Genomic DNA, 52,376 nt, shown 5'->3' with positions numbered 1-52,376 from the left:
TCTGCTGTTACCTCAGAGTAAGCTCATTAAATCCATTGCTGTCAAGTCGACTCTGACTCATAGAGACCCTATAAGACAGAGTAGAACTGCTCCATAGGGTTTCCAAGACTGTAATCTTTACTGGAGCAGATTGCCAGGTCTTTTCTCCCTCCAAGAGACTGGTGGGTTCGAACCACCCACCTTTTGGTTAGCAGCCAAGTGGTTAACTACTATGCCACCAGAAGATCCATTTAAAATACAGTCAGTTAGTGAATGAATTTAGAATTTACTTATCTGAAAGGATTTTGAGAGCTGGGCAGAGGCCCAGATTAGGAAAGGAAGACCTTCTACCCCTAACCCGCAGCCTGAGGCCTTCCCTCCTACCTAGCTTCTTATGCCCCTCCAGTGCTATCTGAAGCAGAGACTTACTTCAGGGGAACTATCACAGGTCCTAAAAAGGTGCCTGGAAATGTCGCAGGGTTGGCAAACTTCACCCTCCTCAGAGTCCTGTTCCTAGAACTGTAGGAAACCATTTCCTCCTTTTTATTAGGCAACTAAGGTATCTTTTCCCTCGACCTTGACCTCTCCATCCCCTGGCTCAGGTTCACTCGCATATGTCCCTTTGTTCCTGACGCTGGGTCAGCTCCTGGTCACTCAGTAAGTAGTCATCAATGAAGGTGAATATTTCTTCAGGGGTGACAGGTTCCATGTAGCGTTCCCGGTCTATACCCTGCTTGTCAATCAATACCATGTTGAAGTAGGAGCGGGCGAGGCGCTGAAATTGCCTAGAGAGAGGAGCACGTGGAAGGTGTGAGACCTTGTTTGGACATCCAGCCCACCAGGCTCTGCTGCCCTCAGACCTTTCACAGCTCCATTACTAGACTAATTCCTTCCCAAGCTGATTCCTTGCCCCCATCCCCTCCATTACCTACCCCAAGCCTCCCCCGCTTTTTTTTGTCTGCTCAGACCCCTAGTCTTGCTGCCCCTAGGGTCTAGCTCTGCTAAGGGGCCCTTCCTCACCCCAGCTGGAGCAGCTTTGTTATTATCATGCTGCATTTCCTTTGTAAGTCCCCTCAGGCAGGACTATCACGTACAGCTATGCCGGCTGCACTGGATAACTCCCAGGGGGCGGGCGCCAATCACACAGACTGTGAAGTGACTAGTGTTTTTTAGAATTGGTCTGGTCATAACCTGCAAAGCTACGTGGCAGCCCTGAGGTTGATCAGCCTCACCTGGCTAACTCTTCTATCTATAGCTGCATGTCTGCCGTCTCTTTCCTCCGAGTATTTGCCAGTGTCTCCTTTAACTGGGACTGAATCTTTTTGTCTCCACTGAGACTGAGCCCTAGAGGCAGGTATTGTTTATAGAACAGACAGCAGTAATGGCTTTATTGGCCCTGAGTGTACGTGGAGGCATTGGAAGGGTGATAATGGGTAGAGGATGAGAAAAGTAAACTTCTACCACCTGTCACCTATGATCTTCTCTCTCCCCAGGGGCTAATGGGCTTGATTCAGGTATCAGGGCCCAAAGGTACCTTTTGCTCCTTTGGAGACTGAAGGCAAAGGAAGGAAGCCAAGAAGCAGAACGGTCAGAGGCTTTTCTGAGTCATGTTTGGGTCTAAGCATGTCTCAACCCTGGCAGTGTTGAAGAGACACCTGAGGTACCTTTATAAAAGCACATTCCTGAGGTAGTTCGGGTAGGGCCTGGTAATCTGTATTTTAACTCCTCATTTGATTCTGATGTCCTGCCAAAGTTAAGAACCATCCTCTGGTCCTACCTAAGGTATCTGTAAGAGTTCGAAAATAAGAAATATCCCAAGAGAATAGTATCTGTTGGTTCTCCCACAACCCCCCTTTGTCAGTGTCTTGCCTAGGGTTTCTGCCCACCACTTCCCTGAAGCCTCCCAGCCTGGACCTGAGCTCCTCGATGATGTTGGCTGACAGCTGCTGCTCCCGGATGCGCCCCACCTCCTGAGGTGACTGTCCCACCAGCTCGATGATGGTCACATGACGCAGATCCAGCCCACAGGTGGATTGCTGGGAGAGGGAGGGAACATTTTATGAAACAGGCCTTGGTACTCAAACCTAAGACTATTTGACTGATTCCTCCTGGGACCACATGAGGAAGTGTGGGAAAGGGGGCTTCTCCCCCAAAGACCACACCATGAGGTCTGTAACCTTTTCCCTCCATCATTCCTTAAGTACTTGCCCCAACAGTGTTTTTTTCATGCTCCTGAAGTATACAAAAGTATACCATGTGGGGTAGAAAAGAGAAATGTAGTTGATAAATTGCAGAAACAACCTCTCACTGCTTAATTTCAAAAAGGTTTAAAATTACATAGATTCTAAATGAATGGCTATTCCAATATAATAATAATAGCTATTATATATTGGGTATTATAATGACATCTGTAAAGACCTGGAGTTAGAAAACCAAAAGGGAAGAACACACTCAGCATTTCTCAAGAAGAAAGAACACATGAAAAAATTCAAGTCTCCAGTTTAAATATTGAAAGATTCTATGGGGAAAATATTAAATGACACAGAAAGCATCTAGAAGATGGAAGGAATACACAGAGTCACTATACCAAAAAGAATTGTTCGACATTCAACCACTTCAGGAGGTAGCATATGATCAAGAATCTATGGTATTGAAGGAAGAAGTCCAATCTGCACTGAAGGCATTGGCCAAAAACAAAGCTCCAGAAATTGACAGAATACCAATTGAGATGCTTCAACAAACAGAGGCAGTGCTGGAGGTGCTTACTTGTCTATGGCAAGAAACTGGGAAGACAGCTTCCTGGCCAATTGACTAGAAGAGATCCATATTTGTGCCCATTCCAAAGAAAGGAGAGCCAACAGAATGCGGGAATTATCAAACAATATCATTAATATCACCCACAAGTAAAATTTTGCTGAAGATCATTCAAAAGTGGTTGCAGCAGTACATTGACAGAGACCTGCCAGAAATTCAAGCCAGATTCAGAAGAGGATGTAGAATGAGGGATATCACTGCTGATGTCAGATGGGTCCTGGCTGAAAGAAGAGAATACCAGAAGGATGTTTACCTGTGTTTTATTGACTATGAGAAGGCATTCAACTGTGTGGGTCATAACAAATTACGGATAACACTGCGAAGATGGGAATTCCAGAACACTTAATTGTGCTCATGAGGAAACTTTACATAGATCAAGAGGCAGCTGTTCAGACAGAACAAGGGGATACTGAGTGGTTTAAAGTCAGGAAAGGTATGTGTCAGGGTTGTATTCTTTCACCATACCTATTCAATCTGTATGCTGAGCAAATAATCCGAGAAGCTGGACTCGGTGAAGAAGAATGGGGCATCAGGATTGGAGGAAGACTCATTAACAACCTGTGTTATGCAGATGACACAACCTTGCTTGCTGAAAGCAAAGAGGACTTGAGGCATTGACTAATGAAGATCAGAGACCACAGCCTTCAGTATGGATCACACCTCAACATAAAGAAAACAAAAATTCTCACAACTGGACCAATAAGCAACATCATGATAAACAGAGAAAAGATTGAAGTCGTCAAGGATTTCTTTTTACTTGAATTCACAACCAGTGCCCATGGAAGCAGCAGTCCAGAAATCAGATGACATGTTGCATTGGGCAAATCTGCTGCAAAAGACCCCTTTAAAGTGCTCAAAACAAAGATGTCACTTTGAGGACTAAGGTAGGCCTGACCCAGGCAATAGTATTTTCAATTGCCTCATATGCATGCAAAAGCTGAACAGTGAATAAGAAAGACTGAAGAAGAATTGATTCCTTTGAATTATGGTGTTGGCGAAGAATATTGAATATACCATGGACTGCCAGAAGAACGAAAAAGTCTGTCTTGGAAGAAGTACGGCCAGAATGCTCCTTAGAAGCAACGATGGCAAGACTTCGTCTCATATACTTCGGACATGTTATCAGGAGGGACCAGTCCCTGGAGAAGGACATCATGGTTGGTAAAGTAGAGGATCAGCGGAAAAGAGGAAGACCGTCAACAAAATGGATCAACACAGTGGCTGCAACAATGGGCTCAAACATAGCAACGATTGTGAGGATGGTGCAGGACTGGGCCGTGTTTCGTTCTGTTGTACACAGGGTTGCTATGAGTCGGAACTGACTTGACTGGCACCCAAAAACAACAACATTAAATATTGGAGTGATCCCCAGTGGCGCAGTGGTGAAGCACTTGGCTGCTAACTGAAAGGTCAGCGGTTCTAACCCACCAGTGGCTCTACGGGAGAAAAATGTGGCAGTCTGCTTCCATGAAGATTTACAGCCTTGAAAAAACGTATGAGGCGGTTCTACTCTGTCCTGTAGGGTTGCTATGAGTCAGAGTCAACTTGATGGCAATGATTTTATTATATATTGGATACACATACCTAATGCTTTGTAGACATAATCTAATTTAATCCTCACAACACCCCTAACAAGGTGGGTGGTATTATCCTTATCCTGTAGAGGAGGAAATAACTTGCCCAAGTTTGCATGACAGTCTGATGCTGGGCCAAGATTCAAACTGAGGTGTAAGGCTGCCTGCCCAAGTGTGTGCTTCTTACCACTAGGCTACATCGCCAGGGCCTTCTCTTGGTCTCCAAAATAGTACCAAGTGCTCTTTTCATTACACTTTGCTGCCTTCCTGGCACTGGACAGCACACTTGTAACCCTGCCCTTAAGTCTTTGTCTTGCCTTGTCTCATAGAGTCGCCTAGTAGCCAATTACCTCTTGAGCAAGGTTTAAAGAAGCGTTGAACAATCCCTGGGACCCCACCCCTGTTTAATCTTTTAACTCCTCCTCTAGTCCTGACCCCTGGAGTCACTTGTCCTCACTGGCTGGATCATTTTCTTGTCCTTGCTTCCTGTTCAAGCTGAGCTATTGCCTTTGTCTGCCCTTTTTGGATCCCTGGAGGAACTAAGTCCTTTTTGGCCTAGATCCCCATGAAACTGCTTCCTTCATGGGTCCCTGAATCTTAACTTGGTAACTTCCTTCTTAGTTTCCTAGTGCTGCGTGACACAAATACCACAAATGGGTGGCTTTAAAGAACAGAAATTTAGTTTCTCACAGTTCTGGGGGCTAAAGGTCTAGATGAGGGTGATGACCAAGTTGGTTCCTTGGTGATTCTTACATGGCATCTGTCTTCCCTAGTATATGTGTGTGTGTGTGTCTGTGTCTAATCTGCTCTTTTTAAAACTCAGAAGTGATTGGGTTTAGTACACACCCTATGCAGATATGGCTTCTTGAACAGAATTAAAAAAACCTCTATTTCCAAACAGGATTATATCCAAGGGTATAGGGGTTAGGATTCCAAAACATTTTTTGGGGAAACATAATTCAATCCACAGCAACTTCCAAGATTCAACCTTTAGAAATTCCCTAACTAGCTTCTTTTCTTACCTTCATTCTACTTTAGAACATCACAACACTTTTCCTTCTCTTCTGATCCTGGAGCCAGTCTGCCTGGGTTAAATCCTGGCTCTGGCCATTACTAGCTGGTGACCTTGGACAAATCACTTAACCTCTCTTTGCCTCAGTTTCCTCACCTATAAAATGTGGATAATAATAGTACCTTCCTCATAAGGGTTGTGAGGATTACATAAATTAATACATATTAAGCACATAGATCAGTACCTGGTACACATATAGCACTTAGCATGTGTTTGTTGGTACTATTATTCCTTGAAAACATGGACATAGTTCATTCTCAACATTTACCTTTGATTGTACCTGTCTTACAAATCTATCCAGACTCCTTAGCCACATTCCCTTCCCATCATTCACCCAACCCCCTGCAGGTTACATTCTCCATTCCAGTGGCCTCATTGCCTTTTCAGTAAAAACATAGCTGTCTTTAAAATGTGCTAAATTTGTCTTCAGTAAAATTGATCAAATGCTATCCACAGAAAGTTTGAGGAAACAGAATTTGTACTGCAGAGAGAAACTGTTCTGGAAAAGGTAAGGGGGTAATGGGGTGGGGTTAGGGGGTAGGTAAAGGAGCTAAGCCCTCATTAGGGGAGTATGTCTCACCTGTAGCATAGAGATCTGCATTTTATAATATCGGTTGGAGGAATCAGGAGCCGAGATGATGAGAAGTCGCCGTTTTTCAAAGAACTGATCTAGGAGACCAGCAGCTGAGTTGACATTAACATTAATCTTCATAGCTGGGACAGAAGCAGACGGCCAGTCAGGGTATGACCTTCTTCTTCATCCTAGCGTGGGTAACTTAACATCTTGATAGAATCCAGTCTTTTGGGTTAACTGTTTCTGATAGTTTCTCCCTTCCCTTGGGGGAAATCCTGAAAGAACACTTGGAAATTTTAAACCCTCTTCTTGGGGTAGGAGTATTCTATGGGGTAGCACTGGCCGTTAAAATAAACACATTTTCAGAACTCCCCATTCCCACATCACACACATTGCTGTTGGACCCTTGTGCCATGGGGATATCCTCCGAAGTACCCCACACACATTGCTGTCGGACCCTTGTGCCATGGGGATATCCTCCGAAGTACCCCGATCAGTATGTCCATTCTCCCCATTCCCTGGTTTTACTCACGAGCACATATGGGTGGTGATCCTGACCACTGGCGGCTGGACTGGCAGACCCGGGAGGGGGTCCCTTGGCGCTCATAACCACCATCACAGTGGTATTCACAAATGGCACCATAGTTGTCCCCTGCTGAAGTACAGGTAAGGTAGCCGTGCTGTGGTGGTTTCAGAGTTGGGCAGCGTCTCACTGTTAGGGAAGAGCTTAAGTTAGGGCCTATGGTGTATCTCTTAGAAAGGAAAGGCTAAGAGGGTGCCCATGTTGAGATTTCTAGACCAGGAGACCTAGGGTGATCAGAATGAGTGGCTTCTCTTTGTTTCCAAGGGCCAGGGATGGAGCTAGACTTTTCCTTTCTTTAGGAATTAAATCTTTCAGACAAAGATGTTTATAAAATCTGGAAATACAGATGAGTATATATAATGTTGTCAAAAGACTATTAATCTTTTTAAAAAGGCCATCTATTTCCAGACTTTATGGACTCCCTGTATAAAGATGACCACCTTACAGAACTATAATAGCAAAATTAAATCAGAAGCAACCTAAATGTTCAACAGTGGGAGAAGAGTTAAACAAATTATGACATATCCTTTAGAGTAGAATATTTTGCTGCCCTTAAAAGTATTTCTGAAGAATTTTTAAATAACATGGAAAAATTACTTGTGTCATAAGGAAAATTGAAAAAAGATGATCTAAGATAGAAGATACAGTATAATGTCAACTATATATATAAAGTATGTATAGAAAGAAGACTAGAAGGAAAATACCAAAGGGTTAACAAAAATTGCCTCTGGATGGTGGGGTAATAGACTTTTTCCTTTACATATTTCTTTATTTTCCAAATGTTCAGCAATGAGCATGAATCGTTTTTATAAAGAGAGAGGCAAAACAGAATAATACAACACCAAACAAAGAAGAAGAATCAGGCAGTGAACAATACTGATGTCAGCAGAGGTCAAAGACTGAGAATGAAGGCTGATCAGATTTGGTAATTAGGAGGTCAAGAAATTAAATGGAAACAGGATCTTTGTGATTTTTATCTGGATTTAGGAGAATGGGAAAGTCTTGTTGAGGAGTCAGGGTTTATGAAACGTGTGTATGCACATGTAATGTAGGCTTCCTGAATGAGCCTGTTGGGTGGACTTGCTTTTTCTTCACCCAGTATAAATGAAGTGTGGCTGTTTCAGGCATGGAGAGGAGAGGGTTGTGATGGGCATCTAGAAGGCCATGGTAGATAGAGCAGGAATAATGACTAATGTGGAAATGGAAGAATTCTTTCTGACCTTGTACTTTCACAATGAACTTGCAGCTGGCTCGGTTGTAGGCTCTGTCGTAGGCAGTGTAACGAATCACATGCTCTCCCTCAGGAAAGTGAGAGCCAGGCTCAGGGCCCCGAAGTGTCACTCTGCATGGGACAGGGTGAAAGAGCCACTGAGGAAAGAGACCCTTTGAATTAAGTCTAGAACACACCATCACTGTAGCCTCATCCTGTGCAGTTCAGTGTGGGCAGCCTGAGGAACTGGGAGAGGCTGATGGGAGGGACAGGGAGGGGCATTTGTTACTCAAACTTACCTGGTGATGGTACCATCAGCAGAATCTTTCACCAATGGTGGGTCCCAGTATACTCGGGCAGTCAACTTCTCTGGCTCTGCCATCTTCTCACGTGAGTGGGGACAACGGATCTTGGGGGGATCTATGTCTGCCAAGGTCAGAAATCAAGTGCTGACTCATGGGTTTCCCTGCCTTTCCCAGAGGGGACCCGTGGAAGCAATACCACACCAACGGGTAGGCAAAAGGTGCATTCTCGGTTGAAGGTGCCCCCCACCCCCCAAAAAACTGAGGAAGCCTAGTTCCAGGGGAAGCGAGTCCTTTGATAAGCATATCCCCAGTGTGCCACCGTCATATAGAACAGGATGGCCTTCTGTAGTGAGAATTGCACATCCTTTGTGACTATCACACCAGGAGAGTTCCTTGCAGCAGGACAGCTGGGAGGGACCAGCACTTACCCACACATACAGGCTCGCCACCACTCCATCGCCCATCTTCCATGCAGATGCGGCTGCGGTCACCTTCCAGGTAGTAGCCACTGGAACAGCTGTAGTCACAGCGGGAGTCAAGAAGCACCCCATTTGTGCAGGTGTAGGTGCCACTAGTGATGAGTGGCAATGCGTGGCATCTCATCTCTAAGAGAGAACCAAGCGGCAAGCTCAGTGGACTGTGGGACTATCTAGAGGTGGTGCCTGGACATCTAGCACAGGGAGAACCATATCAGAGACAACCAAAGACACAGAAACCCCACCCAAACTGCCCTTAAATTTTTGTGCCTAATTGCCTTTTTATTTTCATATTATAAAGTATAATAGCATTCTTGGGGGTCTCAAAGATGTAAATCCCTTATCTAAGTCCATGGACTTTGGAAGCCAACCTGAGCTTCCATCCCAGCTCCACCTCTTATTAGTTCTGTGACTTTGAGGAAGTGACCTCATCTCCCTGAGTCTCAGTTTTCACCTGTACAATGTCGCTACCTCACAGGATGGTTGTGCAGATTAAAAGGAACAATGCATATATAAACCTCTGGGTCCATTTAGGGTCTCAGCAACTGTTAGTTTTCTTCTTTTCTTCCTCAAATGTTAGTTCCCCTTGAGCAAATTCAAAGCTCCTTTTTGAGTATAATTTTGACGCTATCACTGGCACTCCTCAGCTGAGGCTCAGTTACATGCAGAAGTAAGCTGACCCTCTGCTCAAGTGAGAATACACGTCAGACCAGTGCCTGGAGGGCCAGGTTTGATGGTATTTCATTGAAGAACCATCCCTGTGCTTTAAACACTACATGTGCCAAAAGCAGAGACTGCCACCATGAATTTGATTATAAGCCTGTGCTTGCCAAAGCCTTGTTTGAAATACCTGATACATGAGAAAAGTAGGCAAGCCAGATATTCCCCCTAGCTTGTCTAAGTTCTAGCTCTGCATAAGCTCAATTGTTGGCACTTTGAATAAAGACTCTATATTAACTATGTTCATTTTGCTTGTTGGACAAACCAGACTTGAAGATTATTGTCTATTATTAAGTCTTTCTGCAGCCCTTAGGTAAAGACCCATGGGGAAAAAAATGACCTTTTTAAAAAGCAGGGCCAAGAGAAAAGGTTTGTCTCTTCAGATGAATTTGTTTGCTTAGTATTATATGACAGTGGGAATGATAGCTCCAATGTGTTCCCCCATTTGTCTCCTGTGAAGAAGGTCAAAACTAGGTTCAGTGCTCAAATGTAGCAATCTTCGCCATTCTTTTAATTGGTTTGATGTTCATTTTAAATTTATAGCCTTATATTACTTTAATTTTATAAGGCTAATTCAAATTTGGAAACCCTGGTGGCGTAGTGGTTAAGTGCTATGGCTGCTAACCAAAGGGTCGGCAGTTCGAATCCGCCAGGAGCTCCTTGGAAACTATGGGGCAGTTCTACTCTGGCCTATAGGGTCGCTATGAGTCGGAATCAACTTGATGGCACTGGGTTTGGTTTTTTTTTTGTTTTGTTTTTAATTCAAATTCATCTTGGAAATGATGGGGTCTAAGTTAAAGCAAAGTAATTGCAGTCACCTACAGGGGTGTGGTGGCTTCCTTCTTTCTGGCCATCAAGCTTCTCCTCTCCTTCACAGCATCTTTTCTGACCAATTCCATTTCTCTCTGAAGGTCAGCACTTCTTAGTCCAGTTATATTGCATTCACTTTCACATAATCGTGTTTAGGAATTGTGTAAGCTCCTGAAGTGACCAATACAGGGACCTGCATATATGGCTGTCCTAAAAATGGTTTTCAGCGATCGATAAATGGACAAAGATCAGCTGCTAAAAAGGGGTAGGCTGTAGAGTTTGAATAAGAGGTAGAGATTTGGGATCTGAAAAAGGGCATGATTTTGAGTGTGTGTGTATTAGCATCCCCACATTCTAGCCTTAGGGGTTCTTCTTCTTGACTTTCAAAAGAAAACAAAGAAGGAGGCCTTCTAAGGCTATAGGCCAGGAAATATAGTAATTTACTCCAACTGGGAAAGAGCCGGAGACCACAGATCTTCAGGACCACCAGAAGGCCCATGTCTACATCAGGTCTTAGACCCAAGCCTTAGCTCCCTACATAAACTCCTGGGCTCCCTGGGTCAGAAGGGCCAGCTGCTATCTAAATGCCCATATTGTTTGGGCAGTGACCATGGAGAGAGAAAATGAGCTAGAATGCTAGGATGAGGAAAGGTCTTATTGGGGGCCCATGAAAAATTCCCAGATGGCTGACTGGCTGGCTGGCTTCTCTCACGTATATATGTCAGCATATGCACACACACAACTTACGCCTGCAGTAGGCAGTTCCAGACCAACGGCGGCTTGGAAGGCAATGCACCGACCTCCGTCCGATCAGTCGAAAACCCCGGTCACAGGAGAGTTCACAACGTGTACCCAGGCTGCTGTGATAATTTCCTCCCCTTGGTGAGTAGCATGTAGCTTCTCCATCCTGGATATTTAATGTATAACACCATCGGGGGACTGTAGCAATAGAAGAAACATAAGCTAGAGGTACAGTAATCAAGACAGTGTGGTACTGGTGAGAGGATAAATACATGGAACAATGGAACAGAATAGAGAGACCAGAAATAGACTCACACAAGTATGCTTAACTGATTTTTGGCAAAGGTGCCAAAGCAATTAAATGCAGGAAAGATAACCTTTTCATCTCACGGTGCTGGAGCAAGTGGACATCCAGAGGCAAAAAAAAAAAATGAACCTTGACCTAAGTCTCACACCTTATACAATAATTAACTCAAAAGGTATCATGGACTTAAATGAGAAACGTAAAACTATAAAACTTTTAGAAAAATAAAACATAAAAGAGACCCTTTTGGATCTAGGCCTAGGCAAAGAGGCCTTAGATATGACATCAAAAATGCAATCCATAAAAAAATCAATAAATTGAATTTCATCAAAATTAAAAAATTTTGCTCTGTGAAAGACACTGTTAAGAGATGAAAAGACAAGCCATGAGCTGGGAGAAAATATTTGCAAACCATATATCTAGAATACATAAAGAACTCTCAAAACTCAATGGTAAAACAAACAAATAATCCAATTAGAACATGGCCAAAAGATATGAACAGACATTTTACTGAAGAGGATATAGTGATGGCCAGTAAGCACATGAAAAGATGTCATTAGAAAAATGTAAATAAAAAACCCGATGAGATATCATTACACACCTATTAGTATGTCTAAACTGAAAAAATTAAACAACTGGCAATACCAAGTGCTGGAGAGGATGCAGAGAAACTGGAACTCTCATACATTGCTGGTGGGAATGCAAAATGATAGAGCCATTTTGGAAAATATTTTGGTAGTTCCTTATAAAAGTAAACATACACTTACCGTACGACCCTGCAATCCCACTTCTAGATATTTACTCAAGTGAACTGAAAACCTGATTTCACACAAAAGCCTATACGCAAATGTTTAAAGTAGCTCTATTCATAATCACCAAAAGCTGGAAACAACTCAAATGTTCTTCTATGAGTGAATGGTTAAACAAACTGTGCGTTAGCCGTACAATACACACTACATACCGATACACACTGCATCATGGCTGCGTCTCAGATACACTTTAGGAAGTGAAAGAAGCCAGACTCAAAAGAGTGCCTACTGTAGCATTCCATTTATATGACTTTCTGGAAAAGGCAAGAATATAGGGGTACATCAGTGGTTTCCAGAGGCCAGGAGTAGAGGTAGGGGTAACCTCAAAGGGGCAGCACTAGGCAAGGTTTTGAAGTGATGGAACTGTTCTCTTGGGTGCTGTGGTGGGGTTACCTGGCTCCGCATTTGTCAAAAATGCATAGAACTATACACACACCAAAAAGAGTGAATTTTATTGTATGTAAATTAAAAATACATTTAAAAAATAATATGAAGATGTAAGATAGAGGAAGGGAATGTGACATCAAAGAAGGCTCCTTAGGAATGAAAGTTTGATGCCAGCTCAAAACTGAGCACTGTGAAATCATAAAGGCATCCTAAGGAAGAAGCCTCATTGGCTCTACAAAATAAACAACTCTTCAGTGGCTTCAGGTTTTCCAGGGACACATATAAACAAGAGGAGGGCCGCCTGCTCACAGATGGGTACACAAGGATGGCACAGATATGTTAGCCTAAGGTCGGAAAGACTAAAGCCCCAAATGAGCTGATGCACTTCCCAAATCCTAAGGGACAAACAAAGGGGACTTTGAGAAAAGGCACATCAGGAGCTAAAGGAACAAAGAAAATCTAGAGCCTCTGCTTGAGGCAACTGGTGAATGACAGATGACAGTGAGAAAACTATTCTTTGAGCAATAACACGCTGTGGCTTTCCAGCGTGTTTTGAGCCTGTGGCAGCGACACACGGCTGCCATCTAGAGACACCACTGCCAAATTACAGAAAGTCTCTTAAGCACTACCTTTGTAGAGCTGTTGATTATAATAAGGTCGTAACACTTATCACAAAGACCTTACGAGGGAGGTTGGGATTCAACAATTACTTCTGTCCTACTTCTCTCCCATATTCTGTCAAAGAAAATAAATTTCAGATTGGAATGGGTAGAACAAGCAAGCATGGCAAAGGGAAATATTAAAAAAAAAAAAAAAAAAAACAGCAAACCCAGTGCTGTCCAGTCGATTCCGACTCATAGCAACCCTATGCTCAGGATAAATGCTGAGACAGTAAGGGAGTGCCCAGTTATTGTAAATCAATTCAAATTTCCCAGCCTAGAGAAATCCTGGCATAAAGAAAACATGTTGGAAGACTGGAGATGGGCAAACCCGATCCCAATTTTAAATAGGGAAGAAGATAGCCTCTGGAAACTATAGCCTGGTGAGACTGACAGCACCGATCAGTGGCGTCACTAGGGTTGGTGTTACCCAGTGCAGTAACTTCATGGTGTCACCCCTTCCATGCTAATTACGACAATATTGTAGCTAAAACACCAGAAAATCTGACAAAGTCAGCAACTATAAAAACGCCAGCAGCAACGAAAACAACAGCGTGAGCTTGTAGCTTGTGCAGATGAAATCACGTGATTCGAAGCATCATTGTAATTGGGTAATAATGACGGCTCTGACCCAAGCACATTAGAATGTTCAAAAAGTAAATTAGCATAGAGTTTTAGCCTTGGAGGTATATTGATACATGTAAGCTGGGCTTACAATTTTTTTTTGTTGTTATAACTAACTACAGGGGTATTTTTATTAAAAAAAATATATAAATTTCCGCTGAAACACTGCACAAAAATTTCATAGACAGTCATTTTGGTGTCATCCCCTCTCACAGTGTCACCCAGTGTGATCCACACCCCCTGCACCCCCCTAGTGATGCCAATGGCACTGACGGCATAGTGTTCTAGAATGTTTAAACATCAGGTTTATGAGCAATTAGAACAAGAGATGGTGATCTCTAGGAACACTCAGGAACAAGTAATTCCAGACTGACCTCATGTGCTTTTTGGGTACAGTCACCAGACTGGTAGAGTGGGAGAAATGGTGGGTACAGTATGTGGAAGTAAGTGAGGTATGTGACAATAACTTTCACGCTATTGATGTGGATGAAATGAAGAAATATACAACACGTTGTCAGGAGGGACCAGTACCTAGAGAAAGATATCATGCTTGGTAAAGTAGAGGGTCAGCAAAAAAAGAGGAAGACCCTCAACAAGACAGATTGACACAGTGGCTGCAACAATGGGGTCAAGCATATCAATGATTGTGAGAATGGCACAAGACCAGGCAGTGTTTCATTCTGTTGTACACAGAGTTGCTATGAGTTGGAATCAACTCGGTGGCACCTAACAACAACAACAATCTTTACGGGAGCACATCGCCAGGTCTTTCTCCCACAGAGCTGCTGGGTGGGTTTGAACCATGGACTTTTGGTTAGCAGCCAAGCACTTAACCATTGTACCACCAGGGCTCCTTATAAAAGGTGTAACCAAACTAATTGCCACTGAGTCAATTCCGACTCACAGCGACCCTATAGGACAGAATAGAACTGCCCCATAGGGTTTCCAGGGTTGTAAATCTTTACGTAAGGAGACAGCCACATCTTTCTCTTGCCACTTCTATAGGAGCAACTGGTGGGTTAGCAGCCAAGCATTTAACCACTGTGCCACCAGGGCTCCTATAAAAGGTATACCAAAGGTATAAAAAGGTACACCGTAAAAAGTCTCCCTCCTGTTCTCCTCACATTTTCCCCCACCAAAGAACCACTGTTGCTAGTTTCTTTTTACATATAAAGCAAATATTGGTATAGATTCTTGTTTTCCACTTTTTTTTAAACACAGAGTAGTAGCATTTTATGCCCACTGTTGTCTCCATTGCTTTCTTTTTTAACTTAACAATGTACCTTAGAGATCCTTTCCATATCACTACACAGCAAGTGTACAATTTCTTTAAATGAAATAACGTTTATAAAATACATAGCACAGTGCCTGGCACACGGTAGGTGTTTGTCCAGGTTAAAAGAGCTGGAAAGTGGAGAAACTGGGATTTGAACTCAGGCCCATGGTCTCTGCTTTCTTTTGCTCTTCACCTATTTCTTTTCAGGGCTTATAAAGAAAAGGAAATGCTGACAACAGAGTTAAAGGGCCTTCTTTGTGATAATATTCAGATAACCCAGGCAAAGTGACTAGTTTGCCTGTGAGGAAAGCAGCAGCTCAGAGGACTGGAAGCATACCTCAGAAGAAGGGTTTCTGACTCCAAGCTAGAAATCAGGATAAGGCATGAAAGAAAGTTCAAGATTCATGAAAATGGTACCGAACTCTACAATGGACAGTTTGCTCCAAAATTTTTTTTTTTACTAGTTCTTCTTTTTTAAAACAATGAGTTTCATTTTTGATGAAAGAGATGGGATGAGCTTAGCTTTGGAGTCAGACAGACCTGGGTTTACATTCCTGCTCTGCCACCTTCAAGCTCCATGACTTCAAATTTAACTTCCCTGGGCTTCGGTTTCCTGATCTGTAACATAGGGAATAATAAACCAGTTTCATAGGGCTGTTGTGAGAATCAAATGCAATTATGTGTGTAAAATATATAGCCCTGGAATTAAAATATATAGCCCTGGAATTGCTATTCCCTAAATCAGTGTTTGGGTCTGAGCCACCATTCCATCCCTCTTTTTCAATGTTGAGTTTCGAGCCTATGGCAAAAACACACCACTGCCACCTGGAGACACCATCTCCAAATCACAGAAAGTCTCTTAAGTGCTGTTTGCAGAGCTGTTGATTATGAGGTCACAAGGATCTTACAAGGGAGGCTGGGACCACAGGCTGTACTGTTCCCTGCTACCCCCTCCCCACTCATCATTGATAACTTCAATTTGTTTTATGCCCTGAGACTAATCCCGAAGAGAACTATAAGACACTAGATCCAAGGCCAAAGGCCACCATGTAGCTTATATTCTTCCAAAGGGTTTTATGCTCATTTAAAAATAATCAATGAGGTGGGCTAATATAGGGCTGCCGGACCTCTTGAAAGTAACTTCTTCATCTCTTGCTTTTTTCTATTTACTTCTCCCATTTATGAAAACCAGTTGCCGTGGGTCAACTGTGACTTGTGGTGACCCCATGTGTGTCAGAGTAGAATTGTGCTCCATAGGGTTTTCAATGACTGCTTTTTCAGAAGTAGATGGCCCAGCTTTTCTTCAGAGGCACCACTGAGTGGACTCAACCACCAACCTTTTGGATAGCAGCCGAGAGCATTATCCAATTGCACCACCCAGGGACTCCCTCCCCTTTATAGTCTCCTACAATCTGGCTTCTGCTCCCAGGATGCCAACCAGTCACTCAATATTTCTTGAACACCTACTTTTTACATGGCTTTGTGGGAATGTCAGACATGACCCCTTCTGTTAAAGAGATAACAATTTTGTCAAGGGTAATAAGAAGCAACCCAAAGAGACGGTACATAATAAATGCCAAACAAGTGGTCTAGACAGCAAACATTTATTTCAGAAGAGGTACATAGTAGGCACTCAATAAATATGCACTGAATAAATTGATGAAGTAATGAATGGATAAGGCAAAGCTCAATGTGGGCTAAAGTAGTCAGGGAACAGAGTAGAGCTGCCAGGCTGAAGCATAGATTTCATTTGAGGAGATGGGTTAATAAACTGTCAGGTTAGGAAGCTAGACTGAAGCCAGATTCTAACAGAAATGGTCATAGTGGCCCACCAGGTTTGGGGAGGGAGAAACATGAATCAGAGAATCCAGTTAGGAGACAACTGCCATTATCCATGTATGAGGTAATAAAAATATTGATCCCATGGATTAATAAAGAAACGACAGGTCTTGGTGAATAACTGGTGAGAGGTGATGAGGAAAAAGGAACTCTTAAAGGTAATAACCAAACCCACTGCCATCAAGTCGATTCCGACTTGTAGCAACCCTGTAGGACAGGGTAGAACTGCCCCATAAGGCTTCCAAGGCTCCAAATCTTTATGGAAGCAGACTGCCACACCTTTCTGCCATGGAGTGACTGGTGGCTTTGAATGGCTGACCTTTCAGTTAGCAGCCACTTTAACCAATAAAGGCAATGGGGGCTATAAAAAGTAATATTGAGTTATTTTTAAGTCCAAGTAATCAAAAGAATGATGGTCTCATTAGCAGACATTGGAAGATCAGCCAATAAAGCTTTTTGAGGAAGGATGAAAGAATTTTGTTTTAGACATCTCCAAATGGAAATGTTCAGTAGCAGTTAAAGATGTTGTCCAGGAGCTCAGGAGAAAGGACAGGGTTGCCCAAAGTTCAGATCCCAACTTCATTCTCTTTGTCACCATTGGGGAGCTCATCTCCTTTCTTGGCTTCAGCTATGACCAGAATAGTGAAATGTCATGAGCCCAGGGAAGAGGAACTAAGAAGAAAGGGATGTAGTCACTGCTTCTGAGAGACTGAAGCTCAAGAAAGGGTCATGCCATTTGGTCACTGCAAGAGATTGTGATCTTCAAGAGATATTGTTTCAGCATTGAGGTTTGTGGGTGGGTAACAGAGTGTAAGGAGTTTAGGAGTTAGTGGGTGCTAAGACCGGGAGGCAGTGGGTGTGGACCATTTGGCATCGAGAAAAAGGTAGGTAGAAGGTAGCTAGAAAGAAGCAGAGGAGCCTAAAGCTCTGCTCATTTCTCTATTAAAACTTTGTCTCAAAGTTCACCATTTACCTTCTTGCCAAATATGTTTGCTTTACCTTCAATTTGATCTCTCCAATATGCGACACAGTTAATCTCCTACCCTTTCCCCTTCTTTAAAAAATTCTCTTCTGTGGCTAAATGTCATCTTTCATGACCCCTTCCCTGACTTCCTTTCTTAACTCCTATTGCATTTATGAGAAACCCTGGTGGCATAGTCGTTAAGAGATACATCTGCTAACCAAAAGGTTGGCAGTTTGAATCCACCAGGTACTCCTTGGAAACTCAATGGGGCAGTTCTACCCTGTCCTATAGGGTCGCTATGAGTCAGAATCAACTCGATAGCAATGGGTTTTTGTTTTTGTTTTTATTGCATTTACTGCTACACAGGACTTCAAACTGCTCAAATTGATTTAGTCATAGCCAGTGAAGTGAAACTGGAACAGACCTGAATTTTTACAATTTGGGTGATCCAGAAGGATAACCAGAACAGGAAAAATTACGGCTCAAAGCCCTGGAATGGGAGACTCGGAAGAGAAACAGTGAGCCCTTTCAGGAGCTGGATGTGTGAGACTGGATTATTGTGGGACCGTGGAGAGCAACACACATTCAAAGTGGCACGGTCAACCACCATTTTTGAGCGAGGCACCACTGTTTCTGACTCTGCTCAAAATCTAATGGGTAAGAGATTTGGTTGCTATGCAATGCATACACTGCCCTTGTTTTTTAAGAGGGTAATTAGGTTTCTAGCAGGGCTTTGACTTGTAACTTTTCCCATTCTGGTTATCATTCCAGTTCACCTGAATTTTTTAAAAATTCGGGTCTGTTCCGGTTTCATTTCCTTGGACATGACTGAACCGGGAAAAACTAGTTTGAAGCCTTGCTGCTACCACACAATATGATAGATACTACTCTGATCTCCTCATACCTGGATGACCACTAACATCTCTTTGACCCTTGTTGGTTCCTCTACTACTCATATCTGTAGATGTCTTCTAAGGCTCTTACCTTGGCCCTCTGCTCCCTCAAACAGTTTATCCATTAAGCTGATGGCTCACAAAGCTTAACCTTTCTATTTCCAACTGTGTATAGGACATCTTTACCAAACCAATTTTCCTTTCTAACCTAGTCTTTCTGAGAGGGGTGTTACAATTATCCCAGGTATCCAAACTAGATTCTTTCAGATATCAGTTTATTTCTTAGCCTCCTGGTGCATCAAATCTGTACCAAGTCTTGTCATGTCTTTCTTTGAAACATCTCTGGAGTTCATCCTTACTCTCCGTTTCTTTGCCACCACCCTCAATCATCTCTAGTCAACATTACTGTAACAGAATTCTGCACAGTTTCTCCAACTCAGGCTCCACCCCTCCCTAACCATAACGAGGTCAGTGTTCTGAAATTACCATTTACCGTGTCACTCCCCTGTGCAGGAACATAGGATGGATCTTTATGGCTCCTAGCACAACAGCTAAACTCTTCTGCATGGTTTGCAAAGCACAGACAGAGAATTTTAGATTTGGAAGGGATATTAGATATCACGGAGCCTAACCTCCCTTCTAATGCAGGAACCTCTAGCCAGCATTCTTTACAGCTAATCCTCCTGCCTCTCCTTAGAGGGTCCCTAGATCAAGAGGCCTTTCCAAATTTGGCCTCACTCTTTATTTTCTACTACTTCCTCCACTGCCCAATTCCTCCAGTCAAGCTGGTTTCTTCCTAGCTCCCTCATCTATCATGTCTTTGTTTATTCTCACCTCCATGTCTTTGTTCTTACCTCCATGTCTTTAGCCATGCTGATTTGCACGAATGCCCTCCCCTCCTCTTTCCGGCTCTCTTAATCCTACAAACCATTCTCTTAATCCTACTCATCATTTAAAAAAAAAAAAAAACTAACCTAAATGTCATCTTTCATGACTCCTTCCCTGACTTCCTTTTCTTAACTCCTATTGCATTTACTGCTACCACATAGTTTCACACTTAATTGTCCTACATGTGCTAGTTTTATCGCTCCGTCCCCCCCAAAAATGTAAGCTCCTTGATTAGACTTCGTATCACCCACAGGCTTACCTAGAACAGGATTAAGCATAGCTTTTTTTTTTTTAGGTACTCGGTCATAATAACAAATGGGCAACCTTAGGGCTAGAGGGGTGAAGCCACACAGCAAGTCAGTAACAAAGTTCATGATAAAAAATCACATTCTCAGATTCCCTGGGCTGCAGTTTTGGCACATATGAGCCAAGTCTGGATGAGGGATGCTTCAGAAAAGAGCTTAGACCTTAGGCCAGAAAAGACCCTTTCTGAGCCTAAGGAGCAGTGAGGATTACCTCTGTAGTCTAGGGCAGGGACCCGTGGGACCTCTTCAGCATATACTTCATTGTAGCTTTCATCTGGATAGTAGCCTGAACCTAGAATGAAGAAGGCAATATCAGGATGATGTATCAGTTTCTCACTCAAGTCCTTCCCCACCTTCCCCCTCACCCAACTTTGTCCCTTCCTGAGGCACTCCATGAGTGAGAAGCCAGGTGAATATTTAGTGGGAAAAATTCAGCCTTGTAAAACAGCAGAACTATTGTGGGCAAACCTCAGCACCTCAGGTGCATAGGAAGCAAGCTCATGGTCAGGGGTCTCACTGGTAACAATAGAACCCTCCATCAAAAAGAGAAAAAAAAAACTGAACGTCTTGACCATCCATCAGTCTGGACTATAAATGGCCCATTTCCGTGATATAACACACATGTCTTGGTGAGACACTGATGACCAGGCTCTGAGGATGGACTTGTTGTCCCAAGTAGAAGTTAAAAATAGAGCCTTAGTTAGTGTCTTCCCACTAGTGACAGGCCTGCTCATAGTCCTCAGAGGAGAACAATTCCTCAAGCTCCCACTAGCCTAAAGGGCTTGTCACCTGATTAGCATTGCTGGGAATGGCATCCAAGGCAGAGAGGGATGGCTCAAAAGGCAAAGGGGGCACCTGTACACCGATGTTCATTGCAGCACTTTTCACAATAGCCAAACGGAAACAACTGAAATGTCTATCAACAGATGAATGGATAAACAAAACATGATACATACGTACAATGGAATACTACTCAACAGTAAAGAGAAATGAAATCCTAATGCATGCCACAACATGGATGGACCTTCGAATCGTCATGCTGAGCAAAATAAGCCAGTCACAAAGGGACAAATATTGCATGATCTCACTTATGTGAAATAAGCAAATATATAGAAACCAAAGATTATGAGTGGTTACCAGGGGTGGCTGAGAGGGGGAAAGGGGAAGTTTTTGCTTAGGTGCCACTGAGTTTATGATAATGGTGGTAGAATAATTTGGAAAGGATAGTGATAATGGTTGCACCACATGAAGAATGTAATTAATGCCACTGAATTACACATGTAGAAATTATATTTTTAAAAAAGGCAAGGGGGAATAAGAATAGTTTCATGAACAGTTTTTCTGGGCTTGGAGAAGAGAAAAGGCAGAGTCCTTTGAAGAAGCTCCCAGTTCCTCTAATCAGCAGAAGCCTTAGCAGGGAGCCACTGAGCTAGAGAACATTCCTAATCCACCCCCCATCATCCTGTTAAGTGGCCCAGCCCCTGGTAGAGGCAGGTCTGTGGCTGTCTGGGAGACTAAACAGTGTGTTCTACCAGACTGCAGGAAATCAGACATGAATAAGAACTAATTGGAAAACAACTTGGTTCTTTCCGGAGTGAAGTTTCCGGAAGCCCTCCTTTCAGCCTCTCTGAGCTCTAATGCATGCACAGGAATAGGGCAGCCAGCCATGCTTGAGTCAGAAGACAATTCCCCATTTCCAGGAGAGGGTGTGCTTCCTGGACGGGGCTGGGTTTTAGTGCTGGAGCCTTTTGGTCTGTGTAAACACTCAGACCACAAGCTCGCCTGCCTCCTCTCTGGGAAGAGGCACAGGGCCCCCTGCACTAAAGGGTGGAGCTGAGGACTAGATGATGAAGTTCCTCCATTCCCCACAAGCCCAGACTGGTGGGGGGGGGGGGTTGGGAAACCAGTCCAACTTGGTGAACAAGGGAATGAATTAAATTGAAAGTTTGTGTTATGAAATCATGTCCTTGTTGGTTTGCCCTCATTCCAGAGGAAAGAGTTCACTGTTTCTCTTTCCCTTTCTCTGTTTTTCTGTTTTGCCATTTCAGTTCTTCTGACTTTATTTCTCCCTGGAGCTCACATCCCTTGCTTTCTCATTTCCCCTATGGGAGATTTCTTTGGGGGGCATGGAATTCTTGTCAGCTGTTTCAGTTTAGTTCTAGCCTCAAAGCCTTATGGCTCCTATAAACAGGAGGGCAGATGTGTGTGATCCCTCAAGCATTAGGTCTCCCCATTCCTGTTACAGAAAAAAAGTTACAGAGCTAGCTTGTAAAGAAGTGCTCAGCAGGGAGCAAGCCTCTGTTGACCAGAAGAGAAAATAGGAGTGTCAGAGAGGTCTATGGCTGGATAACAACCACCATGACAACTGCTAATATTACTCACCATGTACCGTATTTTAAACACATTACATATATTACCTCATTCTGTCACCACAACATCTCAATGAGGTAAATACCATTATTATTCTCCCTTGTACTGATGAGGAAATGGCTCAGAGAGGTTAAGAGAGTTGCCCAAAGTCTCCCAGCTACTTTATAGCAGAGCGGGCACTCCAGTCCTGGTTTTTTAACCCCTGGATACCAAACTCAGACATTCCACTGAAGATAGTAGTAGGGGAGAGCTTTTATTCCAACAGTGATAAAAATCCCAAATCTTTCTTGTAATCCAACCTTTTTACTCTGTACGTGTGGGACCAAAGGCCACCAATCATTTTACATCATTTCAGAATGACAGGGGATGTGGGAAAGTAGAGGGGAAGACTCAATCAGATAATTACAGTCTTCACCAAGGTGCTGAAGTAGCAAGGCCAGTGCCAAGTTTACTTTGTGACTGGAATGGGCTCGGTCTACCTTACTCCTTTAAGTCTTCCCATTTCCTTTCTTTGTCTGTCTTTGTTTTGCTTTGTTTTTGCAAATATTGGGATACTGAGATAGGGTATAAAACTATAACTAGGGGGGCACCCTCCTAACATGAGTCTGCCTTCTTGTCCTGCTTCAGTCTTGGCGGGAGGGGTTTGGGCAGCATTCCTCAGCTCTCTTTAGATTAATTAGTGGCTACTCTGTTTAGTACTCTGTGGTCATCAACTCTTTTTTTTTTTTTTACTCTGTGGTCTGTTACTGGGTTCCTCCAACTTCCCTTCAAAAAAGTATAGTTGAAAATTTAATTGATAGTGAAGACTATTTTAAGATTCACACTAATGCTTGGCTAATGATGACAAATCCAGTTTGACTTCCTGAACTGCACAGATATGCAAATATACACTTTTAACCCACTCTTTGTATGTTCTTAACCCTTCCTGACCCCTGCTGATTATTCTCGGATCCTTTTCCTGATTAGCACTGAATCCACACTTGGCTGCCTTCCTTACGCTATTTCCATTTGAGAACAAAGCTATAGAAGTGAACAGAATAGTGCAAGATGCACAGAGTGCTCAATAAATAGTTGTTGAATGAATGAATGAATGAAACAAGAGAGCTGAGCGAGCAATGGGGGAAAGTAAAAATGGGGGAGGATTGTTGGAACAGCAAATTTCTCTCGCCAAGCAACATTCTAAGAAGAGAAGGGGGTGGAATGAGTGGGTTTGTAGGTCTGTCAGAGACCTCACCAGCCTCACCAGCTTGGGCACCTCAGAAGGAGTGGTGACCCTGGTGACTCCTATGGAAATGGGGAGTGTCATCTTTGTATTTGCAAGCCCTTTGAGAATCTCAAAAGAACCTAGGTTTTAAAAAACTGCCCTTTCCTCAAGACTCCAACAGCTCAGGCTTCCATCCTGGAAAGGTAAAGGTCTTTGCACACCATGAGGTATCATACAGGTGTTTAAAATTGGGCATTGAGCCATTTAGTCTGCATTTCCTAGCCCTGTGGTCTCTGGTCGGATTTTGTTCTTAGGTACTTGGACTGAAGCAAGTAAGAAGCTGGGGAGGACAGCTGCACATATTCTCTCGTGCAGATTTGGGGCTCCTTTAGCCCAAATCAGTGTGTACTCTGCTAATGGCTTGACTTGAATTTCTTCATCTCAATGTCTGCCGTTGTGTTGCTCCCCCTACCAAGTCAGGTTAAGCCAAAGAGGGGAAGAAGTTTGTGTATTTGTTTGAAAGCTTCATGCAGCTGTTCCAGACAAACAGAGCTACTGCCAAAGTCCTCCACCAGGAGCTAAGGGCATGTGGAAAATTTTAGTTGCAATGACTGTAGCTGTGATGGGAGCAGTTTGTTATTTACTCATCTCTGGATATTTTCCTAACCCCATTGGTTGGGCCTGTCTCCTTCCTCTACTCCCCCTATCCCCTATGAAGGCAGACACTACAGGCCACAGAATATTCTTAGCACTTGGAATGCCAGCTGGGCCCCATCAAAAACCTCTGTCTGCTAACTCATTATCTTTCCATGACCCTTCCTCCTCTCCTTTTCCCTCTCCTCACTGAGTCTATTCTTTTCAGCCCCCTATGTCTCCAGGGGAGAAGGATGGTACATTCAGGAATCCAGAAATCTCCATCTCCTCTGAAGTAAGGAACAAGCTAGAAGAAACTGGGGAATTCCTGTTTAAGAGAATGTGATCTATATTGCCATTAACATCTTTGGCAGATTGACAGAAAGGGGCTATTAAAATCTCATCCTCTAAATAAGGTCTGGGAAAGGAGAGAAACCCAAAAAGTGAGAAGAGAGAGAATTGATTCTTATTTCCCTTAAAAAAGACTGCCTTTTGCCTTTCTCCTGTATTTTTTCCCAAATGAGATATGTAGCCCAAGTCCTATTTTTGTGCTCTTGACAAGAATATTAAGATTTGACCTGTAAAGGAATTAATATTAGAAACTGGTTTTCAGGAAGCTTAGTGCAGAAGCAGGTGAAACAATGACCCCAAGGGCCATCTTGTCCAACCTTCTCATTTTTGTGCTGGTCTAGCCTGTTTTCAAATATCTCTTGTTAGGAGGCCTCAAAAGCTTTCCTGGGTAGCCTGTTGCAATGCTTAACTGTTTTTTATTGTTGAGGATAGTTCTTCTCTGTATCTAATCTAAGTGTCTCTTATTGCAATCTTACTCTTCCCTCCTCCAAGTCTTGGTTCCTGCCCTGCCCTCCCTTGAAATAATGAACAATAACTCCTAGTACTTACCTGCATACCATGTTGGTGTCACTGCTGGAGTTAGGAAGAGCAGCAGAGAGAGCGCTCTTATTTGAGTCAGTTGATGGGCCATCCTTGAAAGCAGGGTTTAGGGAAGCAGGAATGGAGGTATGTGGACAGAAGTACCAGGACAAAGGAAAATGACTCTCAGGAATCAGCAATCAGCGAACTTCCAAAAGTGAGGGGATGGAATCTGCAATGAAGAAGAAAGATTTTAAAATTCATGAATGTCTGTAATATCATCCCCCCCAAAAGACCTTTGAGAATAACAAGACTCTATTTGTTATTTACAGTCGCTGCTCCTCCCAGGAGGAAGACATAGACAGTCAATCTTCACCTGACCCTGGTGAGATCAGATGCAAATGTTCAAAGGCCCAAGTTTTACAGAGGGTTCTTGAAGTACCAAGACCAGGAAAGGACAACATAAAGTCACATAGAACCAGAAGGGAATCCAGCTATCTCAAGGCTCTCAGCTGATAGCTTTATCCATCCAGCTAATATGTCATAACCACTTATCTGAGAAGGAATTAGCATATACGGACTAAGAGTTTGGATTCTGGAGTTGCACACTTCTCTGGATCTGAATCCAATTCCTTTGCCTATTAACTACAGGACCTTGTATAAATTCCTTAACTTATCTGAGCCTCAGTTTCCTCATCTATAAAATGGGAGTCATAATATCAGTATCTACCTTACAGAGTAGATTATTACCTGGCATATACAGAAGCAATCAATATATATCTGTGTATTAGATAGTATTATTATTGTGAACTTCAAATTGGACAGGATTGATGTTTCCTTTCTCTAGTCTCCCAGGCAACAACTATACCCTGGCTCTGTTCTTAATTTGGGTTTTGAGGCTTAGTGGTTTGGTAGTGGCTTCTGGCTTTCAAGTCCAGTTTCACGCTGCTGAGCCATCAGGAAGTCAAAGAGGTTAGAAAGGACCTACTGAGGTACCTGAGGAGAGGCTGAGTAGGTTTCAATTGCCCTCTCACTTCCTTTTCTGTCCTCACTCTAATGGGATGAGAGCTTTGTGGTTCCCATGGGCACATACTTAGTAAATGACTGTACTAAACTTGCTGCCTTTGGGATAAACCAGCCACTGGTCCTGTTTGCAAGCAAGCACCCATTTACCCACATGCTTTCAATGAAATTCCATGTTTAGGTGAGGAGTCTATCCCAGAAATAAAGACACAAAAAGATGTCAGATTCTCGCCAGAGTTCCAAAGTGACTTATGAGGTCCAAGAATGGCAACCATTCATATTTCCCAATTCATTGCTACTTGGCTTCAGTTTTGTCTAGAAAGTGGTAAGGAAGCAGAAGAGAGAGTGAGAAGAAGAGAGGAAGGCAAAACAAGTAGAAAGAGGTGAGAAGGAAGCTAGGAAGGAAGGAAAATCTCTGACAGAACTGAAAGAAAAAGAGGGAACGAAAGGAGAAGAAAGATGGAATTAAAGAGAGATCCAGAACAGGAGCAGCTGGACAACTAATCACTGACCCCTCTTCCACATCCAGCCTCAATCCAGTTCCTTTGTTCAGGAGCAGGGACTTCCCTTTTGCAGATCCAGGACTCTGAGTCTACAACCCTGCCCACCTCCTCCCTAATCTCAGACTGAAGGCTTGACTCGTCTCACGTCTCACTGGAGTCAGCGAGCACACGTGTCTGCAGCCAGGTTCTGGCACAAATGAAAAGCCCCTTATGATCCAGTTTCAGAAAAAAAGCTGCTTCCTCCCCCCACCCACCCAGTCCTGTCACCCAAATCCTTGGTTACCCCCACCCACCCAGCCCCTGCTAGCCAAGGTTGTGAAATGAGGGAGTGGAGGGTGGAGGGGTTAAGTAGCAGATCTTACCTGTTTTATGTGGGGGTTTCGTGCTCTTTTTCTATCTCCTCTTTCTTTTTCTCCTCCTCTGCTCCCCTCATCGGTTGGAAGAAACTCCTACTTTAACATTCCTAGAACAAGTGGCTCCTGGTCTGTCCGGGCCTCTGGGATTCTGTTAACACTGCCCAGATGTTAGGATGTCTGCATCTGCCAAAAGTTTCCTTAAAGCTATACTATCCCCAAAGATATAGTTGTTCCTCCCTCAGAGAAGGGTCTTAGAGAGGTGGAGGAAAAGGAACACGGGGATTAGAGGAAGTCAGTCCGTTTGCGCAGAGCAGGGGGGAGTGTGAATGGCACTGGCCCCAAGCCCATGTGTATAGTAATGACTAACAGAGGCTGGCTGACCGGCCTCCAGAGATGTGGTGATGTGGTGTCCTGAAGAGCACTTCTTTTTTATGACTCAGCATGACATTGGGATTGAATGAGAAGGAATTTCACAAACTCCAAGAAGTGGGGAAGAGTATAGCTGACTTTGACACTACTAGACATTTCTCCCACCTGTAATTCCTCAGTGCTCCCCAACTCCTAGTTGCCTTGCCATCCACGTGGTGCATGAAACCATTTCATTGGACTTCGGTTTCCGATAAGATTCTGTGGATTACGAAAAATTATCATGACTTCTTGCCTGAAGAGTCAAGACTAATTTCCTGTAATAAAAGTGGAGGGAAAGCATACCTAGAGAGGCTTTAGTGAGGCTGTTAAAGTGAATCTAGATGATACGTGCATGGCAAGGTTATAGCCATCACTAAGCTGTTTCCCAGGGGCATCTGACAGAGGGATATGTTTTTCTTCAATAAGCAAGCTTTCTTCACATTAGTATGAAGCAATGAGCCTATTCTACCACAGCGCAGGCCAGCTCCTTACATTCTCCCTCCTCTCAGAGATGACATTTCCATCCCTTGAAAAATCAGAGGTTGTGGAAGAAATTTTTTCTTAGCTGCTATAGAGTTTCTTCCCTGTGTATGCAAGCAAATTGGTAACCCTTTCTCATTCATGAAGGGAAGAACTGTACTGATGATAATAAAAAGTTCAGTAGCAAGCCTGACTGCTCCATTTCTAATCCATCAATCACAAGTATGTATTGATTTTCTACTATGAGTTCAACAGTGTGATCAACAAGTAAAGAAGTAGTAGACATGATCTGGACTTCATTCTTTCAGCACATTTATCAAGCGCTTACTGAGTCGAGGGCAGTGGAGGATATAGTGAACAAGGCAGATACAACCTCTGACATCCAAATCCCTAATTAATTCAACAAATATTTGTTGAACTTTTGTTTCGTGCCACACACCATCCCGGGTACTTGAACGACATCAGTGAACAAAATAGGCAAAAACCCTGTCCTCATGGAGTGGAGGAGACAGCCATTGAACAAAAATGTGCTTAATTGCAATTGTGTGTGCTTAGGTAACTAACCTTTATCGGGCATCTACTGTAAGCTAAGCACTAGGGATACAGTGGTGAGCAAGACATGTGTGATCTTTGATCTCATGGAGCTTACGCTCCAGCTCCCACAAAGCTTATATTTAGTAGGGGAGAAAAGGGGCATAAATGACTAGGAAACAGTACAAGACCATAAAATAATAAAGTGCTAAGAGCTATGGTATAGACTGTGAAGACTTTAGAGGAAGGGCAGAGAAGGGGGAACCTGGGAAAAGATGGGCCTTGGTCTGCTCTCAGGCAAGGGAAATGACATAAACAAGAGCTCACTGTTAGGTCAGAGGGGGATGGGCTAGCTGGTCAAGAGGGCTCAGGAAAATGGTAGGAAACAAGGTTGAATAAATAGAATAGGGCCAAATTATGGGGTCTTTGACAATGTGATATAGGAGTTTACAGTTCATGTGTTAGGAAATAGTGAATTCATGATATGGGTAAGAGAGAGAGAAAGAGAGAGAGACTGAGGGAGAAACAGAGAGAGAGAGAGTAAGAGAGAGAATAGTGAGCAATGGAATAAATTCTACCAGGGTTATCTTTCTCAAAACGCCTTCACTGGCTCCCTCATGGCAAAGAATTCAGTCTGAGCACCTTAATATAGCACACCATACTCTTCACAAGCAAACGCCACCTATGTCCTCAGCCTAGTCTTAAGCATTCACCCTCTGGCTCCTCATTCTGGACACACTGAGCTTCTAGCTCCTTCTTTCATACGTTGGTGCCTTTGCACAGGCACATTTACTCTCCACTATATTCCTTTCCCTCCTCTCTTGGCCTGTTGAGACTGTATCTGTCTTTGCTGCTATGAAGCTTCCTCCCAGCCCACCCCAGCTGGCAGAGGTTTGCTTTGCCTTCTTTTTCTCTCACAATACGTGCCTCAGTTATGGGACTTTTGGAACTTATGGAATTGTTCTTATTTCTGTCTCTTACTAGGCTGTGAGTGCCTAGAGGGCAAGCACTTTGCCTGAATCTACTTCATATCCACAGTAACTAACACAGGACCCTGCACATGCTAGTAGGAGGAGGCTGCATAAGGCCTCAAGTCACATTTAGACCTGGAAAAGCAGCACAGAAGGGTAGCAGAGAGGGGTTAAAGAGGAAAGTGGGGGAGGATGTTATGGAAATCACAGGAAGATAAAAGTAAGGGGAGAAGTGAGAGGAGAGGAATAGCATTCCTGTGAAACTCTGGGATGAGTAATATGAAAAGCTTCACCAACCAGAGCTAAGACAAATTCAACAAAAACTGTTTCTATAACACCTACTGTGTATGGAAAACATTATGTTAGACACTGTGAGGATATAAGGTTAAGTAAGACAGACACCGCTTTGTATGGTGTGCTTGGGAAGACAAAGACACACAAAGATACTGACAACATCTATACATACTAAATTTCCCGAAGTTGATAAAGTTCAACTTTAACTTTTTGGTATTCATCCTGAAGACTTTAATATGAAGCCTCTAGGCAGTCAATAAGATATTGTCTTAAGAAATATTAGTTATGGAAACCGACTTGCCTAACTGAGATCTTAGCACAACTTAACAAGGTTAGACTAGAAATAACTTTCCGGGAATATGGATTAAGGCAAATTGACACAGAACTGTGAATTTTAATACCATTCAAAAGTATTTCTCATTTCTATGTGTCCCAGACCATATGTTATGAGCTTTTTGAAGGAGAGATCAGGGCTGGAAGGGGATAAAAGGATTCATGGAAGATCTGAAAGGAGTAGATGGGGGAAAAAAGTGAATGGAAAACACATACAGAAGAGAATTTCAGAGAAAGAATACTAGGAATACACGGTAGACAGTAGGAATAAAAAAGCTATTCCTAGTCAGGAAGCTAATGTTTAAAACTGCGGATGTGAATTATCTGTTTAAATGAGGAGGGGCAATCCGATGGCTATAATATAAAACAAGTTGGAGGTGCTTTCAAATTTCATGATAGACAATTTGCCAAAGGTAATTGAAGGGATGCTAGAAAAGGGATTAGAAAATGAAAACAGTAGGGTTATAATGTGAATAAGAGATAAATTGTATTCTGAGTGTAACGGTTGGTGTCTTTGTACTAGTTCTTAAGACAGAGAGTAGTAATGTCCCAAGACATTATCCAGCAGCTCTCTTTAATTTTTCTGTTTTATGACAGTGTGATACTGGGATGGCCTAGACATTTAATTTTTTATTTAATTTCAGTTATCCAACCTTGAGTGATTGCTATGTGGTTGCCCTCAGAGATCAATTATGGCCAATATGCTCAACAGGGATTGGCTGAGCCCCGACTATGAGCTCATCAATAGAGCATTATGTCCTAGGGCACTCTGGAGAGTATAAAAGAGAGCGCAGGAGCCCTGCCACACTGGCTCTTCTTAGTTTCTGAACATCTAGATGACAGGATGTAAAGCAGGCAAGTAGAAATGCAACGCAGGTACTCTAGTAACTGACTAAGGGTTTTAGCAATTCATGGTCTAGAAAGAGGTGTCCGGGGGAGGAGAATTGGGGTTGGGCTGGACCTTGAGTAGGGGGCAGGAATTTTGAGTAAGTGTGGAGGGTGGGCAGGTAGTAGGGATCAGGTCTTGCTTATTGGGGAGTTAATCATACTGGCCTGTTGTGGAGCAGAAAATTCATGTTGGAAAAGCAACAGGAATTAAATCGAGATTGTATTTGTTGAGTTTTACTCTTGCCTTCTCTCCAATAGCTCAGTTACCTAGGAAGCAATCCTGCCTAACCCAGACTGGTGGGTCAGAGAGTTCAATAGTTTTTGTCTTTTTGGTTCCACTTCTTAATTTCTCCCTCTTTCTGATCACAAAATCACATTTAATGCTGAAAACTTGGGGAAAAAAGGAAAACACTTAACTATTGTTGCTGTTTGTTTTACATTCAAGATTTAGTAGGGAGTCTCGCCCTTTCCTTATTAACTTCCTGTCACCTTCAAGGTTAGGTTTAAATGTCTTTCTTTGGCATTTGTTGAATGTAGAACAAGCAGCAACAATACTTAAGGAAAGCATTTTCCTCCCTGTCCCCACCCCCTCCAACATTTTCTGCATCAGACATGTATTTTTGTGATCAGAAAGAGGAGGATATTAAGAGGTTGAACCAGAAAGTATTGAACTTGGCCTCACCTGTCTAGCATAGGCAGGATTGCGTTCTAGGCGATTGGGCTATAGGAGAGAAGGTAAAAGGAAAACTCAACAAAAACTCCAAGTGCAAGGCAGGATAGAGGAACACCATTGAGGTTTTTGTGCTTTGGGGGCTCCAAAGAGCCCTTGTTCATGGCTGAATGTCTGAGTACAGCAGTTTTTGCTTGGGTTATTCCCAGGAAAGGCAGCTGTTGGTACAATAGCAGCCACATCTTATCACGGAGTAGGCCCAGTTTCCAATGAGGGAAACTGAAGTTGGCAGGGCTTAGTCCTAGGTAAGTTACTAGCTGCTGAACCGGTTTCTCCATCTGTAAGACATGGACCACGGTAGTTGTGACCTCATAATAGGGCTTTTGTGATGTATGCATGAGGTAACACATATCAGTTGCTAAGTAACAGTGCTTGTACATGGTCAATACTCAATATTACAGTTATTATTAATACCGTAAAGAATAAATTTATCTTAGGGAAACACTTTTTAAATTGATTAGATAGAATTAGATGCCTGTTTGGTCTGGGTTTGGATCCATACTGAGGCCCAGGTTTGGTGGCACGACAGGGAGGGGGTGTAGCAGGGTGGGAGGCAGTGGTGTAAGGTGTTGTGGCCACAGGAATATTCATTTCCATGTCAGCCTTTGGTTTAATTTGGCACCAACTGTTGTTCAAACAAAGCAGCGTTGTGAGTGGCAGAGGAAGGGAGCGGAGGAAAATCAACACATTCTTGGAAATAAGATGTAGCTTTTGCTTTAACTATTTAATTTTTTTCCTTAGCTGCAGAAATGTTTCTTTGCTCTCAGGCTTACAAAAAAATCCCTTCCAGGACATGGTACAAACCCAAGCTTCAGGGGAAATTTCCATTAAGATGATGAGAAGTTAGCAAGACTATCCTTAATACTCGTTTGTTATTTTGCACTAGGACCCCTCAGATAAGGTCATTTTAGCCTAGGGAGAAAGCTTTCATGTACCTAGAGCCCCCCTCAACCTCATCTTCTATAACTATGGCCTATGCAGTACTTTAAATGTTGAAAGTCTGCTGCATTTCTTGATGACTTTGCCTCAAAGTGTTTATAGGTGTTTTATAGGTATATAGTTGTATCATTTATCCTTTCTATGTGTTTGTGTTTTTTATTATGTGTTTGTGTTAAGCCTTTCTAATTTTAGGGAACAATTTTAGTATAAAGCCGGGCAGTTCAAATAATTCATTCTCTAATAGTTGTTCCCTTGGACCTCAGAGTTCTGGTATGATGTTATAGGAACTCGTCCTAGGTCAATATTTGAAGCACAGGGAAGCTCTGTGACCAAGTCGATGGAACTTTCCTATTTTCTGGTTCTGTGGTATATGTTTAAAGCAAGGTTTCAAGCAAAGTAGTTTGAGTGTCCACCTCTTCTCCACCAATGCAGGACTTTTTGCAATAGCAATACAGTAAAATGCCATTGTGACATTTAGCTTGTGTCGATGATGGAACAGACTGAATAGGGGGCTGATGCTGCCCTCTAACCCCATCCCCTCCAGAAAGAACACACATCGAACTTTGGAATTCTTTCAATAAGTGATGATAGTTTACCCACAATTCATTCATTCTTATGCCCATTCTTTATTTAGGGGGAAAAAAAATCAGGTCAATCCCACCAGTCAGATAAATTTCACTTTTCAGTGTTCGTTTAAACACATGTGACTGTACTTACAGCTTTGTCATCTGCTTTTTCTTTTTCGCCTCTCTTTGGAAGTAGATTTCTTGTGGGTATTTTCCTATGTCATAAAATATTCTTAGGTCACTTTTAACCTTTTTGTTCCTTTCCTTCCCTCTAGGGTGCCAGGGGCCGGAGAGGCCGAATCTCTCAGCGCTGCTGGCGCTGCTGGTGATAGAAACAATATGATGAAGTTATGAGGGCGGGGGAGGGGTGGGGGGCGGGAAAGATTCTTTGAAAGCGAAAAAGTGAATGCTCCACTTGAAGACCTATGAAATTTCCGACACTAGAACCTTTGTATATAGTTTTCAGTAACCTTCTGCAGGGGGCGCTCGGCAATAGTCCCTCTTTTCCGCACAGCCTCTTGGACTTTACCCTCTAGAAAATTGCACAGTGTTTCCGGCTCTTCTCAGTTGTAGACGCTCGTAAGGTTTCGGCAGTTTCCGGAGAGACTCGGGGCCTCCGCGTCTCTCTGGCTCTGTTCGGATCACTTGGCGTGGTGGTGCAGGGTCTTAGGCGAGTCATGGCGTCCCGTTCGCGGAGACTGCAGACTAAACCAGTCATCACTTGTTTCAAGAGCATCCTCTTGATCTACACTTTTATCTTCTGGGTGAGAAACGGCGGCGCCCTGGGACGGGAGGGGGATCCCGGGCTTGGGTGGGAGGTGTTACCTCGAGCGGAGTGGAGGGAGACGAGGCTCAGGTCGGGGGTGGGGAGGAGGCGCGGTACGCCGGCGCTGGCGACCAGTTGCTGGGGCCCGAGCTCGGCCAGAGGGCCTGGGGTGCAGGACGACGGCAGCCGGCAGGCTGGGCTGGGACCCAGACGTTCCTGGTGGGCGAGTTCCATGCGGGGGGCCAAGAAAGGGGTGCATGGAAAGAGTGTCCCCGGACCGTTGGAGAGGCAAGGCTTGCCCGGCCCCTCTGAGGGGCTCGCTCCCTTAATAGTCTCTTTTCTTTTCATTGCTTCCTAAGAGGGGAGTATTGCGCAGGTAAGTATGGTATGGCTCCACTCCCGCCATCTATCCTCGAGCAGGCTTTTGTGTACCATCACTTTGTACCCGAGGCTGGGGCTGGGGGAGGGGAGAGTTTCTGGAACTCAGAAACAGTTTTTTTCCCTTCCAAGAAGGTTTTCCTAAGGAAATTTTGATCCCTGGGGCAGATATACTATGGGCTTGAAAAAGTTTAAGGATTTTGATAAGTTGTACCCCAATTTTGCCCAGCCTATGAAAAATTTTCTTTTCATGGCTGTCTGGAGGATCCAGTGTAGAGTTATCAAGGCCTGCCCCTGTGTGCACATCCCCCTCCTATTCCTTTTCACTCCGTCTCCCGCCTTTATCTGTGGTCACCAGACTGCTCAGTCCATTCTCACTCATTGTGTTTTAAACATCTGGGGGTTTGTGGTTTGAAGATCTACGGTATGGAACTGTTTCTGTTCTCTGATTTCCCACATAGATCACTGGTGTTATCCTTCTTGCCGTTGGCATTTGGGGCAAGGTGAGCCTAGAGAATTATTTTTCGCTTTTAAATGAGAAGGCCACCAATGTCCCCTTCATTCTCGTTGGCACTGGCACTGGCATTATTCTTTTGGGCACCTTTGGCTGTTTTGCTACCTGCCGAGTTTCTGCATGGATGCTAAAACTGGTGAGTCCTTCGAATTGATTCTTGGTTTTAGAAAAGTTTTGTGTTGAAAACTTTGTGTTTTGGGAACTGGCCATAGCCCTTTACAGTGTTCCCTGTTATGAAAACTTACCAACAGATGAGCTGCCAATTCCCACTTTCAAAATGGACAATTTTGTTAACTGTGTTTTCCCTGCCCTCAATAAAAAATATGCTGACTCCCTTTGCAGCTGAGATATATCTTATTTATGCTGACTTGGACTTTCTTTTTATCCCTCAGTATGCAATGGTTCTGACTCTCATTTTTTTGGTCGAACTGGTCGCTGCCATCGTAGGATTTGTTTTCCGACATGAGGTGGGTGTGAATTTGGGAACCTTAATATGTTGTATTCACTTATGGCTGTATTTAAAACTTATTTTTCAACTTAGAATTCAGAGTTCCTGATTCCACCCTAGGGGAGGGAGGGGGATACAGCAATACACACTGCCGCTTGAATAAGATACATGTTACAGCACTTTGAACTTGTAGTAGGTGGACCATTGGTCAGATGCAGAAAGAACTTTCTAGAATCTTTGTTTACTGGCTTTGTATTTCTTTGCTGTAGATAAAGAACAGCTTTAAGAATAATTATGAGAAGGCTCTGAAACAATATAACATGACAGGAGATGATAGAAGCGATGCTGTAGACAAGATCCAAAATACAGTAAGTAGTTACACTTGGTGGCTTCTTAAGAGGGGAACACATTCCCTATTCCCTATCACACAAGTATTCTTGTGTGAATACTTGTGCTGATGGGCCCTAGCCAGTTGAGGATATCTTGTGTGAATACTAGTGCTGATGGGCCCTAGCCAATTGAGGATAGCCATTTTAACATACTAGAATAGAGATCATTGAAATAGAACACAAATTTTGATCTTAAGATGATGCAGGTTAAATGTGATAGTTAAAAAGTAGTAATATGTACTATAAGTGCTTTTGTTGGATTTTTCAGTTGCATTGTTGTGGTGTCACCAAATATACAGATTGGGAAAATACTAATTATTACTCGGAACGAGGATATCCCAAGAGCTGCTGTAAAACTGAATGTTCTCCAAGCAAAGATGCAAGTAAAGTAAACAGTGAAGTAAGGAGCCTTTTTTTATTCAAGAACACTTCAGTACTTAAACAGTTAAATCCAGAGTTTACTTGAACAGTTAAATCTAGAGTTGACTCAACTTGAGTTCACACAACTAGCAGCATTTTTTAATGCATGATGCAAAAGGTAGAAATGATTGGGAATAAGAATCTGCGCCTTTTTAAAGCACCTTTTTAAAAATTCTGTTGCAAGCATTATGCTTGAAAGATGCATTTTTTATATGAAAGGGAATAGATTTCAATAAAACAATGAAAGGCTTCATAGTAGCTAAAGCCCGTCTTTCTGTGAAGGTGTATGATCAAAGTTTTTACAAAAGCATAAATTGCTTGTGTTGTGCTTAGTGTCTGTTTTCCCTCCTTTTAGGGTTGCTTTATTAAGGTAATGACCATTATAGAGTCAGAAATGGGAGTCGTTGCAGGAATTTCCTTTGGAGTTGCTTGCTTCCAGGTAAGCCCTTGCAGTTGCTTAGAAATGCTTTGACCCGTTTAGAAAGCTGAGGCTTCCACTTTTAAGCTTAATGGCCTTGCTTCAGGGATGTGGATAGTGAGGACGTTTTCAGAGAAGCCACATATTTTGTGAAACTAAAGGAAAAAAAAAAGTAAAAGCATTGACATAATTCGTCTTGACCTATGTAATTGATTTATTTAGTCTTAGTATATTTCTAAAATACTATGGCAAGGCTCAATCTCTACGGGCTAATATAATAGCCACTAGCTACCTTTGAAAGATTGTAATTGAAATAAATTTAAAAATTCATTTCCTCAGCTGTTCTAGCCACATTTCAAGTGCTCAATAACCACATGTGGCTAGTGGCTACCATATTGGACAGCGCAGGTATTACGTTCCAAGAAAATCTCTGTCCTTATAAGAGTATAAACTCCTGAATTTTGCTTGAGTGATTTTTGTCAATGACAGCAGTGATAAAACATCACTTACATTCTCTATTCACTGTGTAGGAAATTATAAGTGGATTACAAGTGAAAGAAAAAAAAATATACCTATCTTGACTACGCTCTCTTATTGTGTGTATTTAATTTTGCTCATATTTTATTTCCAGCTGATTGGAATCTTTCTCGCCTACTGCCTTTCTCGCGCCATAACAAATAACCAGTATGAGATAGTGTAACCAGCATAGCTGCGGGCTTACTCCTCTCCAGCTTTAAAGTAAGTGCCTTTTGGTCCTCAGCTCGGTTAGTGTTGTTTAGTCCATGCCCGTGATGGACTGAGTTTGCCAAGAATGTCCTCTCCGGCGGTGTATTCAAATCTTGTTGGGGCTCTGTCAGTCCTGCGTGCCTAAATACCAGATCTGACGTGGTATTTACAGCTTGTCTGTATGAGCTTCATTTATGCAACAGGGTTTACACACACATGTCAGCCTAAAGCTCATAAAGGAAACCCACATTGGCATTTTCCCTTAAAAACCTAGCTATAATTTAGGAATACTAACAAATTAATTTTTTTTCTTCAGTTTTAGGACACTTACGTCAACCCTTTGTCAAAGAAATACAAGATCGCCTGGATGAAAGACCACTGATGCTACTTAACCAGTAGACTGAAAAACTGCTGAGACTGCTTAACGATAGACTAATTCAATCAAGATATTTGTCCAGTATGTTCTAAGTCCACCTTATGTCCCATTCACATTAGATCTTTGAAGCACCCCCATATCACCCTGAAACACTGGAAGAGCTAGTAAATTTTAAATGAAATACTGTGTTCCTCTTGACTTATTTTTCTCACTATAGGGTCTTTTTTTTTTTTTTTTTTCTTTTTTTACTGTGGGATCTTTGAAAGGCTTTGGTGCTATTTTGATGTAGTGTTGTAAGAAGGAATTGCCCCCGCTGAATTTCCTACTGATGTAGTATGATAGAAAATTGACCCCTCTGAGCTGCCCCCTTCCCAGCCAAGGTTATCTATTACCACACTGTGTAATAAATACGGTTGTGGTCAGTACTTGGATAGCACTCATCAGAGTTGCCCGGCGGTGGTAATGGTCTGTGACCTAATGCGCTCAAGACTAAAAGACACTACCTGTTCTGTGACACATCAGGTTTCAGCATACTTACAGTTGCCTCCCAATTAAGGTGTCTGTACTCATGTTTATATTTTCCCTATTATTTGAAAGGTTCTAGTTACTACTTTAATGATGTCGGAATTATTGTATTTTCTTTAGGAATTTAATGTCATTACCTTTGCTGATATTTCCTTACTTATAATGATGTCGGAATTATTGTATTTTCTTTAGGAATTTAATTTCATTACCTTTGCTGATATTTCCTTACTGGGTTGATTTTAATTGGCTAACTTTAGTAGTCTTAGTTTTGGTTTATGCTTTTGATTAATAAAACTCTTTTACATAATAAATACTGTTTTCCTCTTAAATGATTGTGTTTAACTTTTAGAAAACCTGGTATGATTGTTTCCACTGAGAAAGCTAAGCCACACATTTGTACTTAGGGTACAGCTTTTTTTTTTCAACTTTTATCACCTCCAAGATTTTTTTTATTATAAATACATAGGTACCAAAACGTTTGCCAAAAATTTTGCTATTTCAACAGTCTTCACTTGTGTAGTTCAGTGACTTTTACATTCATCATGTTATTTAACCATCACCTTTAACAGAAGCTCAGTGTCCCCTAAGCATTGTCTTCCTTTCTCCCTCCCTCCCACCACCTTGCAGTACAGTTTTTAGGTACGAAAGGTAAATTTGAGGCCTTGACTCTGTCATTGAAAAAAACTAATATGCCTGTTTATAAAAACTATTCCCTGTGAAAGGGTTATGTTCCATGCTATGAAGCAGTGTAGACTTAGTTGGAGAGGGATGTGACCTGTATCTTTAGGGTAATAAGGAAATTAATAGTTAAAATCTCAGTTGAAGTAAATTGATAATTGTTAAAATTTCAGTTGAAGTAGGGAATTATTTGGTTTCAGGTTTCTTTATATATCCATTAGTAGAACTGTCTCATCTCTTGTTGCCACACAGTACATAAAAGTCTCTCAGTATTGAAAAACTATTAAAAAATATGGAAAGAAGAAAAAAATATCACACATATCCCCTTAAGATTTGTTTTCTGGATGGCCAGTTATAAAAGTCCCTTTTAGTACACATGACTAGCTAATGTGTGTATGTGCACTGCCCCATAGGATTTCTAAGGAGCAGCTCGTGGATTTCAACTGCCAACCTTTTGGTTATTAGCCATAGTTCACTGTAGCTCTTAACCACTGCACCAACAGGGCACCGTGTATGTGCATGCTGGATTACAATCCTTAATTCCGAGAGTAATGAGTACCCTGGTTTCACCCAACTGTAAGTGGTGGCAAGTAAAGTTCACATGTCCTTAATAGGTTGCTAATTAGAATAGCCGGTTATAGAGAGGGGATCTAGTGATGTAAATCAAGCATAACCAGTTTTCGCTGCAGGCAGTAGGTCTGTGCCCTTCCATGGAGACATTCTGATTGCACACTCAGTGGCCTGTGGCTTATGGCCTGTGGCCTGAACTCTGGGCTTTATTACAAAATTCCTTTGAAGGCAAAAAAAAAAAAAAAAGTACAAATTACTCCACAATATCTGTGCGTTTAAAAATAATGCTCCTTCATCTTCTATGTGCCAAATGTATCCTGTGGGTTATCTTACCTCTAGGCACCGGGTTGCTTGCTCCTCCGCTTTGAGAAGCTGAGCTATGTAGGCATATTTTGTGAAAATGTGGAAAGCTTCGTAGCTTTGGCCTATTTCGCATGGGTTTTTGGTTTATGTTTTAACTGTCAAACTTTTGTGGAAATAAATACCTCACACAAGGTTTAAATACCATTTCTATTTTTCCTCAGAGTTTACGCAAGATTCTTTGAGACCTGGTATTTTTAGCCCTCTGTCAGAATCTAAGCTGATACATTGCCAGTGATATGTCCAACCAAACCTGTTAAATTACGAGATACAAAAAAATGCATGCATTTTTTTTGTGAAACTGAGGAAAGTGGTACCTCTGGACCATACTATGTGGGGCTTTTGTTTGTAGGGAAAAAAATGCTAACACAAGGTATAAATACCAGCTTTGCTTTTCCTTGCAGCTTACTTAAGATAGAGATTTGATTTTTTTTTAAGCTTTCTGCCCTTCTAAGTTGACACTTTGCCTGTGATGTGGTCAACCAGACCTTTTTCAATTAAAAAAGGGAAACAAAAAGGCTAGTTTATCAGAAAAGTATAAACTCAAACTGCTACAGGAGAAATGAGACTTTCATTTTTTAGCCATCGGTTTAAAACTTAGCCCAGATTGCTTGTGAGGCAGAGGCCATTATGATTTAGTTATGGCTTTTCTATTAGTTACTTTTTTTTACCCCGTGCAGGTTAGTAGAGTTAGGCACTTGTAAGAGCGTAGTAAATGGTAATGGAACGAATGAGCAAGTGAGTCTGATTATAATGCCTGTTTAATGTTCTGTGTGAAATAAGTTGTTGATCTAAATATCTCATTCTATGTAAGCCACCGTTTATATAATAGAAACCACCTGCCCGGTCAGAAACCACTTAACCTCCCACAATTGGGCTCCTGGCATTATCACTCCACAGGAACTGCTCTGGGAAACCACTGCTAACTTCCTCCTGACAAATCACTTTTTGCTGCTTCTCTTTCTTGAGCTCTTTGCTGCATCTGATTTTTGTTTTGCCCTTGTGATATCCTGATTTTTCTTCCCTTTTATTGCCTCTTCTAGTTTACTTTGCTGTTTTAATTTCCTCCTACTTTTCAAGTGAGGCTGCCCTGAAGCGCTTGTTTTTGGCTTCCTGTCCTTAGATGAATTAAATGAATGTGATCATAAGACCTCGTCTCTTACTCTCTGGTTTTGAACCTTAGTTGGGTGTTAGTCATGGCATACCCACCTCCCCACCTAAAAACTTAGCATTCTGAACATTTCATAAAAATTCCATCTAGTACATGGATAGTAGGTACTCATCTGATGTTGACTGAGCTGGCTTCTTCACCAGGGATGATGCAGTTTATAGGGGAGGGGGAAGATGGATCAGTTGCTCAGAGTTGATTATTGCTGACCCTGCCACATGCATTTATCAGTGAATGTGAGTTCTTTGGGTAAGATTGTCGTACTTGATGTGTTGGTGCTCTCATTACCATGTCCTCAAAGTTTTTATAAAACAAAATACAATTAAAGTAGTGAGTTGTAAAGGATCTCTCTTCTGACAGAAGTTTCTCACCACCTTTTCTGGAAAAGATAAGCCTAGCAGCAGAACCCTCAAAGCAAATCAAACTGACATGATGTTTGCCTGGATATAGACAATTCACAAATGAGTGTATACAGTGCATAGTAGGTGACACAACTACTCAGAATCATGACTAGAAAGGTAGAATATATTTTGTAAACAGGGCAACACCCCTGGGGTACAGTATAAGAGATTCTGAGAGGTAAGTCATGCCATCCACACCTTTTTACTCTATCCAGAAAAGCTGTGTACTTCCTTAGCAGGAAAATGACATGAGAGAGACAGTAGAACCTTTGTACAAGAACTTACTTTTTTTCCCTACTCAGTTTCCTCTCCAGAGGGGGGCGGGTAAGAGGACTACTGTTTATTGAGCACTTACTAATTGCCAGACATTGTACAAAGTGTTTCAATCCATTTTTCAGAGCAACAACAATAAAAAAGCTCAGGGTCAGATTGAATAATCTGCCCAAAGTCACACAGCTCATAAGTGGCATATCAGGGATTTGAACTTAAATCTGCTTGACTCAAAAGCCCATGCCTTTTTTTTAAATTGTTGTAAAATGTATATGTAACACAACACATGCCTATTCAAAGCCCATGCTTTTATCTTTGCATTCTTTCTTACAGAAGGAAGAAAAGATTCTCTTCCAAGTATTTAAATATATTAAATAATTTTAAAGGAAACTTTAAAAAAAAAATAGCATCTTATTTTCTCACAGTGTCCCTTGTAGGGCTTTAGTATAGAAGTACTAACTTATAGTGAGCATGTAAGTACATTTTAGAATCAAACCCGTTATTCTGAGTAAAATAAATCAGACACAAAAGGATAAATATTGTGTCTGATTTATTATCCAGATACGGTATTCAGATTAGGCAAATGTATAGAGACTAAAGTTTATTGGTGGTTACCAGGTGGGAGGAGGGACTGGGGAGTCATTGCTTAGAGGGCACTGTGTCTCTGTTAACGGTGATGAAAAACTTTGGAAATGCTTAGTGGTGATGGCTGCACAACGTGGAGAACATAATGTCACTGAATTGTACACATAAAAATGGTTGAAATGGCAAATCTTTTGTTATATATATTTTACCACAAAAAAATTTAACGAAATAGACAAAAATTAAAACAAACCCTGTCCTTGCTCCCCCAGCCCCACATTATCAAACCAAGGAAATGATTACAATGAGTTAATCACGGTTTAAACATTAATCCCCTTATCTTCTTTTAATCTTTTTTTGCATAGTTTGATGCTCCCTGAAGTCTGTAAGCTGTGTTAGTTAAGATACTCTACAACACTTAGCTGCTTTCATAATTTATTCCCTTGTGAATATCTTTAAATATTAAGTGAAAAAATATGCCAAACAACAAACCTCTGCTACACAAGACCAGAAGAACTAGATGGTGTCCGGCTACCACTATGGCCCACTCTGACTGGGATCACAATAGAAGGTCCTGGGTAGAATGGGTAAAAAAATGTAGAACAAAATTCAAATAATAAAAAAAAAAGATCAGGCTTTTACTTGTCTGAAAGAGACTGGAGGAGACCCCTTCCCCCCTCCCAGACTACTGCCCTAAGACAACCTTCTAACTTGAAAATAAAGACAGTCCCGGAGGCCACCTTTCAGCCAAATAATAGACGGGGCTATAAAATAAACAATAACATCCGTGAAGAATCTGTTCCTCAGAACAATCGACTATACGAGACCAAAAGGGCAACATTTGTGCAAAACCAAAGATGAGAAGACAGGGAGGGTCAGGGAAACTGAAAAATTAATTTGCTATGTGAACTTTCACCTAAAGCACAATAAAATGTTAGAAACAATAAAAACAACTCAAACCAAAAACAAAAAACCTCTGCTACACAGATACACACGTATGCTGGAGGTAGACTCACTCTCACCCTGTAGGCACAAGTCCAGACCAGTGCTTTCATTAAACGTGTTGGTTCTCACATGCTTACAGGATGCAAATAAGCTATCCCCCAACAGGACAACAATTCTGAAGCCGCCAGCCCCCTGGCGTGCCCCAGCAGACTCAGGGAGTTCAGAGTTCCACACCACAGCTCCATGCAGCCTTAAATCCAGCCCTGTCAGTGTCTTTCCCAAGCAGCAGAGCGAGCAACACAGGCCCTTCTTTCATGAAGTTTTCCTCAGCTCCACTCCCACCTCTCTTGGCCTCAACCCCATCCTGGGGCCCTGACATTGGAAGAAGTAAATGTAACAGAAAACTTCTCATAGTAATTGAGAACTTGGCCTGAGGACATACTCCAAAGAATCTGCAACATATCAAGAAGTCCAGGGGAAATTAAAACGATATAGTCAAACAAACCAAAGATAACCAGTGTTTTGATTTAAAAATAAATGTTTCTTATCTACAAAATGAATACATAAATTAATATAAAATGTATAGAAAGACTCAACGTTCAAAGAGGTATAAGTGGTAAGTGAAGGTCTCCTTCTCCTGCCTACCTTCATTCCCATTCACCAGAGGAAATCACTGATAAGCATTCCTTGTGATTCCTTCTACATATTGTCAAAAACAAATATATCTGTATATTCGGTTTTTTCCCTCCCCCAAATGACAAGAGTGGTTAAGACTGTGGACCTTACTGGCTGAACTTAGATCTCATATTTACCAATTACTGGCTTTGTGCTCTTTGGCAAGTTATCTAATCTCTCTGTGCCTCAGTTTCCTACTTCATGGGGATGTTATGAGGATCAAATGAGTTGCTGTATATGGAGCACTTAAAACAGGGTCTGGTATGTACTAAGTGCTATGTAAGTGTTAGCTATTATTTTTTTAAACAACTTTATTTAGGTATATTTTACATCATATAATTCTACCTTAGCTTTCACTTCCTGCTTACTAGGGCCTCAAGGTCAGTCAGAGGTGAGAGATCATAACCCTGTAAGGTCTTTTCTGCACACAGCCCTGCACATGCACACAACCTTCCAGCTAGCCAGGAATATGTCAGAGCTATTTAAAGCCTCCTATGTCAGAGCTATTTAAAGCCCCTTTATTAACATATGTGCTATGGCTGCTAACCAAAGGGTCGGCAGTTCGAATCCGCCAGGCGCTCCTTGGAAACTCTGTGGGGCAGTTCTACTCTGTCCTACAGGGTCGCTATGAGTCGGAATCGACCTGACGGCACTGGGTTTGGTTTTTTGTTTTTTTATTAACATATGAACTGGGGGAGAGTTGCCTCCTCAAAGTAGAGTTGACCTTAATGATGTGGATGGAGTCAAGCTTTCAGGGACCTTCATTTGCTGATGTGGCACGACTCAAAGTGAGTAGAAACAGCTGCAAACGTCCATTAATAATTGGAACCTGGAATGCACGAAGTATGAATCCAGGAAAATTGGAAATCGCCAATATCCTAGGCACTAGTGAGCTGAAATGCACTGGTATTGGCATTTTGAATCAGATAATCACATGGTCTGCTATGCCGGGAATGACAAATTGAAGAGGAATGGCATTGCATTCATCATCAAAAAGAACATTTCAAGATCTGTCCTGAAGTACAGCACTGTCAGTGATAGGATAATATTCATACACCTACAAGGAAGACCAGTTAATACGACTATTACTCAAATTTATACACCAACTACTAAGGCCAAAGATGAAGAAATTGAAGATTTTTACTGACTTCTGCAGTATGAAATTGATTGAACGTGCAATCAGGATGCATTGATAATTATTGGTGATTAGAATGTGAAAGTCAGAGACAAAGAAGGATCAGTAGTAAAAAATATGGCTTTCATGATAGAAATGATGCTGATGATGGAATGATAGAATTTTGCAAGGCAAACAACTTCTTCTTTGCAAATACCTTTTTTCAACAACATAAATGGCACATATACACATGGACCTTGATAAATGGAACACACAGGAATCAAATCAACTACATCTGTGGAAAGAGATGATGGAAAAGCTCAATATCATCAGTCAGAACAAGGCCAGGAGCTGACTGCGGAACAGACTATCAGTTGCTCATATGCAAGTTCAAGTTGAAGCTGAAGAAAATTAGAGTAAGTCCATGAGAGCCAAAGTACAAACTTGAGTATATCCCACCTGAATTTAGAGACCATCTCAAAAATAGATTTGATGCTTTGAACACTAATGCTCCAAGTCCAGACGTGTTGTGGAATGACATAAAGGACATTATAAATGAAAGCAAGAAAGAACATCATAAATTAAAAAGACAGGAAAGAAATAAAAGACCAAAATAATGTCAGAAAAGACTCTGAAACTTGCTCTAGAGCGTTGAGTAGCTAAAGTGAACGGAAGAAATGATGAAGTAAAAGAGCTGATCAGAAGATTTCAAAGAGAGGCTCAAGAAGACAAAGAAAAATATTGTAACGACATGTGCAAAGACCTGGAGTTAGAAACCAAAATGGAAGAACATGTTCAACATTTTTCAAGCTGACAGAACTGAAGAAAAAACTCAAGCCTCGAGTTGCAATAGTAAAGGATTCTATGGGCAAAATACTGAATGACACAGGAAGTATCAAAAGAAGATGGAAGGAATACACAGAGTCACTGTACCAACAAGAATTGGTTGGTGTTCAATCATTTCCGCAAGTAGCATATGATCAAGAACCAATGGTACTGAAGGAAGAAGTCCAAGCTGCACTCAAGGCATTAGTGAAGAACAAAGCTCCAGGAATTGATGGAATACCAGTTGAGATGTTTCAACAAATGGATGCAGCACTGGAAGTGCTCACTTGTCTATGCCAAGAAATTTGGAAGACAGCTACCTGGCCAACTGACTGGAAGAGATTCATATTTATGCCTATTTCAAAGAAAGGTGATCCAACCAAATGCAGAAATTATCCAAGAATATCATTAATATCACACACAAGTAAAATTTTCCTGAAGATCATTCAAAAGCAGCTGCAGCAGTATGTCAAGAGTGAACTGCCAGCAGTTCAAGCCAGATTCAGAAGAGGACGTGGAACAATGGGTATCATTGTTGATGTCAGATGGATCCTGGCTGAAAGCAGAGAATAACAGAAAGATGTCTACCTGTGTCTTTTCAACTATCAGAAAGCATTCAACTGTGTGAATCATAACAAATTACAGTTAACACTGCAAAGAATGGGAATTCCAAAACACTTAATTGTGCTCATGCAGAATCTGTACATAGAACAAAACGTAATTGTTGGAACAGAACAAGGGGATACTGCATGTTTTAAAGCCAGGAAAGGTGTGCATCAGGGTTGTATCCTTTAATCATACTTACTCAATCTGTATGCTGAGCAAATAATCTGAGAAGCTGGACTATATGAAGAAGAATGCAGCATCAGGATTGGAGGAAGACTCATTAACAACCTGCGACATGCAGATAACACAACCTTGCTTGCTTAAAGAGGACTTAAAGCTCTTACTGAGGAAGGCCAAAGACTACAGCCTTCAGTATGGATTACACCTCAACATAAAACAAAAAATTCTCACAACTGGACCAACAAACAACATCATGACAAACGGAGGAAAGATTGAAGTTTTACTTGGATCCACAATCAACAGCCGTGGAAGCAGCAGTCAAGAAATCAAACAACACATTGCATTGGGCAAATCTGCTGCAAAAGACCTCTTTAAAGTGTTAAAAAGCAATGATGTCACCTTGAGCACTAAGATGCACCTGACCCAAGCCATGGTGTTTTCAGTCTCCTCAAATGTATGCGAAAGCTGGGCAATGAATAAGGAAGACTGAAGAAGAATTGATTCCTTTGAAGTGTGATGTCGGCAACGAATATTGAATAAACCATGGACTGCCAAAAGAACGAACAAATCTGTCTTGGAGGAAGAACAGCCAGAATGCTCCTTAGAAGCAAGGATGGCGAGACTACTTCTCTCATACTTTGGACATGTTATCTGGAGAAGGACATCATGTTTGGTAGAGAGTCAGGAAAAAAGAGGAAAACCCTGAATGAGATGAATTGACACAGTGGCTGCAACAATGGGCTCAAACGTAGCAATGATTGTGAGGATGATTTAGGACAGAGCAGTGTTTTGTTCTGTTGTACATAGGGTCACTATGAGTCGGAACCGGCTCGATGGCTCCTAACAACAACACAACATCTTAAAGGAGCCCTGGCGGTGCAGTCCTTAACGGCTCCCCTGCTAACTAAAAGCTGGGAGGTTGAACCTGACGGCTGCTCTGAGGGAGGAAGAAGTGGCAGTCTACTCCCATAAAGATTAGTCTTGGAAACCCTTTGGGGCAGTTTTCTACTCTTTCCTATAGGTTCGCTATGAGTCAGAATCTACTCAGTGGCAACAGGTTTGGTTTAATTTGGCTTACCAACATCTTAAGGAGGCTTCGTGGTGCAGTGGTTAAGCACTCAGCTACATCTTGTTCCCTCATCTTTTTTTTTTTAAGGTTTTGGCGAGGCTCTGGTTTGCCTAAACTGGTATAGCTGGCTCAGGCAGCTGCCATGTTAAACGAAGGCTGCAGATTGCTTACAATAAATACCCTGCAGACAGTTTTAATAATACAGCAGCCTTTGAGTTAGGTCAAATTATAAAAATGACCTGTAAATGAGGCTTTTCCAGGGAGCTGTGAGGCAAGTCAAATAGTGAGTGACAATGCTCTGGGGATGGGACCCTGGCGGCGCAGTGGTTAAAGTGACCGACTGGTAACTGAAAGGTCAGTGGTTTGAAACCACCAGTGGCTCTGCAGGAGAAAGATGTGGCAGTGTGTTTCCATAGAGATTTACAGCCTTGGAAACCCAATGGGGTTGCTATGAGTCGGAATCAAATCAGATGCAGTGGGTTTTTGGGAAACACAGTTTGCCTCCTCTAGTGGCTGCAAGACTGTTGGTTTTCACAGCTACTGTGGTTGAAGAAAGCCCTGGTGGCACAGCGGTTGAGAACTTGGTTGCTAATCAAAAGTTCGGCAGTTCGAGTCTACCACCCACTCTTTGGAAACTCTATGGGGCAGTTCTATTCTGTCATACAGAGTTGATATGAGCCAGAATTGACTTGACGGCAATGGATTTGGTGGTTGAAAGGCTATCACAGGGCTGTGAAGGAGATGGGAACAGAGTAAGTTAAAATGCCATGAAGTGTTTTTACAGAGGTTCAGCAGTTTAACTTGAATAAATGATCCTCAGATTGCCTTAGACCTTTGATTAATTTCCAGGTTTCCAAAACAGCTGGTGGCTTAGTGGTTAAATGCTATAGCTGCTAACCAAAGGGTCAGCAGTTCGAATCCGCCAGGTGCTCCTCGGAAACTCTATGGGGCAGTTCTACTCTATCCTATAGGGTCGCTATGGGTCGGAATCGACTCGACGGCACTGGGTTTGGCTTGGGCTGAAACAGCTGATTTTTATAATTTTGCCACTATTTTTGTTGCTTTCCTGCAGTGGTGGATTTACATGGGTTCTTACTCAACCATTCCAAAAGCACCACCTGGTTAGCTATTATTTTATTATATAAACTTTCCCCAGTGGCAGAGTGCTTAAGTACTAAGGCTGTTAATCAAAAGGTCAGCAGTTCAAAACCACCTTCTGTTCCTTGAAAACCTTATGGGGCAGTTCTACCCTGTCCTCTAGGGTCGCTGATTCAGAATCGACTCGATAGCAATGAGTTCAGGTTTTTTTTTGTCCTCAGCTTGCTTTTTTTCCACTTAACACTGCTTCTTGGAAAAGTTTCTATATCAGATCATGTGATATTCTGTAATGTTTGAGTAGGAATGCAATATAATTATTTGACCAGACCCTCTTTCTGGACTATTTAGTATTTTTTTTTTCCAGGTTTGTTTTGTTTTTGTATCAGAAACAGTGCGATGAATATCTCATCAAACTTATCTTTTATGTATATTGCAAGTACACATCTTCAGATTAAATTCTCAACTAAGCAATAGCTATTCAAAGAGTATGTGTGTTTTCAATTTTGATTGACATGGCCATAAAAAGCCAAAAAAACCAAACTCTTTGCCATCGAGTTGATAGTTGCACTCATTACCTTCCCTCCACTACAATATCAAAAGTGCCTTTCTTCACATACACTTACTTGCCAATACTGAGAATCTTACTTTTTGCTAATTTGATAGTTGAGAAAATGGTGTCTCATTACCTTAATTTACTTCTATATATTTCTCCCTTTGTTTTAATTCTATAAATATGATAAAACAGCTTGGTATTAGGCTATCTTTGCTCACCTCACACACGCAGTTGAAAGGTCCTTTAGATTGAGAATTTGTTATAGTAAGAGGAGAGGAAAAGGCAATTGCTGATGGGAGGAACATCACAGAGCTTGCTGTGTATCCAAAATGGTAGCATTCCATTGGTTTGCAAAGCAGTCTGCGTATACATCTATCAGTCGATCCCTGTTGTTGCCGTTACTTCATGGATTTGGAGTACTTCACACCACCAAGACTCATGGAAATTGTTGGAAAAATGCATTTCTGCACCCTGCAATTTGGTATGAGGAGTCAGGGTGGTGAATGCAGCCTCCTTTTGTAAATTGCTCTGGGCCTCTGATCACCTCTGATTGGAACTTACAGTTGCTCACAGACATTTTAGCTAGCCAGTGGTGACAACCTAGAAAGTCGCAACCTAGAAAGAATTGCACATGTTTTGAGTTCATGAATTGTTTGTAGAGGACATGAAAAGAATACTGTTGTGTCCAAGCTGCTTTAAAAATATTTTATGAGGGGATATGTTGTTGTTGTTAGGTGCTGTCGAGTTGGTTCTGAGTCATAGCAACTCTATGCACAACAGAATGAAACACTGTCCGGTCCTGTGCCATCCTCACAATCGGTGTTACGCTTGAGCTCGTTGTTGCAGCCACTGTGTCGATCCACCTCGTTGAGGGTCTTCCTCTTTTCTGCTGACCCTGCACTCTGCCAAGCATGATGTCCTTCTGCAGGGACTGATCCTTCCTGACAACATGTCTGAAGTATGTAAGACGCAGTCTCGCCATCCTTGCTTCTAAGGAACATTCTGGTTGTACTTCTTCCAAGACAGATTCGTTCATTCTTTTGGCATTCAATAGTCTTTGCCAACACCACAATGCAAAGGCGTCAATTTTTCTTCAGTCTTCCTTATTCATTGTCCAGCTTTCATATGCATATGATGCAATTGAAAATACTACGGCTTGGGTCAGGCCGCACCTTAGTCTTCAAGGTGATATCTTTGCTTTTCAACTTTAAAGAGGTCCTGTGCAGCAGATTTACCGAATGCAAAACGTCGTTTGATTTTTTGACTGCTGCTTCCATGGCTGTTGATTGTGGATCCAAGTAAATCCTTGACAACGTCAGTCTTTTCTCCATTATCATGGTGTGGTTTATTGGCCCAGTTGCGAGGATTTTTGTTTTATGTTGAGGTGCAATCCATACTGAAGGCTGTGGTCTTTGATCTTCATTACTAAGTGCTTCAAGTCCTCTTCCCTTTCAGCAAGCAAGGTTGTGTCATCTGCATAATGCAGGTTGTTAATGAGTCTTCCTCCAATCCTGATGCCCCGTTCTTCTTCATATAGTCCAGCTTCTTGGATTATTTGCTCAGCATACAGATTGAATAGGTATGGTGAAAGAATACAACCCTGTTGCAAACCTTTCCTGACTTTAAACCAATCAGTATCCCCTTGTTCTGACCGAACAACTGCCTCTTGATCTATGTAAAGGTTCCTCACGAGCACAATTAAGTGTTCTGGAATTCCCATTTTTTGCAATGTTATCCATAGTTTGTTATGATCCACACAATCGAATGCCTTTGCATAGTCAATAAAACACAGGTAAACATCCTTCTGGTATTCTCTGCTTTCAGCCAGGATCCATCTGACATCAGCAATGATATCCCTGGTTCCACATTCTCTTCTGGAACCAGCCTGAATTTCTGGCAGTTCACTGTCGATATACTGCTGCAGCCGTTTTTGAATGATCTTCAGCAGAATTTTACTTGTATGTGATATTAATGATCTTCAGTAGAATTTTGCTTGCATGTGCTACTAATGATTTTGTTCTATAATTTCCACTTTCAGTTGGATCACCTTTCTTGGGAATAGGCATAAATATGGATCTCTTCCAGTCAGTTGGCCAGGAAGCTGTCTTCCATATTTCTTGGCATAGACGAGTGAGCACCTCCAACGCTGCATCAGTTTGCTGAAACATCTCAATTGATATTCCATCAATTCCTGGAGCCTTGTTTTTCGCCAATGCCTTCAGAGCAGCTTGGACTTCTTCCTTCAGTACCATCGGTTCCCAATCATATGCTACCTCTTGAAATGGTTGAACATTGACTAACTCTTTTTGGTATAAAGACTCTGTGTATTCCTTCCATCTTCTTTTGATGCTTCCTGCGTCGTTTAATATCTTCCCCATAGAATCCTTCACTATTGCAACTCGAGGCCTAAATTTTTTCTTTAATTGTTTCAGCTTGAGAAATGCCGAGCCTGTTCTTCCCTTTTGGTTGTCTATCTCCAGCTTTTTGCACATGTCATTATAATACTTTACTTTGTCTTCTTGAGCCACCCTTTGAAATCTTCTGTTCAGTTCTTTTACTTCATCATTTCTTCCTTTTGCTTTAGCTGCTTGACATTCGTGAGCAAGTTTCAGAGTCTACTCTGACATTCATCCTGGTCTTTTCTTTCTTTCCTGTCATTTCAATGATCTCTTGCTCTCTTCGTGTATGATGTCCTGGATGTCATTCCACAACTCATGTGGTCTACGGTCACTAGTTTTCAATGCATCAGATCTATTCTTTTGGCTCTCATGGACTTGCTCTGATTTTCTTCAGTTTCAACTTGAACTTGCATGTGAGCAATTGACGGCCTGGTCCACTGTCGGCCCCTGGCCTCATTCTGACTGATAATATTGAGCTTTTCCATTGTCTCTTTCCACAGATGTAGTCAATTTGATTCCTGTGTGTTCCTTCTGGGGTGGTCTATGTGTATAGTTGTCATTTATGTTGGTGAAAGAAGGTATTTGAAATGAAGAAGTTGTTGGTCTTGCAAAAGTCTATCATTCACTTTCTGGCATTGTTTCTATCACCAAGGCCATATTTTCCAACTACTGATCCTTCTTATTTCCAACTTTTGCATTCCAATCACCAGTAATTATCAATGCATCCTGATCTCATGTTTGATCAATTTCATACTGCAGCAGCTAATAAAAATCGTCTATTTCTTCATCTTTAGCCTTAGTGGTTGATGTGTAACTTTGAATAATAGTCATATTAACTGGTCTTCCTTGTAGGCATATGGATATTATCCTATCACTGACAGCGTTGTACTGCAGGATAGATCTTGAAATGTTCCTTTTGATGATGAATGCAACACCATTCCTCTTCAAGTTGTCATTCCCGGCATAGTAGACTATATGATTGTCTGATTCAAAATGGCCAATACCAGTCCATTTCAGT

General features: G+C 42.0%; 2 protein-coding genes across 2 annotated transcripts; one reads left to right on the top strand and one right to left on the bottom strand.

Moving 5' to 3' along the window:
* Positions 1–504: 504 nt before the first annotated feature.
* On the bottom strand, positions 505–27,107 carry SRPX2 (sushi repeat containing protein X-linked 2). The gene is made up of 11 exons (XM_003420022.4): positions 26,772–27,107; positions 24,914–25,115; positions 20,018–20,098; positions 10,865–11,056; positions 8,540–8,716; positions 8,106–8,232; positions 7,817–7,938; positions 6,546–6,725; positions 6,020–6,153; positions 1,894–2,015; positions 505–764 (listed from the first exon to the last, which is right to left on the bottom strand). The coding sequence occupies exons 2-11, from the start codon at positions 24,993–24,995 to the stop codon at positions 584–586; spliced, it is 1,398 nt and encodes a 465-aa protein (XP_003420070.2). The 5' UTR covers positions 24,996–25,115; positions 26,772–27,107; the 3' UTR covers positions 505–583.
* A 6,369-nt stretch (positions 27,108–33,476) lies between these two features.
* Positions 33,477–38,194, top strand: TSPAN6 (tetraspanin 6). Its single transcript, XM_010599556.3, has 8 exons — positions 33,477–33,669; positions 34,511–34,699; positions 34,956–35,030; positions 35,281–35,379; positions 35,669–35,800; positions 36,176–36,259; positions 36,870–36,976; positions 37,281–38,194. Exons 1-7 carry the CDS (start codon positions 33,583–33,585, stop codon positions 36,936–36,938), a joined length of 735 nt encoding a protein of 244 aa, XP_010597858.2. The 5' UTR covers positions 33,477–33,582; the 3' UTR covers positions 36,939–36,976; positions 37,281–38,194.
* Positions 38,195–52,376: the final 14,182 nt, after the last annotated feature.

Source organism: Loxodonta africana, chromosome X, assembly GCF_030014295.1.
Source record: "Loxodonta africana isolate mLoxAfr1 chromosome X, mLoxAfr1.hap2, whole genome shotgun sequence".
Classification (NCBI taxonomy): domain Eukaryota; kingdom Metazoa; phylum Chordata; class Mammalia; order Proboscidea; family Elephantidae; genus Loxodonta; species Loxodonta africana.
This window is presented reverse-complemented; position numbering and strand designations above follow the sequence as displayed.

Excerpts from the sequence above, each read along its gene's own strand:
- SRPX2 (XM_003420022.4), bottom strand. The coding sequence starts at position 24,995 with ATGGCCCATCAACTGACTCAAATAAGAGCGCTCTCTCTGCTGCTCTTC. Across the intron at positions 20,099-24,913 it reads GACACCAACATGGTATGCAG|GTTCAGGCTACTATCCAGAT; the intron begins GTAAGTACTAGG and ends TCTTCATTCTAG. Across the intron at positions 8,717-10,864 it reads TGGAACTGCCTACTGCAGGC|AGATGAGATGCCACGCATTG; the intron begins GTAAGTTGTGTG and ends GTTCTCTCTTAG.
- TSPAN6 (XM_010599556.3), top strand. The coding sequence starts at position 33,583 with ATGGCGTCCCGTTCGCGGAGACTGCAGACTAAACCAGTCATCACTTGT. Across the intron at positions 34,700-34,955 it reads CTGCATGGATGCTAAAACTG|TATGCAATGGTTCTGACTCT; the intron begins GTGAGTCCTTCG and ends TTTATCCCTCAG. Across the intron at positions 35,031-35,280 it reads GATTTGTTTTCCGACATGAG|ATAAAGAACAGCTTTAAGAA; the intron begins GTGGGTGTGAAT and ends TCTTTGCTGTAG.